At 35.3% G+C, this 70,636-nt stretch overlaps 3 protein-coding genes, 1 non-coding gene and 1 pseudogene across 8 annotated transcripts; 3 read left to right on the top strand and 2 right to left on the bottom strand.

The window, feature by feature from the left end:
* Positions 1 to 13,650: 13,650 nt before the first annotated feature.
* Positions 13,651 to 41,339, top strand: LOC121982191 (integrin-linked protein kinase 1-like). Of its 3 annotated transcripts, XM_042535142.1 has the most exons (12): positions 13,653 to 14,433; positions 14,583 to 14,657; positions 14,758 to 14,862; positions 15,449 to 15,534; positions 16,729 to 16,849; positions 17,118 to 17,197; positions 21,222 to 21,284; positions 21,361 to 21,476; positions 31,027 to 31,112; positions 35,375 to 35,502; positions 40,740 to 40,871; positions 41,122 to 41,339. In XM_042535142.1, the coding sequence occupies exons 1-12, from the start codon at positions 14,017 to 14,019 to the stop codon at positions 41,126 to 41,128; spliced, it is 1,416 nt and encodes a 471-aa protein (XP_042391076.1). In that variant the 5' UTR covers positions 13,653 to 14,016; the 3' UTR covers positions 41,129 to 41,339. The 3 variants fall into 3 exon arrangements, with proteins under 3 accessions (XP_042391078.1, XP_042391077.1, XP_042391076.1); XM_042535143.1 differs by lacking the exons at positions 40,740 to 40,871; positions 41,122 to 41,339 and adding an exon at positions 39,533 to 40,722 and having other exon boundaries at positions 13,652 to 14,433; XM_042535144.1 differs by lacking the exons at positions 35,375 to 35,502; positions 41,122 to 41,339 and having other exon boundaries at positions 13,651 to 14,433.
* Positions 41,340 to 43,567: 2,228 nt separating this feature from the next.
* Positions 43,568 to 43,693, bottom strand: LOC121983639. Its single transcript, XR_006112660.1, has one exon. It is a non-coding gene; the product is annotated as a small nucleolar RNA snoR86 (small nucleolar RNA).
* A 1,829-nt stretch (positions 43,694 to 45,522) lies between these two features.
* Positions 45,523 to 52,819, bottom strand: LOC121982190 (dehydrogenase/reductase SDR family member 7-like). Its single transcript, XM_042535141.1, has 12 exons — positions 52,623 to 52,819; positions 52,485 to 52,540; positions 52,374 to 52,407; positions 51,402 to 51,500; positions 51,116 to 51,264; positions 50,926 to 50,964; positions 50,753 to 50,845; positions 50,571 to 50,669; positions 50,157 to 50,258; positions 49,714 to 49,797; positions 49,426 to 49,491; positions 45,523 to 45,999 (listed from the first exon to the last, which is right to left on the bottom strand). Exons 1-12 carry the CDS (start codon positions 52,696 to 52,698, stop codon positions 45,913 to 45,915), a joined length of 984 nt encoding a protein of 327 aa, XP_042391075.1. The 5' UTR covers positions 52,699 to 52,819; the 3' UTR covers positions 45,523 to 45,912.
* Positions 52,820 to 53,989: 1,170 nt separating this feature from the next.
* LOC121982189 (B-box zinc finger protein 24-like) lies at positions 53,990 to 64,575 on the top strand. Of its 3 annotated transcripts, none has more exons than XM_042535139.1 (4): positions 53,990 to 54,132; positions 54,248 to 54,462; positions 63,649 to 63,960; positions 64,051 to 64,575. In XM_042535139.1, the coding sequence occupies exons 2-4, from the start codon at positions 54,280 to 54,282 to the stop codon at positions 64,330 to 64,332; spliced, it is 777 nt and encodes a 258-aa protein (XP_042391073.1). In that variant the 5' UTR covers positions 53,990 to 54,132; positions 54,248 to 54,279; the 3' UTR covers positions 64,333 to 64,575. The 3 variants fall into 3 exon arrangements, with proteins under 3 accessions (XP_042391073.1, XP_042391071.1, XP_042391074.1); XM_042535137.1 differs by having other exon boundaries at positions 54,243 to 54,462; XM_042535140.1 differs by lacking the exon at positions 53,990 to 54,132 and having other exon boundaries at positions 54,139 to 54,462; positions 64,114 to 64,575.
* Positions 64,576 to 70,388: 5,813 nt separating this feature from the next.
* Positions 70,389 to 70,636, top strand: part of LOC121980111 — a 3,519-nt pseudogene continuing 3,271 nt past the window's right edge.

Below are 70,636 nucleotides of genomic sequence, written 5' to 3'. Positions count from 1 at the left end.
ACGTTGACCATCTTGACTTTAACCTCTACGTTGGTCTTGATTTTAACCTCCACGGTGGTTTTAACTTTGACCTCCACGTCGATTGCTATCTCCACCATTGACCCGCACTTTGTGGGCCCCCTATCACCGCATAAATGGTCAAGATCCAGAGGAGGCATAAGTGGCGGGATCCTCTGGTCCCATCTGCCCAGATTCACTCCTGGACTAGGGGCAGTGATAGATGGATTCAATGGCTCCCACCTGTTTAACAAGTGGGGGTTCATTGAATTCCACCTATCACTACAGTGGATCAAGGCCCTAGTCCACTAAATGTGGACCAGAGAATCCCTACTCCTATAAGTGAATTATCAAATTGAGTCGAACGATAAATAGGTGGGAGTTCATTGAACTCCACTTATCATTACAGTAGATTAAATATGGACCAAAAGATCCCTATTCTCATAAGTGAATTAATAAATTGAGTCAAACGATAAGCCAAAGAAGCCAACTGAAAGGCAATTGAGTCGATTGAAAGTTTAAGCAATCTGACTAACAAAATGTTTGAGTCAACTGGATGAAATAACAGTTGAGTAACTATCATCGCAGATAGGGATATGAGAATGGTCGACTTTTAAAGTCGAATATGTCAACTGATGGTGATTAGTTTCACTTTATAAATATCGAGCAAAGATACTTTGAACAAGAAGAAGAATCAATGCGTAAACCATAATTCCTTCATCTTTTTCTCAAGTTCCAAATGCTCGTTATTATTAATTTTTGTCTTTCTAGCATCGTATACACGATTTTATAGTTGTTCTTCTAGAATAACATAGTTTTGGTATCAAATGTAGGATTAAATAAGATGCTAGGAGTAAATAACATAATAAGAGAATTATAACTTAAAGCATTTTAAATGTAATGATATTAATAATAGGAAAATGTAAATATATAGTAAATAATAAAAGTAATAAAAGAACTAAGCTTTTCACATGAAATAGGAACCCTAGGTCTTACTCCACAATCTAGAGACTCGCAAGATGAGTCAAGATAAATCTTTTTATATATTTTTAAAAAAGATAGCAAATAAAGACACTCGCTTGAATATAAAGATCTTAAGTCTAAATGTTAGCAAACAAATAAATAAATAAAGATATTAAAATAGAATTATTATATTTTAAAAAAAATGTTACAAAACTAATAAATATGATCATATTCGAAATCGGTGAAGGCAGTGTGCTGGAACATAGATCTACTGTTGACTCTATGAAAATTTCGTGCTATCCTGTAATATAAGGAGCGTTAGTATCGAGTCAGGGAAAGGGTCCCGGCGCTAATTTTCTGACGCTCAAATCAATGCTTGGTCTCAGAGAATAAAGTAGTGAACTATAGCGAAAAGTGTGTGCGAGTAAGAAACATCTATGCTTGTAGATGGAGACTCCCTTTTATAGTGTCACTGTAACGCCTATACACGCAACCTAAAACATATACATTTTCTAAAGCCTTCCTGAGAAAAGACAAGTCAAAAAGTGTTTCTGACACATTTCCTTAAGCGAGCACGCAAAGATCTATGATGTGATAGGATATCAGCTTCTAAAGTACGATTTGCCCGCAAGACATTCTTTATTGTCGACAGTACAAACTTCCAAAAAAAGTACGATAAGACATGCATGTGGATCCTGTTGTAAGTCGATCGGGAACCACTCGGTCGAGATATCATCATCTCGGTCGTACAGAGTGAAGCTATTGATCCGTTCTTAACCAGGCTTTACTATTGTCGGAGAAGCGCATTGTGTCTGATCGGAACTAAGGTCTGATCGGCAAGGATGATGGGTCGGGTAACTTAGTATTTGATTGATAACCTCAGTTGCAAGTTGCAGAGGACTACTGTTCGGACGATCTAGTCTGCCTTTAACATCCGACCGACTCTGAAGACTCACTTGACTATGCCTGATCCGCAGTTTGCGATCTAGCGATCTACCCGACTTTATGACTTTGACCTCCATATCCGTTAGTTTTCATTATTTTGACCTATTTTTAGAGCTTATGTTTATCACCGTATCAAAATATAAGAATAACAATAAAATATTTTAAAAGGTTAAGAGACTAGTAAGTAAGAATATAATTGAAAACAAAGAAAATATAAAAGTGAATGTTCGGAATTGATTAGGATGAGCAATAAAGTAAAAGAGTACTTATAGGGAATATATGTTTTTTTTTTAAATTATAAAGATGTTTATAAATTTTTTATAATTAAATAATTATTAAACTATCATAACTTTATTCTTTTAAACTGTTTATAAGAGTCAGATTGTTTTTTCTTTTTAAAATATAATCTAGAGTGTTTGAATGATTTTTGGACCCAATGAAAAATGGGTTGAGTTTTGTAATATTAGTATTGTGACATGGGCTAAGTTTTAGGTCGTGCTTGGCATAACTTAGACCATGGGCCTTGGGTGATTAGACTCGTTCACGTAGTCAATTCTGTTATCCCAGTTTTAGCAATGACTACCTCACATTCAAAAGCTAAAACTTGATTTATGAAAACTTTAAAAAAACTCTTTTATCCCATTTTTTTTAATTTTAAATCTTAGTAAATAATTACAGAGAAAGTGATATGTTGGTCGGCTCCTGCGCCTAGAATGCAACTGAGGGATATATATATAATCAATGGATTCATCAAAGGTGGGCCGAGCAAATGTCTATTGTAATTATCAATCGGGCATTAAGTGTCCAGTCAACGAATGACTCGTCCAAGCATAATGCCGGTACAACCAAGAGCACTACGGCAAGAACATCAGGTGCTCATCACAGAGTGGAGGAACGTTAAGACGACCAGAGCACTTGCCCGGTGGGGCGGAAATAATCTACTGAACCAAGTCATTGCAGAGAAGCAATAGAGGTTTATTGAGCGGGGATCCCCGACCGAGCGACTCCCCCGCTCAGCCAAGCAGTGGGACCCCTCTCATATCCATTGATATCCCTTTGGGAGATAATGCCGTTGACAACAAGACATGATCAGCAGACGGATCGTACGACAGAAGCTTCTACTACATTGTAAGGGATTTACGTGCCCTATTAAAGTACGGTGTCAGAGCCACTATTCTGACATTTCCTTTCATAGGACAATTTAGAGAACATACCTATGCCTTGAGGAGTGTGCACATCACCCGTTAGGGGGCTATATAAAGGGAGGTTCATGCACCGGTAGCGGTACACATTTTTACTATTCACACCTGTGCTTAATGTTGCTCCACTTCCTTCCATTTTTCCGGTAACTAACTTGAGCGTTAGAGGGCCAACGCCGGAGACTCTTTTCCTGGCTTGGCACTGACGTTTCTTGTGTTACAGAGTGGAGTGAGGTCTACACGCGGTCAACCCAGAAGCCATATCCCTAGCCAGCCTTCTTCACGATTTGCGGACAAGATCATATATGTTACGCTAGGTGCTAGCAACTATCTGCACCCAGCGTAATTTCAGTTATTTTATTTTATTTTTTGTAAAAAAATTTAAGCTCCCGGTTATGCCAATCAGATTTTACTTTTAAAGTTTAGGAGTTGGGTTGTAGTATTAAGCAAAAAAAAATAATAATAATAATAATTTTTTTAGGTGCTCATGGGATGTGCGGTGTAAGGGGTGCGACATGTGAAAACTCTCTCTCTCTTTCTCTATATATGAATGATACCCTACATACCTTACGTCATACATCCCGTGCACACCTAAATTTTTTTCGGATTGAAAATTTGTTCGTGCTTAATATCATAACCCAACCTCTAAATTCTAAAGATAAATTCCTAAATGACATATTCGCAAGCCTAAAAAAATAAAAAAGGAAAAAAAACACTATCATGACGAAGTCCGCATATATATATTGTCATTTGTTACCTTGTGTATTGAATGATGTGGGACCGTCCGTAACTGTGAAGTGGTAGATTTTTTTTTATTTTTTTAACTTGCGATTAAGCCATATAAGTCTTTGCCTTTTGAGTTTAAAGATTGTGTTATAGTATTAAACAAAAAAATCAAACTGAAAAAAAAATTAGTTATGCAAGGGGTGTGCGACGCGTGTGTGTGTGTATATATAAGTATTTAAGGAAGAGAATGGAACTATCTTGTGGTTTAAGTTTGTAATTAAACACGTATTAACTAAGTTGGACAACAAAAGCTACTTCACAAAACTCATTATATAAGCCTGAAAAAGCCAGGGTAAAGCTTGATCCATAAGACTTATGATTCTTGTTGCTTCCTAATAAGTGAGACTTATTGATGAAAAGTAAATTGGATAAGAACACCCTTCCAAGAGTGCCTAGATTTATCCTTAACAAACAATAATTTACTAATTACTGTTCACAAGTAAAAATATTGAAAACTCTAAATATTAACTCCAAACCCAATTTCTACTTCAAAAACACAAAAACAACCCAACTTTTGCAAACTTCTACATGAAGCCTAAAAATTTTGATATTAGAACCCTAAGATCTTTCAGATGGTGATATAATACATGACTTCTAATTTTAAAGACTTTTAGGACTTTCAAAAACTAGACTTCTTAGATTTAGTCTGCCAATCCCTATCTAGAAAAATTATTACTCCATATCAACATAAACATAGTTGTTATTTTAGAATCAGAACATATACTTGTTGGACACTTCAGAGCTAGAGGGGGAGGGGTGAATAGCTTTTTTCATTTCGTCGATGATGATGTTGCAGTGAATAAAGCTCGATGCAAAAGCTTCCCAATGTTAACAAGAGGATTTATTTAGTATCCATCTCAAGAAAATGTGACTAATCCAAAGATCCGACCCTCACTCACACATCCACTAAGAATACAGTCCTTCTTGGAAACACTCCGGAGGTGGAGAAGCCTCGTACAAGACTCTCAATATAACACGAGGAAGAAAGAAGCAAATATAAAGAAAATCTTACAAGATTTACACAAACGAAACCTTAACTATCTTCTTCTTGTTTGGGAACACTTCTTGACCTTGGAAGTATAGTAACACTTTGCTCCAAGAAGCTTCAAGAATGGGTGAGCTTGATGATGAGAGTGGAGAAGAGAACCGTGTGAGTGCTGCTAAGAACCGAGCTCGAAAAATCCTTTTCTAGGGTTACCGTTGGCGCCTTAATCGATTAAGAATACCCTTAGTCGATTATCACGTCAGCAACCTGCATAAACGACTATATTTTCAACTTTAATCGACTACCCTAGTCGATTAGGTATTGCTAAATTGATTAGCCAGATCGATTCAGCAACAGTCTTTTCAATCACGAGAAATAGCTTAAGCGATCAGCCTGATCGCTTAAGCTTCGAACAGAACCATTCTGTTCGAAGCAAAAGTCACCGTAAGCGATTACCCTAATCGCTTATGGTGTCCTAATCGATTACACCAATCGATTAAAGGATCTTTCTTGCGATTCCAAGCTTAAACGATTACCTTAGTCGCTTAAGCTATGGTAATCGGTTACCTTAGTCGATTACCAAACCTTGACTTCCCAAATCGAAGTTTAGATTTCTTTACTCAACATCCAATCAACCTTGACCTGTTAAGACTCCTCATTGCCTAACTTCTGGTCAACATTGACCCGCTAGGACTTCTTTACCAAGTGTCCAGTCAACCTTGACCTACTTGCACTTATCATCTTATGTCAAGTGTCCGATCAACCTTTACTCACTTGGACTTTCCAATGCCAGATGTCTGATCAACTTTTACCCACTTAAACCTCCACATGCCTGACTTCACTCACTAGAACTTTTCTTCTGCCTAACTTCACTTACTAAGACTTTCATTCTGCCTACCTTCACTCACTAGGATTTTCACCTGGCTTCACTCGCCAGAATTTTCCGTATACCTAACTTCATTTACTAGGACTTTTCATCTGTCTGAATTCACTTATTAGGACTTTCCTTTTGTCTAGCTTCACTCACTAGGACTTTCCTTCTGCCTAGCCTCACTCATTAGGGCTTTCATCTGACTTCACTCACCAGGATTTTCCATCTGCCTAGCTTCACTCACTAGGACTTTCCATCTGCCTAGATTCACTCACCAGGACTTTCAACACCAAGTGTTTGGTCAACACTGATCCACCTAGATTTTCATCTTCTACGAACCTTCCCATTGGACTTGTCTTTGCCTAACCTCCAGTTAAGACTTTTCAATCAAGTATCCAATCAACCTTGACCTACTTGACCAATCTCTACATATGAACAATTGCAACTGTAATCTTCATATATTGTTAAACATGAAAACCTAAACATCAAGACTTAAACTTGAGCCAACTTAAGCTTAGTCAACCTGGTTAACCTTGACCTAGGAGATATTGCACCAACAATACTTACTGTCTACATGCTAATAATCCACACTTAAGCATCATCACATATCTACTCCTTAGCATTAGAAGTACCTTAGATTCTCAGCAAAAATAAACTACACACATATTAGAACAAGTATCTACCTCTTTAATTCAACAATCACAAATAATAAGCTATCTCCAAATAAACATAGACTTCTTAAAAGACACACAAGATTCATTAAACGAAGATTCTATTGGTGCATTTGACACCAATGTCAAACCTAAGTTTTGATGAATGACAAGTGGAGTAAAGTTAGACGTATTATTGAGCCAACCTTGTTACCGAGTGCGCGGGGTTGACTAACTTGATGGGTCAAGAGGATCAAACACTAGACAAGAAGTCCAGCTAGGATGTACGATTCCTGATTGACGAAGTCCAGATATGAGATTATAGCAGGAGGTTGGAATATTCAATTATGATGGGTTGAAGTCCAGATGTGTGATTCTGACAGGAAGTCAGTGTAAGTACCCGTGATAGTTTTGATATGATCAACCAAGTTAGAGTTATGTCCTATTATCTTTTAATGCCCTATGTCTAAGTGTGCAGGAATTTAAGAGCACAAGAAGTCGAGCAAAAGATGTAGCTAGGGAGAAGGATGACACGAGAGAGAGTTGTCGGGCTCGGTACGTTCGAGGGACGAGACACTGTGAAAGAGTATGCTGGCAGACGAGAAGGAAGAGTGTAGCATTTTCGAGGGACGAGAAGCTAGAGTGAAAGATTGTTTGAGAAGGCCGGAAAATGGATTTGGGTGAGCCCTATTTTGGATGGTCGAAATCGCCCAAGCGAGCATAGCCGGAGCAGAAGACCCAGACTAAAAGTCAACCAGAAGTTGATTGTGGTCCGGGAGCCTAGACCCTGTGGGGCAGCCAGGGCACCCCGGGCTCGAGCCCTGGTCGAGGCTGGTTTAGCCTGGTCTAAGCGCCCGGACTTGGTCCAAGCGTCTAGATTAGAAACTTTATCAAGTCGCCAGCTGTTGCAATCCGTTGTAATGTGGATAAAGTTTTATGCACGCCCAAGTACCCGGAACCTTTCCAGGCGTCTGAATCAGAGCTATAAATATAGCTTTAATCCTAGTAGCTAAACACAACACTTGTAAACTATCTTCATTCTGTTTAGCTTCGTAATTTAGTGTTTTAATTACTATAAGAGGCTTCCCCGCTGAAAGGAGATTTGATAATGAGCTTTCAACATCTTGGATTAGCAATCCCTTGATTGCAAACCAAGTAAATCTCTGTGTCTCTTTCTTTTTGTTAATTAGTCTCTTAACTTTTTGTTCAAGTATTTATTTTAATCAAGTCCAAAGATCGAGAAAAGTATTTCTTATTTTTATCGTGCAGGGCAATTCACCCTCCTTTTATTGGCTGTAAGGGACTAACAGTTGGGATGTTCGATTCCTGATGGGCGAAGTCCGGGTATGCGATTCTGGCAAGAAGACCTAATGGGTTAGATTAGTTGTCAAGGAGGTAACTTGACATTTAGTAAGTGAAGATAAGTCACCAGAGAAGAGTGACTCAGTGATGATGCATCCCGTTTGAGAGGACAGTAGACATTGGTCCAATTTATGTCCATTTTGAAAACCTAAATTGAGACCTTGATTATATCCTGATCTCGAAAAGACATGATCTAATTCATAAATCTATATAAACTATTTGTGCCTATATTTTTCTAACTCTATATTGTAGAGACAAATGTAGACCTTCAAATTCTGCACGCATGACAACTAATAGCGCTTGATTCCGAGTTCCGAGTCAAAAGATATAGCCTCCAAAAGATTGTTGTGTCAAACCAGCAATTGGAAGCCCCTTGAGTTTGCTAGAAAGCACCTTGAAGTGCTTTAAAGGCACCTCCAGAGGATAAAAACTGAAGATTATAGATTTTATCATCATCGAAGATAGGGGATAAAATTTACTTGTGGAAGCACTTCGGAGGAGGTTGAAGGCGTCTTCCACAGCCTATATAAGCCCTGTTCGAGCAGCATTCAAGCTACAACTCTTCTACAAGTTTCTACGCGTCTGTTTGACATTCCAACTGCTCTGGCTTCCTATTTTTACTTTGCTATAATGTTGCTGCGTCTGACTATTGTTGAGGATCCGTCCAACACCGAGCATAAATCGATCATCCTCGAAAAGTGTTGGGTAATGAAATTTAATCTTGTACTTAATTTCTGCAAAAAAAAAAAATGTAGTGTATTACACTTGTTATGATTGTTGTTTGTACTCGATCCCTTCTTTTGCCAATTCTGGAAGAGGTTATTAGTGGATTGCCTATCAAAACGGTCCGCGAGATCGTGGATCTTGGAGTAGGAGTCGTTGAAGGCTCTGAACTAAGTAATTGCTTGTGTTTTTATGCTTTCCTATTTCTTTCTTTTCCGTTGTGCATACTTTGCTTTTAAAAAAGAATAAAAAGAAAAATTTTAAAAACCACGTGACTAACCCCCCTCCCCCCCCCCTTTCTCACATGTGTCTTGATCCAACATATTCAACTAACTCAATCTACTTAGTATTCCAACCAAGAAAGAAATACTAAGCATTTCAAGACTTATTGAAGAAAATAAGCCTAAGAACTTTAAACTTCAGACCAAACATTTTGAACTTAAATTTAAAATGGTTTTACTGCAAATTAAAAACCTAATTACCACATATAAAAACATAGATAGAAGGAGAACTAAAACTTCTCTATACCACACTTGAAGATATCAAGTTTAAATGAACAAACTAAATTTTGAAAATCCATATTACGAGGAAGCCCTAGATACTACCGACTAACTATACTAGAAAATAAACTACTTCAAGTTAAAACACAAATTCAAAAAACAACTAAGGCCACCGAGTAGAGAAAAAGTATAGATAATCTAACAAATATTTAAGCAAACTATCTATTGGAAATATCATCCTTAGATGACAACCCAAAACTTATTCCTTCTTAACTTATACCGCCTAATTGCAATGAATATAACAAGAAATCAAACTAAGCCCTTTACAGGTTCCTCACAAACATTAAGAGGACTGACAGAAACAAACACAACCTCTTGGTTAGATAATGTCATAACTAGAAGATGAAATAGTACCTCAACTTTATCAATTAGAAGACATTATAGACGTAGATGAGAACTTAACGATCTTTTCTAATGAACAATTAAACTTACTAAATCCAAGAAGACTATATAACCAAGGGATACTATTTTTTTTTTACAGTACTCTATCGTTATTCTAGGATACAACCTCTCTATATTCTTGATGGAGGAGAAGAAAGATTGAACCTTATTGTTGGGACCTCTTTGAGAGATAGGGGGTGAATAGCTCATCGCGCTTCGATGATGTTGGTTTTGCAGCGGATTAAACTCGAAGCACACTCACAATGCTAACACTATGAATTTACTTGGTATTCACATCAAGAAGAGGTGACTAATCCAAGGATCTGGCCCTCACTCACTCATTCACTATCAAATACCTCCTTCTCGGAAATACTCCAGATGCGGAGAAACCTCGTACAAACTCACACACAAAGAAATACAAGAAGAGAAGGATACAAGCTCATACAATGTCAACTCTTACAAGATTTACACTGAAAAAACCCTAGCTTGTTCTTCTTCTTGTCTTGGAACACCTCTTGACCTTGGAAGTGCAACGACACTTGTCTCCAAGAAGCTTCAAGAACTGGTGGAAGGCCGTGAGCTCGGTGGGAGAGAAGTCGAGAGTGATGTCTGAAACAGTGCGTTAAAACTCTTTTATCAGGCTGCAACGACTAGATTTTCAAACTTAATCAGCTAGCCTAGTCGATTAAGATGCTGAATCGATTAGCCAGATCGATTCAGCAACATTCTGTTCGATCGCGAGAAATGACTTAAGTGATCAATCTGATCGCTTAAGCTTTGAACAGAAACATTTTGTTCGAAGCAAAAACGCACCGCAAGCGATTAACCTAATCGCTTACGATGTCTAATCGATTACACCAATAGATTAGGAAATCTTCCTCTTGATTTTAAGCTTAAGCGAATGATCTATTCACTTAAGCTATGGTAATCGACTAGGCTAATCGATTACCACACCCTAACTTCCAAAACCTAAGTCTAGGGTTTCTTGCCCAACATTCAATCAACCATGACCTATTAAGATTTCACATTGCCTAGCATCTGGTCAATCTTGACCTACTGGAACTTCTTCACCAAGTTTCCAGTCAATCCTTCGACTCACTTGGACTTTTTCTCCTTATGCCAAGTATTTGGTCAATCTTTTGACCTACTTGGACTTCCAAACACCAGATGTCCAGTCAACCTTGACCCACATGGATTTCTACATGCCTTGCTTCACTTACCTGGACTTCCTCACTGCCTAGCTTCACTCACTAGGATTTTTAACTGCGTAGCTTCCCTCACTATGACTTCCAACTGCCTACCTTCACTCACCAGGACTTTACAACACCAAGTGTCTTGTCAACACTAACCCACTTGGATTTTCATCATCTGCCAACATCTTCGTTGGACTTGCCCTTGTCTAACCTCTAGTTAGAAATTCCCAGTTAGGTATTCGGTCAACCTTGACCTATTTGTCTCGTCTTCACATAAAACTGGTCAAATATTGACTAGAGGGGAATTGCTCCAACAATCTCCTCAAACGGACGATTGCACTTGCAATCTCCATATATTATCAAACATCAAAACTCAAACATCAAGACTCAAGCTTGAGCCAATTCAAGCTTAGTCAACTTGGTCAACCTTAACCTAGGGAAATTGCACCAACACTTATGATTGAAGAGTCAGTAAGAATACTTTTACAATGAAAACATAACTATATTCATTTAGGGCTAATTGTATTCGGTCTTGGAGAATTAACTAGGAGAAGCATAGGAGCAAAAGTGTTCTTTGTTCTATATAACACCATATTTTCAGACAATGAAAAGGTTATCATCAGACTTATTGAGATAGATATGAATACATATTTTTGCCCAAACTTTAATATGACCATTATGGACTTTATCAAAGACATTAAAATTTTGGTCAAAGCTAAAGGGTATGGAAACTTTCAAAAACATAATATCTAAATAGATATAATTTTTTTTAGGAAAAATCATGACACAGATAAATAATAGTTTTAAGATACAGATCAATAATATTATTTTAAGCTCTAACATCAAAAGATAATTATTGTCTAAAGTCAAAAGAGTTTTCGTCAGAAAATCTAGTAGGACTAGATTGGAATATGAGTCTCGTAACACAAATCCAAACTCTTCAACCTGCAAAGTTAATCATGTATAAAGATAGACATGACAACCTGACTATTAGGTTTAATGATTATAAATCTTCTACTTTACAAACAGAGGAAAATGAGGAAACAGAAAACTTTAACTTAATGCATAATGAAATAGTTACAGAAAAAGAAACCTTAAAATTGTAAGACAAACATTATAACAACTAGGTAACCAACGTCTTCAATTAGTCGACCAACTTAGAAATCAACAAATTAATATAAACTGTATGTATCAACAAGAACCATAATAAGAATTTTTTGATGATTTCACGAATCCGTATATATACCTGTTGAAATGATAATATACATAACTTTGGAAGAATTAATAGAACTCAAACAATTTGAAAACAACGACAAAAAATAGAGTATGATTGAGAATTATACTTTGATGGAGATCAAAATATTATTGCTAAAAAATAATTTGAAGAAGTTAACCTTATAAATCCAAGAGAATCTATTGTGCCATCAACCCCAATACTACAAGGAACAAGTCCTCCATTAGTAATTAAGTATCCTGAAAATTCAATGGGAATCATGGATTATGGATAAAGCTCCAGGAACAAAAATAACTCTTTATACAAATAATAATCCGTTACTTAGAATTATAGGAAAACGAAGACCACATAAAAAAAGGTAGCTCGATGCACGAAGCTCCCACTATACAGGGTCCCAGGGAAGGATCTATTATACGCAGCCTTATCTTACTTTTTTGCAAGAGGTTGTTTCTAGGATTTGAACCCGTGATCTTTTGGTCACAAAGCAACAACTTTACTGTTGCGCCAAGACTCCCCTTCTCCGTTGCGCCAAGGTTACCACATGAAATTACTTATTTTGGGGGAAAAAAATTCTATACTTCTAAGATAGGAGAATGTGATGATTCTCAATTGTATGATACTTAGAATATGAATTGTCTTAGTTTAAAGAGACTATCAAACTAGACATAAAATTGATATAGAAATAGAAGAAGTATGATGAGAGTAGGAGAAAACTATATATATATATATATATATAGTCATTTGATACCTTGCACACCTACTGTGGACACCCACGGTGAGCGACCCTCATATGTTGAGACGTCTTAATTAATTGAAGTGTCTCAATGATTTTTATTTTTTTTTAAAGTTTTTGGCTGTACCAATAAGATTTTACTTTTAGGGTTTAGAGGTTGAATTATAATATTAAACACAATTTTTTTTTGTGTACACGAAGTGTGCGGGATAGCAAAGTTATATATATATACACACACAAGAGTGATATACTATCTGACTTGCGTCTGCATCATATTTCTACGACTGAGACGACTTGGGGCACTTGGAATCACTAGGGGCACCTCAAATGATTCCAAGCACCCAGTTATTCCAAGCACCCCAAGTTATCTCAATCACGCAAATGCAATACGTACGATGAGTGAGGCATCATAGCACTCCTATAGGGAACTTATTATTTGAGGAGACTTCTTACGGGCAATACTCATCCATTGTAGTAAAAGAAGATTATACTCATCTAAAATGTTTCTCATAATTCGTCCTTAGATTATATTAAAAAAGATAAATTATAAAATTAAATTATAATTGACTATTAAATTGATTAAAATATGTGAGAGATTTTTTTCTTTTCTAAGAATATAAATCTGTCAAAAATTAATCCGTTACCTTATTATAACACGTTTATCATCCTTGACAAACTGTACATCCACGGAGACCGGAGCAATGTTCATCCTATTGCTACATGCTGCTGCGATTGTCATCAATTAATTAGATCTATCATTATCTCACATACCAGTAATATAATTAGTATTAAATACTAATCAACTCCAACCCACTCCCACAACTCACAAGCATATTTTATTTAAAAAAACAAATTGCATTTTATTAATAATATTACGTTATTGTGACTCCTCTCGCGGGCCCCATTCCTTACCGTCTTCTCGTTTACCCAACAAACATTTGTTTTTTCCGGCGCTCCTTCTCTTCTTTCCTTTATCATGCGCCAAGTCCGACGGGGTTGTGGGATCCACTTCAATAATTGTAAGATACGAATCGTGCAATCTTATCAACCTACCTGCTTTCCTTCCGCTGTCCACCGGTCCACGGTGGCGACGTGGGAGTCGACTCTTGCACCGAATCCCATCGACATTGCCGACTATTCTCTCACTTGGAAGCATTGAAAAAGCGTCGCCACTTCTCACTCCCGCAAGAAAAGGAAGGGCCAGCCGTAGATCATCCAGATTCCGCTTACTTGGATTGAAGAACACAAAGATCTGAAATCGGCGTTCCAGGAGCTCTAATTTGAGCCCCTATTCTTCCTTGGATTGAAGAACACAAAGATCTGAAATCGGCGTTCCTTCCAGAAGCTCTAATTTGAGCCCCTATTCTCCACTCTTAGTCCTGTAGATAGCCAGGATCTTGTACCGATATCGCATCGGTCTGAATCGTTGTGGCGATGGACGTGGTGGGGAAGCTGAGGCGAGGAGTCTCGCGGCAGCTGTCGCTGGGGTCTCTGACTCTGAGCAGGTTCAGCTTTCGTCGGCAGGCCTCTATGGACCCGCGGCTTGGAAGCTCACGACGGTTCGCCATTGGGCGTCAATCGTCGCTCGACCCCAACCGGAGGAGCCCGGAAAAGGCGGATTTGGGTATGCCGGAGAATCTGGATGCCACTATGCAGCTTCTATTCATGGCGTGCCAGGGTGACGTGCAGGGAGTCGAGAACCTCCTTAAGGACGGGGTGGATGTAAACAACATCGATCTCGATGGACGGACGGTGCTGCACATTGCTGCGTGCGAAGGTCATGTGGATGTCGTCAGGCTGTTGCTCAGCTGGAGGGCGAACGTCGATGCTAGAGATCGATGGGGAAGCACGGTATGGGGTCTATACACTTTTCCTACTTCTGGTGTTTGAGCTGTGCGTTGCTTTCAAATTGGATCATCAGTGATTGGTAGAAGCCATTTAAGGCAATTTGTTCTGCCATATTCATTCCTTTATTGGATGCTTGGCTTACCCAAATGCAGGCTGCTGCAGATGCTAAATACTATGGTCATGATGAAGTGTACAATCTCTTGAAATTTAGAGGTGCCAAAACACCGGTGGGATATGAATCAGAAATCTTCTTTTTTGAAACTGAAAAATTCCCTTCTATTCCTGGTTGTATTGTATGCTTCTCAAAACTATGTGAACTGTCCACAGAAAATTAGAAAAGCTCCGATGACTGTGTTTGATCCCAAAGAAGTTCCTGAGTATGAGCTGAATCCAGAAGAGCTTCATTTCCGGCATGGTGCTGAGCTTACTAAGGTCTGTGCTTTTCTTTGAAATGCCCCTGTTCGTTTTTCAGAAGAAAAATATTGCTTTGGAGTTGTGCTAAGGTCTGTAGCAGTATATAACACACAAAAATAGGTATAATTGGGCCATTCAAATTTTGATTCATCAAATGTATCATTGTAAAATTTTAAATTTTGTGTGTACGCATGGTGGACGTATTTTTGTTGGAGTAACTTTGATAGTTATGAAAAACATTTCAATACAATAAATATGATTAAAACGAAATAAAAACCATAGGGGAAGCAGATAAAAATCAAAGAAAGAAGAAACAACTGGTTTCTGAGGGTGATAGTCTGACACAACTAGTTTCTGAACTAGCTATGGTTCATGGTTGTAATAACTTAGTTTTCTAACTTCCAGTTTGTATTATATGCTTGTTCTGTGTAATTGTGAAGGTTTCATTCATTTATTCCTGTTTATTGTCTATTTCGTTTAATTGTCAGAAGTTCTACTCGTTCCTGTTTAGTTTTCTGGGTCTTAATCTGAAAATTTTATTTTAATTAATATTATAATTATTATCTTTCTCTTTTTGACTGTTTTATATTGTCTCGGATGTTAGGAATCATGTCATGTTGCTAAGTGGAATGGAACAAAGGTCACTGTTAAGATGTTAGAGCAGGATGCTTGTTCAGATGCAGAAACAATGTATTATTTCCTCTTTTCTATGACACAAATGTTTGCTGCACCATATTGGTTCATATTCAGGTTTCTTTGGAAGGCATCTTGATGCCATATTGTTTATCCCATAAATGTATATATCCAATTTGAGTAACTGTTTGTTTTTATGGGATTGCTTCCCTGAGTTGAATTTACATTTTACTGGCTACTGAACTTGATTTTCTTTACTGGAATGGAGAACATGTTAGTTTCTCTAAATTAAAGTTTCAATATCATATTGATACTAACTGAGCAGTCTTCAAGTCCAGACAGTAAGATTAGCCCCTTGAGCTAAAAAATGTTTTTTCAGGATGTTGCTCCTTTTTATTACCATTGTTGATCTCTCTTCACCAGAGCTGCAGCCTTAGTTAAGCAAAATTGGCTATGTATCAGGTGTTTGGAGATGTAATTGGTTCTTTATCTTATACAGCATAAGTTTAGAGTGTGAAGTCCTAAACCACAACAAAGAAATAGTAAACTGACTTGTTTGTGTGGGGGAAATAATATTTTATTATAGTTCAAATAAGCTCAAGAATCAAATAAAATAATTTTAGCAACGAAACTGAATTATATTAGTTTTAATCATTTAGGTATATTTAGGTGCCTACTTTAGTGAAGTTATTTGTTAAATTTCATGCTTACAATTTATATTAGTTTAAGTGCAATATAACATCCAGAGCATTAACTCCACTTGCTAGCATGTATGCATAACTATTATACGGAATATTGTAGTGGAGAGCTCCATTCTACATCTTTCTTCTTCTAACTTGCAGTTCTTTGATTTCTTAAATGATTCAATGTACTTGTTATAATTGAATGTCCAGTTTTTGAGGTTCTATGTCCATATTTAGCCTTATTGGAATGATAAACTTAGTGGAGAGATGTAATTCTTAGAAATTTTAAATAGTTAATAATAGACTTGTTAGAATTGAATGATGGGGATATGTTTGTTCATAGTGGTAAAGGTTAGGATATATTTGGTAATTAACCCTTTGTCTTAATGCTCTTGTATCTACACCAAAAAACACTACAATTGCCAATACCGAATTTCGATTAAAAAGGAGCATAATACCATGTCAACAATCTTGTCAACATGGATCCTAACTCTATTTTCATGTAGCTAACACCAAATAATTAGAACTTAGAACTTACAGCTTTTTTCTTGCTCCTGTACATCTACAGAAATGGTTTCAAGAATGAGCTGACCCTTATGCTGAAGGCTCGACATCCTAACTTGATTCAGTTTGTTGGAGCTGTCACTCAAAATATACCCATGATGATTGTTTCTGAATACCTTCCCAAAGTAAGTTGCATTGAATAACACATGTATAGGTTTTAGCATAAAAATCTCTTCAGTTAATTGCTTCACCAAGAAATCCATGACCTTAGTGTGTTCAAAATATTACCAGTTGTACCTTCTTTCTCTACTAATTAGTAAACCATGTGTTGCTGTTTACATTCCAATTTCTTAAGATACCTGGAATTGTCTTCTCGTCTTTAAAAATGGCTCTGTTATGTGATCCCAATCATGGCTATGACATATCAATCATTCTGTTGTTTTTAAAACTCAGGGCGACTTTGGAAGCTATCTTAGAAAGAAAGGCCGTCTAAAGATTATCAAAGCTCTTCGGTTTGCACTAGACATTGCTAGGTATGTTTTATCTGCTCTTCCCTGGCAATTTACTATGATAACTGTAAATTTTCTATTGTAATCCATGAATAGTTTTTGTGATCCTCCTCAAAAATTTATAACACTGTAAAGGAAGTAGATGCCAAATTGCTTGCATTATTTATTTATATTTGTTGAAAAATTTAAGAGAAAACTCATCTTCATTTTCACGTTTTTATGAGAAAGGTGTTGAGATTGATTGTGTTGAGATGACCAAATACTTGGGGGGGGGGGGGGGGGGGGGGGGGCTTAGAAAAGTCACACAACTTAGTGTAACAAAAATGAAACAAACATAAGAATTCAAACATACAAATTGCTAGCACTAAGATGTAACCTAATTTGGAGCCTCTATTCCTAAAGGCCACGGGTTCGAATCCTGGAAACAACCTCTTGCAAAAAGCAGGATAAGGTTGCATACAATGGATCCTTCCCCAGGACCCCGCATGGTGGGAGCTTCGTGCACCGAGCTGCCCTTTTATTCCTACTCCATAAAACTCTTACAAGATCAACAATTATAAGAAAATAGAAGAGGAAAGGCTAAGAGTACAACAAGAGGCTTCTAATAGCATCTAACCGGTCTCTATTTTTTTAACCTTCAAGCCTACACCTTGGTTCCTTTTTATATCCTTTATCACCTCTTCATTCTTCACTTACTGTTAGATGATAAGTTGACTGGACCTAACCATGAGTTGACTACTTCAACCACTTCGGCCTGAGTCTGCTAACAACTACCTAAGTTGATTAGATTCCACCATCAAATAAGTGATGCATTGTAGCCGTGAAGTCATCCCACCATTATAGCGCAACTTTATCCAATTAACAACTGCTTTTGTCTTTGCTGATGTAGCATTAGTCAATTGATCCCAATTGAATCGACTGTGTTGTTATATTGTTGAAGTTTCAATAGGGGCCTACTTGCGATTTCAAAAATAGTCAGACTTTTCAGCAAAGATGCAATATAATAAATAGAACCCTAATCTCTTCTTTCCAACCCTGTGCCTGCCTTATTCTTCTTCTAACCATAACTCCCTTCCCTCATCCTGTTAATGCATACCATCGTCGTTGTTACCACCGCATGTTGTCCCCGTCATTGCACACCTCCATCGTCGACATCGCCACCACCGCACACTGTCGTCATTGCCACCATTGCACACTGTTGTTGTCATCATCATCGCGAGTGTTGTTGTTGATGCGTGCCAATGTTGTCCAAGCAATCCCACGACACCGTAACCCTGAGGCGTCACTGTCACGCATTGCTTTGTGTTAGAATACCCAGCGAAGGAATCCTCAATTGAGGCCCTCAACAGAAGTAATTTGGACCCTTTGATCGATCAGGTGGATTTTTCCTGCTCGATTCTGTATGAAAATTACCTTGTGCATGATTAATTGGATAAAATAGATGTTATAGATTATCTATGATTTTAAGTTTAACAGAAAGGAATTAGTTATGATCATCACTACTCTTGTTGCTTGATAAATTTCTCATAAATTGCTTGCTATCTTTATATTCTAGTTGTTTAGCTGTCCGATCTATTCCTTGTCGAGACTTACCAATTAGACTACAACAAAATAACTCTGAATTAGAAAAAAATTTATGGAAGCATAAGGTAGCCCCTTTAAAGAATTAGAATTACCATGGGAATCATGATAAATTGAATTAAATAATCAATTATGCTAAATTAACAAATGATAGATAAATTGTATCAGAGAGAGCTTCAACTCTGTGCTTCAAAGGAATCGTGTGATTTATCAAACTAAGTTAATCATAAAATGAATGCAACTCGAACATCATGGAGCTTCAGCTCAACGCTTTATAAGAGGGCATGACTATTTATGTCAGAATACAAATCTAATAATTCTCATAATTATAGAGCATTGGCTCCGTGCTCAACAAGGACTCTCGAATCCTTTTGCGTGTTTGTAGGCTTTGACCATATTACAGGAGCTCATTAGGTGAATTACGGGTCGTTTGCTCCATCCTTGTGAGGTGTATTTCGGGTGAATTGTGGGGCGTTCACCCTGTATATGTGCATACACACAATGCATTTCGTTATGAGTGGATTGCGGTTCTTCATTCTCATATACAATGCATCCTTCTCAAATGAATTGCTAGTCGTTTACTTGTATTACACACGATTTTGATATGTTGCCCGATCCCCGTGCTTGACTCCCGTGCCGACTTAGTGTGCGGGGAGCCCAGAAGTGATCCGGGAGCCCAGAAGTGTGAGTCAGTCGCGGACGGAGTCACGCACGTGGAGCCAGGCAACATATCATCTTCCTATATATATATGGTTCATCCTACTTATTTACGATACATCTTTATCGGATGGATTTCATGTTGTTCTCACACACACACACACACACATCCCCGTGCTTGACTCCCGTGCCGACTTAGTGTGCGGGGAGCCCAGAAGTGATCTAGGAGCCCAGAAGTGATCCGAGAGCCTAAAAGTGTGAGTCAGTCGTGGACGGAGTTGCGCACTTGGAGCCAGACAACTTATCATCTTCCTATATATATATATATATATATATATATATATATATATATATATATATATATATATATATATATATATATATATATATATATCGTTCATCCTACTTATTTACGATACATCTTTATCGGATGGATTTCATGTTGTTCACACACACAGAGACGTTTAGAATGCACCTTATTCTGGATGGATTACGGGTCAAATCCATCCGATAAAGATGTATTGTAAATATATAGGATGAACGATATGTATATGTGTGTGTGTATATATATAATGCACCTCATTCTGGATGGATTACGGGTCATTCATTTCTCGATGGGTGTTCAATTGATCAGTAAGATCAAATAATTCTATTAGATGGATACGCGATATACTAATGTAGAACCTCACAAACTATCTATCACACATGATGGCTATGTTCATATTGTAAATGACAGTAAAGAGAATCCAAGGCTAACACGAAGTTTGTTGATCAGTGAAAATCATGAAAGCAAATCACTACAGAGAAAGCCCCACTAGTGGTTGTTTCGTTCAATAATTTATTAATACAGTTTGGAAAGAAGGTTTGATTCTAGGTATTAAGATTCCCACACCCTTTCCCTTATCCTTAGGTTGGTGATTGACTCCAGCATGTCTACTTTTCTAATCAATGCCTTGTGCTACTTCTCAACCTGTTAAGGGAATGCACATTTGGTGTTTCTGGCATTTTCAACCCAAGTTGGGAGTTTGAAAATACTCATCAATACCATGCTACCTGAAGAAGAATTGTCTGTCTTCCAGTTCCAGGTTCAATTTGTTTATAGGCCAAAGTCTAGTATTTTCAATTAGAGAGGAAAGAGAGATCCAAATATTTAGTAGGAAAACTCTAAATCAAACATCAGAAATGAATGTTATTTTGTTGTATTGTGGTTCTCGTGTGTAATTTTGGTACTCTAGGAATAGTATAATTATAATCAAGTTTTGAAATCTAATTGCGTTGCTAAGTTTTGGTCAGTTGGAATAAGATTGTTTTGGTGTTGACAATACACCATGTGGCAGAGGCAGTGCTGATTGACATTAGGAGGGGGATGTAGAGAAAGGGAAAAAAAAAAGAAAATTAAGAGGAAGAAGAAAAGGCAGTTGAAGAAACATACTTATTCCCATTGGCCTGCTAAAGTCTAAATTGATGTTGTGCACTAAGGATGGTGTGGAGAGTAAGGAATAAATTATCTTGTGTATCATTTATGTTAATTTGGTTTGTTCTTTGATTTTTTTCCTTTGTGCATGATTGGCTATTATATCTTCAGTAGAGGTCACTGCTTTTCTAACGTTTTTCATATTTCTTCTGCTACAAATTATTCATTCTCTTTCTTATTTCCTGTTATCTTCTTCAATTCTTCAAGCATACATCTTTAAAAACATGCAAACTATGCAATTTTAATAAAAACTTGATCTGACAAACCAATAGAATGTGCAATATTTTCCTGAAAATGGAGGTTTCTTGATAAAATATTGATTGTTTCTTGTTTCAGGGGCATAAACTACCTTCATGAGTGCAAACCAGATCCAATTATTCATTGCAACTTAACTTCAACGTAAGATTAACAAATACCTGAAATTAGTTATGATGACATACATACTCGATGATTTTGATTTATCGCAAGGTGCCAGAAATATTTTGCAAGATGATGGTGGTCAGTTGAAGGTGGCAGGCTTTGGCTTGATTAAAATGTTGAAAGTAACACCTGACAGATACAAGTTAACTAATCCAATGACTCATATTGACAGTAAGTGCCACTCTTTTCATGCTAAAGATATTTACTGTTGAGATTTGAGAATAATTGTACCAATCAGGAGCTAAAGTATTCAATAGATTTGGAAGATGTAAATCAGTCAGATTAGATTAAAAAGAAAATGATGAAAATCAGATTAAAAAGAAAATGAAACCTATTAAAAATATAAGAATTTAAAAAACATAAAAGAGAAACATTTAGAATTTAAGTTTTTTTAACCATACAAAATTACAAAGATTATTTTACTTACATTTTGATAACAAGTTTATACACATACATCTAGTAAATTGGCATGATAGTGTGATTATATACAGTTGTAGAACTTTGTTTATCCATCACAAACTTAATCTAAAGGCCTTTTATTTGAATAAAAGGGACTTTATGTAAAAGCCTTGGACCAAGTTGTATGAGCATTGGAAATATCTCATGGGATAGACACAAATAGGCATTGTCTAACCTCAAGAGTTGACTACCAGAAAGTACCTAGTGGTTCAAAACAATGATCACAAAATAGTTTATCAAACAATTAATCCGCATGTGTCAACTCTACGCATTTGTTCATTTATATCATTGATGTTCTTCCTGCTGTGTTTGTTACCAATTTGATATTGCTTGTTAGGAACAATTCTAACAAGAAATCTTCCATTGGATCAACCTCAATAGGATACATAAGGTAATCCTTTATCTCTAAGTGTTCACAGAATCATCTCAATGCACCTAGAATACAAGTGTCTGTCAACCACAAATCCTTGCTCCAAAAGCTTCATCCCTTGGGGAAGTATGAATACGCTCAAGAAAAAAATAACAATAATGTTATAACATTTATCTGAGCTGTGAGAAACCAATCTTGTATCAGTATGACAGCTAAATATAGAAAATCTAAATAAATCATGGACAAAAAACACCACACCTCTCTGGACTGCCAAGTTTGACGGAGAAAGCAACAACAACCAAGCCTTTTCCCACTAGGTGGGGTCGGCTGTTAAATTCATTCATTGAATATTTGCCATAGTTTGATGCTGGCTGGCAACCTAACGCAACCCTCCTCTTTTATCCGGGCTTGGGACCGGCCAAACAAAAAAATCTTGTCAAACAAGTCTGGACTCACCAAGAGCACTCAGAAGAAGAAAGTCCTCTTTGCTGAGTCGGACCTTCCAATACTTTCTGAATGCTCCTCAAAGCGTAAAATGTGTTCTAGACTAATCCTTCAGCTGCATTGCTGGGCATTCACAATCCCTTGGTTGTCACGCTAGGTTGTGCCACATAGTTGTCTGGCTCTGGCTTCATCTTTTTTCTCTCGTTCTAGTTCCATTTTCCTCCCCCATCCCCCCTTGGTCGTCACGCGCTGTGTGGCTTTGGCTTCATCTCTTTTCTCTCTTTCTAGTTCCATTTTCCTTCCCTGTCCCATCTTCTCTGTTTTCTTCCTTCAAGCTTTATACTCTCTCTTATTTTCTCATTTTTGATCTTTGATTGAGAGGATTTATGTTACTAATGATATGTGTTGGATCCCGTGGTAGTTTTGATGTGATCAACCAAGTTTAGGTTAGGTCCTGTTTGTCTGATCCCTGTGTCTAAGTGTGCAGGAACTTAGGAGCGCAGGAAGTCGAGCGGAAAACGCAGCTAGCGAGAAGGACAGCACGGGAAGGGAGCCGACGGGCTCGGTGCGTTCGAAGGACAAGAGAGCTGCGGAAGAGTACACCGGTGGGCGTGAAGAATGCGCGCGGCGTTCGAGGGACGTAAAGTCGGGACGAAAGATTGCTCGGGGAGAAGGCTGGGAACTAGGTTCGGGTGAGCCCTATTCCGGATGGCCAAAATCACCCAAGGAAGCCGAACCAGAACAAGTCAACTGGAAGTTGACTTGTCAATGGATCGGTCGACCGAACACCCTGATCGGTCGACCGAACCCCTTTGTATCAGAGCACAGCCGTTGGTGACACGTCAGCATCACATCAGCCAGCGGTGAAGTGGTCGGTCGACCGAACCTCATGATCGGTCGACCGAACCCAAGTTTATCCAGAGACTCAGTCGAGCATTTTGATCGGGCCAACTCAGCTGGAGACCGTTGGCCGATCAGTCGACCGAACCCAAGCTCGATCCACAGAGACTGCACCTGGACGGAAGACTGGGCAGGTACAGCAGGTTCGGTCGACCGAACCTGGGGATCGGTCGACCGATCCCTCTCGAGTCAAAACCTGATCCCGAAGATCAGGTCATCCGATAAGCTCTAGAACCCCTATATAAAGGAGGGTCTCGGGCGGCTTTATAGAACAACGAAAATGAACGAAAAAGCGACTCTTATACTCTCATTCTCTTAGCAACTACTGTGCTGTCAAAGTGTAAAAGGCTTCTCCGCCTTCAGAGAAGGAGACTCTTTTAGTGCACCTTTCCACCGCCTTGGATTAACAACCGTCTCGGTTGTAACCAAGTCAAATAGCTGAATTTCATTTCTTTTTTGTTATTTTGCTTTGTTATTAAGTGTTGCTTTATTTTAGAGTTGAAAAGCTTTGAGGAGGGTATCTTTTAGTTTCAAGCAATTCACCCCCCTCTTGCCGGTCCCCGCTGCGCCTACAAGTGGTATCAGAGCCCAACAGGCTTAGAGGGACTAACCGCCATCTGAAGCACAAAGATCAGAACAATGGCCGACGTGAACATTCATCCCCCAAAGTTCGACGGAGATTTCGCTACATGGAAGCGAAAAATGGAGGTTTTCTTTAAAACTGAATTTGATATACTTCTAATAATGAAATATGGATATGCAGCGCCGAAAGATAAAGAAGAAAACACGTGGAGCAAGAAGGAGCAAGCCGATTTTGTCGCCAACGGAAAGGCTGAATTCCACTTGCTCAGCGTTCTGCCACCTCAAGAGGTAAATCGGATCAGAAGCTACGACTCCGCGAAAGATCTCTGGGAAAAATTCCTGGAGCTTCACGAAGGTACCTCCGAAGCGAAGCTAGCAAGGCGCGACATCCTCCGGACCCAGTTGACGAACCTCCGGATGAACTAAGGCGAAAAGGTAGCGCAACTCCAAGCAAGGATCAAAGAGCTGATCACGTAATTAACCAATCTTGGAGAAGAAGTAACGAACCGGGACTCGATCCGGTACGCGCTCAACGCCTTCCCGAGAACTCTCGAGTGAGCCTCCTTAGTAGATGCGTACTACATCTCTAAGGACTTCGAGGTAAGTACTCTAGAACATTTGTTTTCTACTTTTGAACTTCACGAATCTCGAGTTGCAGAGCCCAAAGGAGTAGAGAAGTCTAGTCAGGACATTGCCTTAAAGGCAAGAATAAACGGTTCTGACTCCGAAGCCTCGGTCGACGAATCCGAAGAGGCATTACTGGTAAGACGCTTTAATAAATTTTTTAAATCTAAAAAATTTAGATCGCAGTCGAAAAAGCTCCAGCAAAAGAAAAGGGTGGTTCGTTGCTACAATTGCAACGAAGGACATATCAAAGATGATTGCCCAAAACTGAAGAGCAAAAGTAAAGTAAAGAGTAAGAAGCCAGCTCGACCCAAACACAACCTAAAGGCCATGTGGGATGATTCATCGTCCTCCGAATCCGAAGTCGAAGAATTCTCGGGACTAGCACTGATGGCCAACCATCAGATAGAAGAAACGTCTAGCTCAGAAATGAGCATAAATGAAGGGGGAAGAACAACAGAAGAAGAAGAAAGCTATGATGAAGGGGGAGTATCGCAGGACGAGGTAAGTAAGGTACGTGCCCTAAACCCTAAACAGTCTTTTCGTTTTATTAAAGCTCTTTCTAAAGAATTAGATAAAGTAGAAAAGGAAAATGAATATTTGAAATCAGAAAATGAAATTTTAAAATTAGAAATTAAAAAATTGAAAACTGATGCATGTTTTAAAAATTTTTTTCCACATTCAAAAATAAAGTTATATGGAAAATTAAATTGGTACATAAGGAAGCATCAGTGTCAACTTAGGAAAATACCAAGAAACTATGTACCTCCTAAGTTTTTAATTAATCCAATAGGAAGAAATCTTTATTGGATTCCAAAATCTTTACTAAATTAAAAACTATATAAGTTAGAGCTTGACATCGAGTAAATTAAACAATTTCTTTATGAAGCTTTGTCTAAGGAAATGGTTGTTGCTCCAATAACCAAGAAGGCCTAGTGCCTCGCCACGACCTGGAAGCCGAAATATTGAAATACAATGTTTAATTAACTTTCTGATAAAAGCATTAAAATAAGAATTAAATAATGCTTTGAAAAGTTTTTTAACATTTTCTTAGAAATTCTCCAATTTTTTTTTTTAAAATCTCATTCAAAAGACTTTGACAATATTTTCGTACCCCGTTTTTTACTGTGATCAAAGGGGGAGAATAAAGATAAGTTCAGTTAAGGGAGAGTTTATTCAGTTAAGGGGGAGTTTATGTTAGTATAAATTTTCATCTTTTATCTCAGTATAAATTTTTCATCTTGCAATTTATTTAAAATTGTAAAATTATGCCTGAATTGTTAGTTTAGTAATTTCTTTAAATTACTATCTCTCTGTTTTACCCTAACCTGAATTTGGGTTGATGCACATCAAAAAGGGGGAGATTGTTGGACCCCGTGGTAGTTTTGATGTGATCAACCAAGTTTAGGTTAGGTCCTGCTTGTCTGATCCCTGTGTCTAAGTGTGCAAGAACTTAGGAGCGCAGGAAGTCGAGCGGAAGACGCAGCTAACGAGAAGGACGACATGGGAAGGGAGCCGACGGGCTCAGTGCGTCCGAAGGACGAGAGAGCTGCGGAAGAGTACACCGGTGGGCGTGAAGAACGTGCGTGGCGTTCGAGGGACATAAAGCCGGGACGGAAGACTGCTCGAGGAGAAGGCCGGGAACTAGGTTCGGGTGAGCCCTATTTTGGATCGCCGAAATCATCCAAGGAAGCCGAACCAGAACAAGTCAACTGGAAGTTGACTTGTCAATGGTTCGGTCGACCGAACACCCTGATCGGTTGACCGAACCCCTTTGCATCAGAGCATAACCATTGGTGACACGTTAGCATCACATCAACCAGCTGTGAAGTGATCGGTCGACCGAATCTCATGATCGAGTTTATCCAGAGACTCAGTCGAGCATTTTGATCAGGCCAACTCAGTTGGAGACCATTGGCCGATCAGTCGACCGAACCCAAGCTCGATCCACAGAGACTGCACTTGGACAGAAGACTGGGGAGGTACAGCAGGTTCGGTCGGCCGAACCTGGGGATCGGTCGACCGATCCCTCTCGAGTCAAAACCTGATCCCGAAGATCAGGTCATCCGATAAGCTCTAGAACCCCTATATAAAGGAGGGTCTCGGCCAACTTTATAGAACAACGAAAACGAACGAAAAAGCAACTCTTGTACTCTCATTCTCTTAGCAACTACTGTGCTGTCAAAGTGTAAAAGGCTTCTCCGCCTTCAGAGAAGGAGACTCTTTTAGTGCGCCTTTCCACCGCCTTGGAACAACCGTCTCGGTTGTAACCAAGTTAAATAGCTGAGTTTCATTTCTTTTCTGTTATTTTGCTTTGTTATTAAGTGTTGCTTTATTTTAGAGTTGAAAAGTTTTGAGGAGGGTAACTTTTAGTTTCAGGCAATTCACCCCCCTCTTGTCGGTCCCCGCTGCGCCTACAATATGCCCTTGCATAATGGTCACAAAGTAGGTACCGAATTCATGTATCCAATTGCAAATATGTTGGGACAAACATGGTTTGATGACAATGATGGTGATGTTGATTAGCAAGAATTTCTAATGAACTTGACTAATAGGAACCCGTGCCCTATCTTGTAGGGAAATAGAGAAAAGGATAGGATGATCACTTAGAGAGGATCCACCTCCAATTATCAGAGAAATTTGATGAACCAAATGTATTACTTTGTTGTTTGCCCCAAAATATTACATAATGACTCTATATAAAGCCATACAATAATGCCAAATCAATATAAAAATTACTAATAAGTCTAATAACCTATTCTAATATTTTGAAAAGGTAAATAATAAAAATCTAACGACTTAATCTAAATTAATAACAAATCTAATAGCTTATTCTAAAGGATACTATTTTGAAGGGGTTATTTAAATATCTATTTGGGGATCGTATCATTCCACCGACCTACAAAACTACCTTGTCCTCAAGGTTGATCTTTTTCTTTTGATGATTTGCATAAAATATCTTCTTATGGTGCACCAATTGAAATCTCCTTGGGATGAAAACAAATGACCTTTTATGATTCTTTCTTAAGTTTGAAAAAATCCTTTGATAATGAAGTGTATTATTTTGGGTCTTTGTTGAAAGTTTATGAGCATGCCAATACTTTCTCTTCCTTCCCTTAGCCTTGCATTGGATCCTAATCGAGTTATGATGGAAAAATACTCCATGATTTGTTGGATGTTGTTGGAGATGACAAGGTATTATTGCTTTGTTCACTTGAATGATGGAAGTAGAGATTGGTGTAGATGCAATGACTTCAATTATGGCCGTCGCGATGATTATGATAGATAAATTCTTCTTATTGCTATCAAAGTGTATATTATCTCTATAACTATCTTATTGTTGTTCAGCGAATCCTTTTGCCTTTATTATTTGTGGAGGTTGTAATCCTGCTAAGGCATGAATTGATTTTTGTCATAGTGACATTTTGTATTTCATTGGCACCTTCTTGTATTTCTTCTTCGTTGATATCATCTTCTTTGTTTGAATCTTTCATTGGTTCATCCATCAATAATTACTTTTGCGTACATTGATGACTTCGGTACCACTTATTATTTCTTCGTGCTTCCTCATTGATTTTCTCTTCTTGCAATCGTGCAAAGCACAGTGCAGCTTTTACATGCCAGGATAATACGTCTTTACTGCTTTTTGGATGTTAAGATGAAGTCTGTCAATAAAAAGTATTCGCTAATTTTGATTCTAACCAATCACGAGTTTGGTTAAAGAGTCGAAGAAAGCAACTATGATATTTTGCTATTGTTGTAATTGTTGAATTTTGAATAAATCCATATCTGCATTATCATACTCGTGAGGTGTGAAGCGAGTGAGAAGACCATCTACAAACTCCTCCCATACTGCAATCCATGACATGACATAAATAATTGATACCATCGGAGAGCCTCTTAATCTAGAAGCAAAGAAGCTATCTCCACCTTTGAATCATTTGATGTGTTGTGCAGGAGAAAATATCTTTTTGCTTTAGAAATAAATCGGGTAGGATCTCTACTTCTCCGACAAGGGAATTCATATTCAAAGGATCTCCAATTTGTCATAATATGAAATTAACCTCGCTCTGATACCAAGTTGATAGGAACCCACGTCTTATCTCAAAGGAAAATAGAGAAAAGGATGAAAGAAAGGGGATAGAATGATCAGTTCGAGAGGATCAACCTCCAATAATGATTACTTCGAGAGGGTCGACCTCCAATAACCAAAGTAATTTGATTATTTAATTGAATCACTGTATTAAAAGATTGCATAATGGCTCTGCATATAGTCATACAATAGTGCCAAATCAATATAAAAATTATTAATAAGTCTAATAACCTATTCTAATATTTTGAAAGGGTAAATAATAATAAATCTAACGACCTAATGTGAATTAATAACAAATCTAATAGCTTATTCTAAATGATAATATTTTGAAGGGATTATTTGAATATGTCTATTTGGGGATCATATCATTGACTTGAATCAACAATGACTCCTTGAATTTATGTTAGTTTAAAACATCCACTTCATTCTTTTGTTCCTCTTTTCCCTTTTTATTTTCTTCTTTTCTTCTTTCCTGCTGAGTAAGTGTCCAGAATTAACTAACTTTAGTTATGTTCATTGGATAAAAGAAATTTTGATATGTAACTATGTATTTAATAGTTAATACTTAAGGTGATCCAACAATTGTGTAAACTATGGTTCACAAGATTCATTTTAGTTCCATTATTACTATCATAATTTAGGGGGCGTTTGGTTTATGGGAATGAGAATGAGGAATAGGAATAACAATCATTGATTGTCATTGTTGATGTTTGGATTATAAGAATGGAAATATAAATAAGGGAATGAATCCTTATAATTGGGTAATGACTCATTCCCATGTCTCCCCTCTTCAATGAATCATTATTCTATTTTCAACAATCAAAATATTACCTTATTCCAAAAATACCCTTGACCCAAAACTAAAATTTTCTCCCTTAATATCAAATATCAAAATATATTTATTTAATTTTTTTTTCATATCACTTTCTCTCTCCTTGTTCTCTCTCATCATATTTTCTTTCTCCTCATTTTATCACCCACTTTCTCTCTCATCACACTTTCTCTCTTCTTAATCTCTTCCATCACACTCTCTACCCTCTTTTTTTTTCTCATCACACTTTCTCTCTCATCATACTTTCTCTCTCCTTAAGCTCTCACATCACACTCTCTTTTCTCTTTTTTCTCATCACACTTTCTCTCTCATCATGTTTTCTATCTCGTCACACTTTCTCTCTCCTCAACCTCTCCGATCACACTCTCTTCCTTTTTTCTCAACACACTTTCTCTCTCATCACGCTTTCTCTCTCCTCAATCTCTCCTATCACATTCTCTCTCCTCATTTTTTCTAATTACACTTTCTCTCTCTTCATCCTCTCTCATCATATTTTCTTTCTCATCATATTTTCTCTCTCATCTTCTATCATCATGCTCTCTCCCATCACATTCTCTTTTCTCATTTTCTCTCATCGCACTTTCTCTCTCTTCATTCTTTCTCATCACACTTTCTCTCTCATCATACTTTCTCTCTCATCATATTTTTCTCTCACATCATATTTTTTCTTTTATTTTCCTTTTAAGTGTAAAAAATAAAATTTTGATTTATTCTGATAGAAAATATTCAACTAATCAAACATTACTTTTAAAAGTGATATCCATGCTAATACTCATTCCCATATTCCACAATACTATGATTCCCATTCCGATTCCTATTCCTAGGAAAGAACCAAACGCCTCCTTTTATGTTAACCTAAATATTTGATTCTCAGCGATGCCCTCTTCTTTTCTGGTCAAATAAAAATTAATTACAAAAGTAAAAGAAACTTTAGGCTTGACTGGTGATGATATCTTGCTGCTATATTTCTTATACACTTTTATAACTTTCTAATTGACAATGAAATCTGATTCTCCTATCTTTGAGTACCTATTCACTCCATGCAATCAACCTTGTACAGGAGTATTTATAGAGATTCATGGTAGACATTGACTTTTAAAATATATTTCCATGTCATTATACTGAGTCATCTTAGCCTAGGCATTATTGGAAGAGCATTGTTGATCAAGCTTCATATGCTTAAATGATTATTTGGTGATCCATTTGGAGTTTCTACTGTTAAATATCTCAAATGCAGTAACTGACCCCCAACAATTAGACAAGAACTGTTGTAGGAACTAGTGAATTGTAGTGCTGGAGAATCATGTTACATACTTCAACATAGTTAATGGAAGCTGATTTTGAAATTGCAGCTATGTTCTCCGTTTTCTTATATTTGATATTTGTAATTCTAAATGATATCTTCTACTTACTGTAGGTCAGTACATAGCACCAGAGCTGTACAACAATGAAACATTTGATAGAAGCGTTGATGCATTCTCCTTCAGTTTCATTCTTTTTGAGGTTTGTTTTAAATCTCTCATTTGATTGAGTCCGTGCAAAAAATAATTTGGCAAAAATGCTTGAGCAATTCCTTTTGGGAAATTTAACCATGCTCTTTATTGAGAGTGATCAAAAGATGCCTTTATGATCATTTTTTACTAAAGAAAAGTGTCCCTCTTCCCATAATCTTCTTGATAATAGAAGCACAAGTTGTTTTATCAAAACAAGTTGTGGTCATGTTTTTCACCGAAATAAATTTTTGGACTGAAGAAATCAAAATCTTTGATTGTCAAGGTGCAAGTTTGAGTTGACAAAGAGTGATTCAAAATCCAATTTACAAAACAACTTACAGTCATATTTTTCATCAAAAAAAAACTTTTTGGACACAAGAAATATATTACTCTACTTGTAGAATTTTAGAAGTTCATAATGGCTAGAATCTTTTATTTTAAAGACTTTGCAAATTGACTTGCACTTTGGTAATTTAGACAGTAGGTGCCAATTTTTTTTTATAAAGCATCTTGTGGTTGATTTTTTTTTTATCAAAATAAACTCTTTTGGGCATTTAAAAAAATCAACATTCTACTAATCAAATGCTGATCCAAACTGATTAGCAAATCATCTTGTGCATATAAAATTGACAAAAATAAATGAGAGTGGATTACAAATTATCTTATCAAATGCTTTTATATTAAAATTGACTTTCAAGAACACAAGGAATCCTAATAAAGTTCTACTTAAGGTGTCTAATTCTTAGTAATGGTTAAATTTCAAACAATTTCTGCATATTTTATGGTATTTTTTGAGTGCAAGCTAATTCACTAATTAGCTTGTACCTTCAAAATCATTGGTTTTGATTATTATGAAATTTTAGACACCCTAAGTAGAACATATTGATTTGACTCTAAGATGAGTTTGGGTTCTATTTTGTATTAATTTTTAAAGTTCAAGTGGATTTGCAAATCTTCATGTGCTTTCTAAAATAAATATTTTGACTATTATCTGCTTGTAGGTACCCTAAGTACAATATTGATATTTTATTATCTTGATGAAAAATTTAATAATTATTTTGTGAAATAACTTTCATCCTGTAATCAAGGATTTCTGGGAAGATAGGGGCTTTTTGGTTAAAGATTATAGAGATTCCTTTTAGTCATTTTCAATTACAAAGGGTGTGGGGTTTGGTAAACTACAGTTTTAAAAATTGTTTTGAGTTGGTGATGAGACTTATTGTTCTACTTACTAATTGATACGTGGAACAAGATTGAAACTTAAACCTTATTCAAAACTTAAAAACTAAATGCTTGCTGTAGATTTTCATATAAATGTTCCGTGGTACAAATCCTTAGGCTTTTCGTATAAATGTTCTACAATTCAATGAACTTGAATGATGGGTATTGCTGAAGTTGTTTTCGTACTAGAAGTCTGTAGTATTCTATGATCCATCTAAGTTAATTTACTCTTTATTCCCATATAATGAAGTAGGTGAATACTATACTTGGTTGACAACATACTCCCATAGATAATGTTTTAGGGTTATTTTGTTACTTGCACTCAATCTTGTTCGTTAGATAGCACATCTAACTTGTTGGATTACATGACATATTCATCTTCAAAACCCTATAACTTTGATTGCCTCTTTGAGATAACATCTTTTATCAGTTAACTATGTTTTTAGAAAACCCCTACTTGGCTTGCACATGCGTCTGTGCAAGACATAATAGCTTCGGTTGCAAAACCTTATAACTTTGATTGCTTAACAACATCTTGTTAGACTTTGCATCTTTTTGGTAGTTAACCATGTTTTTAGAAAAAATTGCCTTGTCCACATATATGTATTCGCCTAGGCAAATTTTGAAGGGGAATTGTTAGCTACCACATATATCTGAATAGAATATATGCAGTTAAAATGTGATTCAATTAAACCATTTAAATTTTATCATATTGACTTAAAATTTAAAGTTACCCCACTAATAGCTTGCAGCTTATTTAAGTATTAACTTATTTAAATCATACTAATGCTTTTTGAAACTATGCAGTCATCTTTTTTTGTGTTAATTCCTAAAAAAAACTTTTATCTATTAAAGACTTGTTCTATTAGACCTTTGGGCTTAAATGATGATTAAATAGGATAACTGATAAAGGTCCATCTTCTCTCTCATGGCTCCCCTCTTCCCTTCCGTGCCCCATTGCCATCCTCAACCACCTTCACACCTCCCCTTGCATCATCGCCTTTCTCCTCCCCCACTAACTGGTGTTTGGTTTGGAGAAAGTAGAATATCTTTGGAGTCTGTGTTGAGTTTCATTCCATTCTGGAAGATCAGCAAGTAACTTCACCTTCTTGGTTTGAGCCAATATGTTCTCGAGTGCTCCTAATCTTCACACCCAATTGCTTCCCTAGTTCACTCCTCTTTGTTCTCCACATTTCCATTATTCCCTTCCTCTAAGAGATGTTGGTGTTGAAGATCTGCATTGATTGAATGGTTACACTACTAAGTTTGCAATGTGGGCACCTTGGTTAACATTGTAAGAATATCATGGGTTGTTCATTAGCCAAGGGCCACAAATACATTGATTGCTAGGTTCTCAAACAATTCACCATTATATCTATCTCAAGATACTTTTGTTTGCTCAAGTATGATATGCATATAGAACCATTGAAACCCATCAATGGTATGTGAAATCATTCCTCCAGTCGAGGATATAATTCTAGTATAATGTATAAATGATTGAAAAACATTGATAATACTCAGGATCACTCTAATGTCAGGATATAGTCCTAATATTGTATATAAATGGCAATATCCCACCAGTAACATGTGAGATTACTTGTCTAGCTTTGAGACATAGTCTAAATATTATATATAAACTGTCAAAGCCCATCGATAACATGCAAGATCATTCCTCTGGTGCAACGACATAAATCATAATATAGTCTATAGATTGCCGAAGCCTATTAATAATGCTTGAGATCACTCCTCCAAAGTGCGGACTAAGATCATTATCATCTGCCATGCAACAATAACTAATCTTATAAAATGCACAACTCCAACTAACAATACGGTTGACCATATACCACCTCAGATATATATAACAACCATGTTCACCACGTTCAAATAGGAATACAAATTTTCAACACTTTGCACAACTTGCAAATTGATTAAATTGTCTAACATACCTAAATGAAATATCATATAATAGAACAATCTCTTCCCCTCTTGATTTTCCATAATGCCTTCCTACTTAGCTTAATTGTGTTAACTTTGGTTTCACCATTCATAAGTTTTCCCCCACCTAATAACTCTGCTCTTTACTTGTAATTCACCTCTTAGCTCCTTTGACCATTTATGACAGCATGCTCCTGCTCAATAAAATTGGGCTGAATCCCAATTAATACATTAGTTACTCCATAATTCAATATCCAATTGTAGGAACATCACCCACCTTGAAAGAGTCTTCCCAAATGCTTGGCCGGTCCTAGGTTTGGCCCAATGTTTGAACATCACACACCTACACAAGAGAATTTAATTTTTGACACTAACAATCTCTAAGGTGAGCCTTGTGGTGGTAGGAAACTTAGTGTGCATGGCCGCCACAACTTTGTGACCTCGCGCAGGCCTTTGCAAGGCTGCTGTGAGGTCGTGGTGGCCTCGCATCCATGCGGAGGACATCACGTGGCCATTGTGAGGTCGTGGTGGCCTCGTGATCTCGTTGCCTTGCGGCTCCACCCAGTGCTTGTGCCGAAAAAATTTTGGTGTCGGTTGACGGATGGAATCCTATATTCTGCTCATGCCGGCCAACATGGCTCAGTATCATGATCCTTGCTCCATGGGAGCTTGTATATCCATTATGATGTGTCTGTGTCTAAGCTTGTTAATCATTTTTTGGTTACCATAAGTGCCTTCAATATGCTTTCATCTGTTCCATCAGCTATAGTATACATTTTTTATGCATTTATGTATGTGAGCATCTGAATCCATGGAAGCCTAGTATTACTCTGATCAGATAGCTTAGAAAGAAATGCAGCAAACTTTAATTCTTGATATATGACTATGAATAAGTTCTATCTAGTTTCCCCACTTCCCCTTTATGTTGAAATTTAAGAAATATGATGAAGGGGAGATGATCATTTTCATATGAGAGCTAATCATTTTCTACCTCACAACTGTCTATGTTCTGTTGCATGTATCATTCTGAGTCCGATATCTCTTTTTATAGGTTAGCTTATGTAATGCAGATGTAACTTTGATTAAGATGACCAATATTTTATTGTGCAAGCTCAGATGATCGAAGGAATTCCAGCTTTCCACTCCAAGGCTCCCAAAGAAGTCGCTAAAATGATTTGCGTAGATAACTACAGACCATCACCACTAAAGATCAAATCTAAGACTAATCTGTCTGATTTATTTGAGTAAGTCTACTATCTTAATAGAAGAGACTCATGTGCCATATTCAGGTTTCCGCATCTTGGATTTAAGTCAAGATATTAGAATTAAGTAAATTAGCTGCAGTTGAATTTTTCTTGAGATTAGAGCAAAAATAAACAAAACTGTAAATAATTGCATTTTTTTCAACTCTTCTCACATATCTTTATTGACTATGATGGTCAGCATACTTATGAAGTTTATAAATACTTTATGTTAGCTAACTGTGATTAATAACATTGTGACTGAATTGGCTTTCAAAAAATTATGAAAGCATTGGGGAGTGTAGGAGAGAAGCATCAAGGTATTTTTTTTTAAAGTTAGTCCTTTCTACCTAAATATACTATTTGTAACAATAATATTACATTTTATTGCATGTAATATGATATTTATAAGTGAATCCTTATTATTTATATTTAGGTTGCTAATGCTCCCCTTAGATTAAGATATTATGCAAATGTAATATACTCGATTCTGGTGACTTTGTTAGTAAAACCTCTAATTGATTGTTATAGGTGACAGATTTGACAATTTTATTAAATTGTGCTCTCTCTTTAACAAAGTGACAATCAATTTCTGTATATTGTGTTCTCTTATGAACATATTAGATATTGTCTGCAATGTAGTTTGGTTGTTGCAGTACAATTTTATTAACATTTGGGAGCATGTGCAAATTCAGTAATCAACTACTGATTAATTGCCTCTATGCTCGATTTGACTATTTACTTCTTGTTGTTCTAAGGAATTAGATTAACTCCCGAAAGTACATAATAATCTAACGTTGATCTCTTATTTGTTGGAGAATCTACCCAGTAAACATCAGTATCCTATAATCTCAAGGTTATCACAATCTTAATAAAAGAGACCTTCCTTGGAGCATTCTTCATGTATCTCAGCATTCTCAAGGCTACCTCCAAATGTTCATGACATGAAACTTTAAGAAATAGACTCGTTGATGCAAATGATATGTTAATTATTGCAATTGTAAAGCGGTTTAATTTAGTCCTTCTGGACATTCCTGGATAAGTCAATGTCCCCATGTTCTAGTATCAATTTGCAATTAGAATTCATAGAAGTATCAATTGGCTTAGCTCTTAGCATATTAGTTTCTTTGAATATAACAAGTAGATATTTCTGCTGCAAATATCTAGGCATCTAGCTTTGAGCGGATCATCTTTATGTCAAAAAATATCCTAAATTACCTAATCCTTGATCTGAAAGTGTTAACGAACACAGTATTTTAGCCTTGGTCTCTTTATAATCACATGTATGACAATATTATCTATAATTCCATATATAAATGATAAGAAGAATATGCTTTTCTGATGAAGTACGACGGAATATAGATCTGAGAGACTTTTGATCATCTCAATTTGACGGAATGCCGAACTACATTTACTAACCATGCTCTCAGAGATTTTACATGATTCAAAGGCCTCTTCAATTCGCATATTAAATCTCTTCCCCTAAGCAACAAATCTCATGGTTGTTCTATATATACTTTTTTTTGCAATGTCACTCTCGTGAATGAATCTTTTGATATCCAATTAATGAAAGGACCATCAGAATATGGATCTGAAGCAATCTTAGTCATCAAAGGCACTAAAATTGCTTAACCATAGCCTTGTCTTCACCTTGGATCGGAGAGTTCCTTGAACACAATCATAGGAATAGGAAGAAATAAAAACATAATAGCTAGGTAATAATGCAACATAGGATAAATAACATCAACTGGAATGTGATGCTAAAGAAGAAACAATAACATAATAGCGAGTAAGGTTCCAAATAAGATGATGGATCTAGGACAAGATGTAGTGCTAATTGAAAAGGTAATAAAATAGACAAATGTGTAAAAAGTGGAAGCACCCAGTTACAAACTTAGAAATAAATGAGGAATTTTCTTAGAAAAATAGTGGACTAAAAAAAAGTGATTTATTCATAACGCATGAGAATAACAATAATATCTCATTTACAATCAAGAATAGATGAGAAAGACATACTTTCTTCAGGTGGCACTAGGAGATGCATAAAACAATTATGCCTAAATACCTTATGCAAAAGATAGTATATGAGGGAATAGGATAGTGAAGAACATTTGATTATGGAGATAACATAAATTCGGAACAATATGAGCAGTCTCAATAATGTGGCAATTCATTCTTTCAACTATATTATTCTATCGAGATGTACGAGAACAAGATGGTTGTTAAAGGATTCCTTAAGCAAAAAATATTCTTTAGCATTATCACTTCCTAAAGTGAAAATAGGCAATAGGAAAATTTATCACAGAAAGGAGAAAAAAATAGTAAACTTCAAAAGTTTTTTTATTAATAAAATTCATATTTTTCTTGACTAGGCTGATATAAGTAACCAATTATTGAATAAGCTCAACTAGGACCATAAATATCATATTGAACTAAAACATGTTCACAGAACTATTAGGAAATATAGACTAAATATGTTTTCCCAACTATTCTACTCGAACTCAAGAATTTTAATATCAGTCAAAATTGAAACTATCTTTCTAAAGATTAGAATGACTCAAATGTCTGAGGTGATTGTGGATTTCTAGAGGAAACTGAGGGTGTTCAACCACAAGAGCAAATAATAATGGCACATCTAGTTGGTAAAGATTTCAAGTCTTATGTTTGATGCCAATTGGCTTTCATGTCCCTAAATCCTAATTGATAACATAGCTACTAGGGAATATTTTATCAGTAAATAATGTAGTGAAGTTTAAAGATTTAGTAAGATTGCTAATTGATAATAAATTCAAAGTGAAATTGGTAACATAATGACAGAGGAATGTGATAAAGATAGATCAGCAAAAGCTTGCCTAGTGCCTTTTGCCCATGTGAAAGAACTAATAGCGAGCATGATATTAAGAGTAGAAAGGAGTAAATGCTATTAGATGTGTGATCAACATGAGTTAAGGATTTAGTTAAAAGATGAAGTGGAATGTGTTATAAATGCAGTGAAAATTTTTCTGTTGAGATTGTCATACATCTGGAGGGGTGAATAGACGCAACCTATAAATTTAAATTCTTTTTCTTCTTGATGCAAAGCTTTAGTCAAATTTTTTTAATAGTTAGATGTAAGAGATAATGCATCGGAAATAATTGAAAAATAAAAAGTTGCTAACACAGGTATTAAATGTATTTTGAATCCCCATGCTCAAATAGTGGTGTCAACTATCCTTGGCACATAAATTAGTACATTGCAACCCATGAAGCATTATTCTTCTAATTCAATTTCTCAATGGTGACTGGTGACATGAAGCTAGAATAACACAAACACACAAAGAAAGACTAGGTTAACATGGTTCAGTTTAAGTCTCTATCTGAGTTATATGATGAGAGCAAAAGTAGACAAAGTCACCGACTGCACTTTCTACAAGTGATCTTTTAATATTTCCTGGACTTCTCTCTTAACATGGATGAAGAAAAGTGAAAACTTTGATTTCTAGCATTAATAAACACCATAAAAAAAATCAAAATCTTTCTATATAGGTCTTTTGGTTTTTCATAGTCTTCAAATGCACCTCACAACATCCTTATGTTTTGGAATGCTCTATTGGTGAAAATTTTGCACTCATAAAATTCCAGCCCTCATGGTGCTAAATTATGCAAAACAACACCATGGTATGGTTTATTTGACACGACTGTGCTAGCTACACCTGACATTATATTGTTCGCCCATATGGTGTTCCAAGGTAATCCTCTAGTGAGGTATTGACCCTCTTAGCTTGCTCTACCACTGCACCCACCAAACTCATTTGAACCTCAAGCTTAACTACACCTTGGTGGAACCCATATGCAACACTATTCAACCATGGAGGATCCCTGGATCCTTCAACCTGTACAAAAACTAACAAATTTGCTATATTGTCATTTTTCACATTTTTAGAACACAAGTCATTTTCCCCTTGATATGTTGTGTTCCTTTAAGTAAACACTATACTAACACCTTGGAGCTCCAAGATTGAGTGATCTTCTAAGGTCATGATCTTGATCTTAGGCACCTGCATCAAGAGATGGAAACAACTTTCTTGGAAACATAGATCAGACAAGTTGAATGCAAATACCAAGCTATAGAAGGTGTATTCGTTTCATCTGAGATGATAAGAGCAATGTTTTGCATCTTTGCTTTTGTTACTTGATAATCTCTTTGGATGTGATTATATGCCTTACATCTATAATGTTGCACATTTTGCAAAAGTCTAGGTTTGAACTTATCCCCTTTTTTTCCTCGCTCTATGTAATTTGTGCACTTTCACTTGAATTAAAATGTCAACTTTTTTTCTCTCTATCTCCTGTAGCAGTACCTTCCTCTGCCTTCCATTTACAAGAATTTTCACCGAAAAATCATTAAATTAGATACTGAAGGAATTTTTGTGTTATTGCCATTGAGATCTCCACAAGCTTAGCCAACTCATCGATAACACTTTGGAATATGTTTAGATGCTCATTAAAACCTCACATTTGTATTTGATTAATGATGCTACTCGTCATATATGAAAGCATAATCTGGTGGGTTCTAATTGCTTTTTTCTCCATTTTTTAATTTCTCCGATGCATGGTTTGCCCTACTCGGCTAACTAGACTACCACATACACACTATTGCATCAATATATTTGATAATATTTACAAAGAAAAATTAGATTTTCTATTAAATCTGCGTAAAGGACCTTTGATGCTTGCTAAATTTTCTTCCATCAGATAACCGTTGGTACATGTGCTTGTTGTTCACCCACTATGAAGTTTAGATGTATTACTCTAAGATCTGACAACCTCGGCTCTAATACCATTTGCAGGATCGTGAACACCTCTAATCACTAAACAAGGCAACTTTACCACTGCTTGCTAGATTCTATTGCCTTAAATTTCACAAACTCAAATCTTGTCATTTTGTTTTCTTCCTGTAACTTTTCAAGTCTCTTGATCTCCCTCTCCTCCAAATGCGCCCACACTTAATGAAATCTTGTGAAAGTTCCACTGGGTTAGAAATTAATAGTTTGTCTTAAAATTCTAACTAAAATTATATAAAAAAAGATCGGCCTCAACTAAAATGATATCTTGTAGATTTATAGTAGACGTTCTTATTTTTGGTTATTCAAATTCCTAATATGCTTCTATGGTTTTCTTTCATGTTTTGGAACAAATTAAAGCAGGAATTATTTTTTGGCATGAAACAAGTTACATTTTATTTTATGACCTCGTTGCAGGCTAATTGAAGAATGCTGGGATGTGCAGCCAGCAATCCGACCAAAATTCTCAGAGATTATTCTGCGGCTTGAAAAGATGTACGAGAAACTTTCAAAGCAGAGCAGATGGAGAGAGAACTTCAAACTACCTTGGTATATCTGTTATCCACCTATCACCCTCCAGTTAACCTTAGAACATCAAATGATGCTTCTTTTCTCCTTTTGCTATGTGAAATTTGGCTGAATCATGCCGCTGTTACTTCCCAAGTTTCTAATCCCAAGTTTCTCACATTTGGCGTTTGCTAAATCTTTAAATTTCAATACTTAAAAGTCAAAATGTGTTTGGTAAGTAGCATATTGATTGTCTGAAAAAAATGTTGATCCGTAGTCCCTTCATTTGCAGGAAATAATCCCAGGAGAAGGACCCCACTACTGGCCCTTTGTAACTTGTATGTCATATTTGCCTCTCTCTATATATTATTCTTAGTAATAAAAGATCAGTTTTCTTGGTAAAGAGCTGAGACTGATTGTGATCGGAAAATCCGAAAAAGTACAATAAACTTGTTGACATTAAACTTTTAAGCTGTAAGGAATTCAGCAAAAGGCTTCTGTTGGAACGTACGTCTTGCAATAAATTCAAATCAAGAGATGAAAAAGCTAACGAAAATATGGAACAGTTTACAATGCTGTGGAATCTAAGGCTGTAAATCGACAACTGAACATTCGTGAATAAACTTAGTTCATTTTAGCATTGGATTGTGTGGTTATCGAAATAAATTTAAACATTCCAAAATTAGACTCTATTTGTTTACAGCCAGGGATCTATACAAAAGCTTCCAATGGGACATTCAGTTGTTTTTTAAGGCGACATTAGAAAATTAAGTGATTTAATTAATTTACTTACTGTAAAAGGCCCTACAGAATTTTATTGGTAATAAATAATTCAAAGAAATTATACAGTTTTGGTCTATATAATGCAGTCAGTGAGTACAATATACATTGTCTGATAAATTTTGGTCAGCCAATTAACTTATTGTTATCTACTGAATTTCATTTAAAGAATTTATAATAGTAAAATTTCTATGCTGGAAGACCGTTATGGATTCAAATTCAATCCCTTTATGAATTAGGGTTTTATCTTTAATAAGTTTTTTTGATTTCAACAATACTTTTCTCTATCACATAGTTAACGGATATTTCATTTTGTCCTCCAATATTACATATTCATTTTATGTTTTCATTTTTAAAATTTAAGAATTATATATAATTTAAATTTATATAAAAAATTTAGATAAAATTGATATATGGATGGTATATGTAGCCAAACTATTTAAAATCATAAACAAAGACACTATTGCACTCTAGATTGTTACATAAACTTAAACCGTCAATATCAACAAATGAACACATATGACGAATCAATAAATTTCAAAGAGCAAAATGTGAGCTAGCTTGTAAATTTAAAGTAATAAAGATCAAGGTCTGATGTAATAATATTAATTAAAATTGTTATATGAAATTACTATAGTTAAAAATTAAAAATAAAGACATGAAATAACTTAATTTTTTCTAAACATATGACAAAAGGTTATTCGCTCGCCCCCACACCTCCGTCAATCCGTCCCTAAACCAACATAGAAAAGATAAATCACAAATGACTATTAACCATTAGTACAAATGACTAAGACATGAGAAAGATTATGTTCAGTTACGTCAAATTTTGATCCCAAGACCTCATGTAACAATACCTCATGTCTTAATCATTGCACCACCATGAAAAGACCAATTTTTTCTAAACAGATCAATGATGTTCTCATTAATGAATTTAAATAGTTTAGGTACTTATAATAGTTTTAGCAAAATTCATATTATAGGATTTTAAATTAATTAGAATTCACAAACGAATACATATACAAACTCCTTAGTTGTATTAAAGTGTCATTCTATATGCTATTAGTTTTGCTATAAGAGTCAAGGAGGTCATCTAATAATTTTGATACATGCCCTCCCTCAATTAGTTTAAAGAATTACAATGAAATATCTTTAAATTGTAAAAATTATATGTTAAATAATAAAAATCATTTTAGCAAATGTTAAACTAAAACACATAAAATAGTAGATTTTTTTTTCTTTATCAAACAAAATTAATATGTATTTGATGAAACTACCAATCTTATTATAAAAAAGGCATAATTTAAAATAGTCAGCCCTATTTTTTAAAAAACATTCATCCTTATCTCATATTTTCCTGTTTTTATTTTCTTAAATTTATTTATTTTCTCATTTTAGGGTACGTAGACCTTTATCTCGCCTTTTCTTCCTCGTAGAGCAAATTTCATCTACCATTTTCAAAGCATCAATTTTCTCCTTTGTCGTATGGATAATCATGCAATTAGACTTTTACCATCATCAAAATCAAGATGCAAGAACCAAGTACAAATCACGGCATAGATATTTCTTACATGAAAAGAAATTTAACACAGAAAATTCGAAACAAATCGATCGTAACAAGCGAAAATAGCAGGTCGCCAAAAAAAGAAAACCTTTCTTTAAAAAAAAGTAGATAAACATGTAATTAGATTGTAATCATCATCAAAATCAAGATTGAATAACGGAGTAATGAAGCACAGAATCACAGCATAGATGTTCCTTGCATGAAAACGAATTTAACACAAAGGAAATTTGAAACAAATCGATCGGAACAAGAGTAAATAGCAGATCGCCAAAAAAGAACTAGAAAAAACCTTCTTTAAAAAAAAAAGCAGATAAAGTACCAAGGAGATGATTTAGGGGCAAAAAGGATTCCATGAGATCCAGCATAAGATGAAAGAAAACCATAAGAAAATAGAAATGTAGCAGCTTGTTCGAGGCCATCATCAAAAAGGGGCATTTGAGTGGCACGGAGAACTGCCATCAGCTCGATCTCGCCAACCTTCAATGCAGAAATCGCCATCAGGAACAAGGCGCTTCCGCTCTGCAAATTGGCTTCTCTAATCTTCCCATCAATAACCACTCAAAGATCACAAGCGATGAATACAAACGAAAACAAATAAACATAAATCTTATGGATGGAGATGGATCAGAAGAAAAACGAACAGTATGAAACACGATAAGAGGGAGATTGGAAGGAGGCGTGAAATCCTTTGCGAGTATATGCGTGTTTATATAGACCCGATGTCGGGCATAGAAACCGTAACCCTAATTTAAAATATTATGGGCCGGCTGACAAATAAATTGGGCTGAATTGTCTGACCCAAAACAATTTCAGATTCTTTTCCCCTCTAATTGTTCCGATAAAAAGTTAAAATAAAAAAATAAAAAATTATACATTTTATTTTTAAATTATTAAATCATTCGCTAATTTTTCAAAATACTCTTCCGCCCATATCTTTTCACCTTCCTTTCAGTTTCAAAAATAAGTATTTAATTTAGTAATTTTAAATATAAGATAGTTAATTTAAATATTTGGAAATTTAGAGAGATTTTTTTTATCACAGGAAAAAAAAATAGAATAACTATCGTTTGTCTTTCAAACTTTATTTCATACTTAATCTGAACCTCTTGAAATCATTCTTCAAGCTCTTGCAAAATCTTTTTTTAACGTTTTTTAGTGAGAGTGAATACTCAGCTAAAAGTTTTAAGATTCTTCATTAAAAATCTTTAGTAATTGCGATTTATCATTTTTCAACTTCTAAAATTTAGACCGGAAAATTATTACATAAATCTAGGGGTGTGCAACTATTCAATTGAAACAAAAAAAACCAACCGAAACAATTTATTTCCAAAATTCGATTTAGTCAATTCAGAAATTCAATTTTTATTTTTAAAAATATCGGTTAATTGAGTTTGGTTTTAATTTTCGTATTAAAAATTTCAGTTAACCAAATTATTAAAAAAATAAATTTTGAATTTTATTTATTAGGCTTTATATATAATTTATAATATTTATTTAATGTTTTATATTTAATATTATTAGTAATTTTTATTATTTTAAGACTAAAAACATATCAAATTTCAATTATTAATTTTGTATATATTTTTTATTGATTTTTAAATAAATTTTGATTTTTAATTTGGTTCCATTAATTTAGTTTTTAACAATACTTCGATTTGGTTTGGTTAGTCAAAATCAAATCGGTTAAATCAATTTTTAATTAATTCGATTCATTATTTACTGAATGATTGCCCCTACCTAACTCAGCTTAGTTAAATGGCAGATCTTTAGTTAAACTGGTGAAAGTGCGATTTGTATAAAATAGAAAAGGAATTAGTAGAAATATCATATGAGCCATTTTAGAGTTCTCTTTTAATGCAAAATTAAAAGTTTCCATGATCTTTATAAAAAGAAGGGTTGTTTTAATTTTTGTCCATTTGTCTTTCTAATACATGTAGATACAAATACTAAAGAAATATAGACAGATCTTATTTGAGAAGTTTCATTTTGTTTTCTATGGACATGGTTAAACTTGTTTGCTCACATTATATAAAATGGAGTTTGATGCACACAATTTTTATTAATATGGGATAAAAAAAAATGTATTGTATGCATCCTTATTATATAAAAAAGTAATTTTCAAAATTCAAATCTAACTTTTATCGTTACATTTCACATTATATAAAAGAAATTAAAAAATCACCAACGAATGCATCTGATGTATACAAACTATAAACAAACACTCAAAAAAAGCATCAAAGTTTTGTGTTTATTTTTATTTTTGGAAAAAAGCTCATCCACGCTTTTTAATGTGCAAAATATATATCTTCTTTAGTCTTTTTATTACTCACAATTGTTTAGTAAACCAAATAAACTTAAATCAGACAGTATGTATATTCTTGAGAATAAGGAGTTGCCCCCAGGACACAGGGCAGATGATGAACACATGATATTTTTAACATAATAATAAAGATGTTTGACACAACAAGCTTCGACCAAGTCATTGGTGCCAAACAAATCATTTAACTAGAAATTGTACCCGAACTTGTTAAAGGTCACATGATTTTCCTCCTCCAATGTTAGGGCACAGTCATGATGTTGTCTTAGACCTATAAACTAAAACTAAAGATATTGAATCCTAAAGGTTGTTTATACAGAAATTTGTAGCAAATGAGGGAAATTGAAATTGGAAGAGCTAACAGGAATTTAATGTGGTAAAGCTGTTTCTTGGAGGAATGAACTCCTAGATTAGAGATACCATCAGATCGATTTCTTTTGACCAAATAATAGATTCCAACTGTAAGCACTTTTCTTGTTTGCAGCAGCGTCCAGACGCTTTGCACCAATCTACAAACACATTGATTCAGGCAAAACTCAGAACTCATATTCACAGTGATAACCATATGAAGAATAAGAACGTAACTAATTTCCTTAATTGCTAAATTTATACATGTAGCGAAATTTAGTTTTAATCATATCATTATTCGTTGATATGCAAATTGGATCCTTCTCAAACTGGTACACTGTCTCTAGCTACATTGGAAAGTGCAAAAATAAACAACATTGTTTCCTACTGCAAAAATAATGCAGGAGGTTTAGCTTAATATTAAACAACAAATATGAAGAAAAAAATAAGAAAAGGAATTATCAAGTTATTCTAGATTTTTCTTTTCCTGAAATTTTGACTTTCACAGTTGTTTAGCTTATCAACCTAAACGACAAGGATTTGATGTACTAACCATGAACTTAGCCTATCAACCTGAACAACAAGGATTTGATGTCCTAATGTCCCTCATCAGACAGACCTAGGATAAATTTTTTGGGGGTTGATTATTGAGTTTTCTGAGTTTAAGGAGAGTTTATGACCCTTATAGCTGTTGTACTGGTGCAGAGAGTTGTTTAACATCTGAATGATGCCCGTTAGGCCCCATAACCTTCTATTTACATATTACAGTAAATTCTATGCGTTGCTACTGAATTTTGACGTATCCGTAGGGAAATTGGAGTGTTAGTCAGATTTTGCTTGTGAGTGGTGGTAGTGGTTAAGCACATACAAATTGTTAGGGGTCAAGGTTGAAAATCCAAATTCTACAAGGAAGAACTTTTTGACATTCTCTACTCTTAATGCTTGCATTACTTTGAAAACTATTGATACTTATGATATTTCCATTATTCATATGCATGCCCTATTTATTTTATGCTTAATACTTGCTTAAGTTATATTCACTTGCATAGTATGATAATCAGGCGTGATGTTATTGATGTTAATGCTTTCTTTGGTACTATCAAATCATTGCTACTAGTACATAAAATGACATATATACCTTCTATTACAAGCTAAATTGAAGAAACACATTTGGAAGCTTGTGTAATTATTTTAACTCTCTTACTAGCTAGTAGGGGAGTAAATGAGCCGAGTAAAGCTTAGCTATGTTCAAACTAGTTTATTTATTTATCAAACTTGTTCAAACTTGTTTATTAAAAAATATTATCGAGCTCGAACTCAACTATCAACGTTGTTATTCTTATAAATTATGTTAAATTTTTATCTATTGATGAAATTTATCATATTTCTTTATTTTTAACATATTACGAATACTATATTTAGAAGAACACAGCAAAAAATCTACAAAATTATTCACGAACATTTTGCATACATACTATTTTTGGCAATTAAATTTTATATAAGTCAATAAGTAAATTTTGTTCATAAATTGTTCACAAACATAGTTCATGGACGTTAACGAACCCAAGCTCACTCGTGTTCAAGATTGTTTATTTTTTATATATATTTTTTGCAATTGAACGAATATAAACGAGCTTTATTGAACCGAACACCAAACTTGTCCGCTTCATTTACAACCCTATTAGCTCGTTGATCGCGTCATAGGTACTTGATTGTTATTATCATCAATATTTTGCACTCAATCAACCATTGATGAATTTATGGATTATGTGTTAGTATAGGTACCCGTATGAGCATACACAGAGTAACTCTCCTTTGTAAAGCAAAGGGGAAACACAAGTGTCATGCTCAATCTCGCTTATAAAACATAAAGCTAACTGACCATGGTGCGATTAGTTTGAAACATTAAAGCTCCCTACTATACTTGTTACGCTTCTATTAAAATTGCATGTTATGCTATCGCTCACTTTATTTATACATAACAACATTATGTTGTATTAGTTTGACATGTACTGCTGTTGGACTCTCCTAGAGATTTATTTGCTGCACATTAGGACTTATCATTTGTTTTATTCTTTACTTTTGCTAGCTAAGTTATTTAGATGTTTCTCTAAGTAGTTATTTGCTTGTATTTATTTATTTTTTATTTGTACTCGCAAACCCCTCATATTGAAAATACATTTAAGTCATTCAATTACTTAATTATGAATATTACATTTGCTATTATATGGTCAGCATAGATGGTTGACTTTAGGTCGTGTTGTATGCATGCATTCTATAATGCCTTTTCACATGGACCATTGTCTAACATAGGTGATGATGATGGAATTATCATGCTTGACAAATAGTACCAAGAGCCATTTGTGTCACGACAGTTCAATTGGAATCATTGCTTAGGTTTAATGTTTTCAGTTGTTCTCTATTGACGAGTTGTTATTATCTTATGCTTCTCAAGTTTTTTGGTTTTTTGGATGTCATGATTCCAGACATGCAGCAATATGTCTCAGAGTATAAGTGGGGGTTTCACTATTTTACAATTAGTATAATTGTTGCTTCCTTTCCTGTGTCATTATCTTATTCCCTTCCACCTATACAATTCCAGGTAATGTCCAATGTAAAGGTTGGCCCTGTCAATGGAGCCTGTGGGAGTGGTCGTGAAGCAGCAAGAGGAGCTATCGTTCTTCATGGTCGGAGGATGACTACTGGGGAAGAATCTAGTAATGAGCCATTTATGCATACACACAAACCTATACCACATCTAGCTAGAGACTACAAAGAATGCACGATTCATGCAGTTCAAGTGTTTTTCCAAACAAGTTTAGTTCAATCAAAGGAGGATTCAATCCGTTAGCAATCCATGACTTGCTTGATAATATAGGAGAGTTCAGAGAACTTGGTTGCTGAGAGTAGGTGTTTTTGCCACTTATTATTGCGTGGAAGCTACCTTAACCTAATGGAAAATCATGAAGAACGCCATGAGAGTAGGATGGGTGCCCATTGCATCAGTAGCCTACTGTGAAGCCTTCCAAGAGAAGTTCCATCTTGAAATGTTTATGGATTCTCAGAGAGGAATTCTTGCACATCATGCAAGTCTCACAATATGGTAGAGTATGCAGTTGAATTTGCAAGCTTGGAGGAATTATTTTCAGAGCTAGTAACCACCAAACACTCAAAGCAACTATAGAGGGCTTGAGATTTACTATTGATGTCATTTATCATTCACAAATAGCACTATCTACTGGCAGACAGTATGCTTGTCTATGGAAATTGAGGCTATCAAAATACAGATTTTGAAGGCAAATTCAATCAGCATTATCACAATCAGTGCAGGACAGGCATTAATCTATGCCTCCCAACAGATTAAGGAGCACTAGCATAATTACCCTATTCATGACTTCAAGCTAGCTATTATTGTTTTCACCCTAAAGATCTGATTTAGGACTTGTTCAGTGAAGTATTCTATGCATAGACTTTTCAGATGAACTCATTTTTCAAGAATGCCAAAATAAAAACATGAAATAAAGCACAAACTTAGGGAATGGCAAAGTAAATGGATATATGAAATTTAGATGAGTAAAAGATGATACCCGATCCATTAACCAATATCCCAAGGTTGGCATGTACTGCACCAAGTACATTACAAAAAGCACAGGCTGTATAATAGAACATAAATTGGTCAAAACACATCACAGAGAACTAACGAGAAGGACAAAGATGAGATGATATTTTTCTAACGTTCATCTGAAAATTAATTTCAAGAAAAAAAGTTTGAACAACACAGAGTACATCATTTATTGGTCTTATGAGTTAACTGTTGGTTCAAGGAAATTAAAAGGAAATACTGTACCACAGAAAAAAAACAAAAAAAAAAAAACCTGATATGATATCCAGGCTTCCCTAAGCCCATGTGTTGCAGCAATAATTGTCAGCTCAGCACATCTTTCCGATGACACACGCTTCTGTCAAATATAGAAATGCCAGATGCAAGATTATACGCCCATGAAAATTTAAAGAACCTATAAATTTCATACTGAACCCCTCCATTTTTCTTTTTGATTTGTTGACAAAAAGTTCCATAAACAATTAGACAAATAAAGATCCACCAGAAGTTTAGAAAACACTTTAGTGGGTGACTGTTCCAAATGACATCCAGAGACATCTCTTTTTTACTCCAACCTCGAAATAAGTTGGTAGTTTATAGGGAAGCCAATGCTTCACTCAGCAAAAAAAATCTAATTAAAGATATAAAAAGTCGTGTGTTTTATTTATATTATAAGAAAGTTATAATGGTCATTGCATACTCTGGGAAAGGACAAACCTCCTTGAGTCCACCTTCTGCTGATGAACTTACGTTAGAAGATTTTGATGTTTCAATTGGTCCAGGACAGACAACTGTTACCTTAATCCCTTTGTCATACAGCTGCCATATGAAAGAGAAAAAAGGGGGTAAAGGCAGGGGAAACTCAAGGGCAGATGCAATGGTACAAAACAGCATACAGTATTTCTATAATTATGTGGATAAGAGAAGCAATCATAACACATAATAAGTGGATAAGTGTTGAACAAGCAAGATGGCATCAGAAAGAAAAGACAAGAAAAACAGGTACTGTCTAAATAAAACTAGTGAGCAGCATTACTTTGCCACAAGGGGACAGCATAGATCATGTTGAGAACAAGGGTCAGCAAATAGCAAGATTAGATCTCAACCAGAAATGTATAATTTGAACCATACCTCAGAACGCAGACTATGAAAATATCCATTTAGAGCATGCTTGGAAGCAGAATATATAGCCTGGCCTGGTGCAGGACACTTTCCAGCTGCGCTACTCATCTACAAATGAACAATTGTAAGTAATCAAGGAAGAATAAAAGAAATAAGACTTGAAGTCTGATTAGATACACCATTCAGCATACCACTACAAAATGGCCTCTTCCTCTTTCAAGCATATAAGGTGCAAGAAGGCTAGTGAGAGTTATTGTCCCCAAAACATTTATGTTCATGGTGGCCTAAAAGAACACAAAGTGCATTCAGTGACAGTACATGGCGACATCAGAAAAATTAGCAAAATAAGGTGGGAAGTTCCTACTCGAAGTCCTTCTTCAGTTTCATCCAGAGCTTTTCTTTTCTGCCATTATATCCATAAAACAATTAGAATTGGAATATCAATGCTAATTTGCAAGCATTAGCATAGTGCATCCAATAACTCAAACAGGTTTTCATTTAGGAAGATTTCACCAAAATCAAATATGAATTTATGGAAAAAGGAATTCACTCACAGGACGCTCAAAGGCTGCATTGTGAACCATAAAATCAACACCAGCATTGGAAAACAAGGATTCTGCCCTCTTTACTGCTTCTTTGATGGATTCCTCACCCGATGCCAAATCCAAAGGCAATACTTCAATGCTACTAGCTGGGTAATTACCTTTGAGAAAGGATAAAACATGAGGCTAAGCTAAAATACAACTATGTGGGCCTGCCAATCTTTAGATATTCTTAGTATTGTTCAAGAGAGATCCAAATGTTAGGTTACAGGCACAAGATATCAACAAATGCACTTACTGATGATTTCAGATTTCACCCGCTCAAGCTCGGATGCATTTCGAGCAGAGAGTATCACCTTTGCACCTAAACCAGCAAATTGATTTGCAAGAATTTCCCCTAAAATTTTTAAACAAAAACATCTTAGACCTAGTGGCTTTTGAAATACAAAAAATTATGAATTCAGACTGCAAGGCAAATAAGGAGGAACTTGAGCATCCCTTGATAATAACAAAGCCACAGTTCATATTGTAAAATTCTTCAAGTTGCATATAAGCTCACAATCATAGGAATGGTAAATCCAATTTATGAAGAGTGAGAAGCTGCAACAACATTCTGCGTCAAAACAATGGAATCAGTTGTTTCTGATATTTGTGGTCTTAGATGTACAAATATGTGAACCAGGTTGGTGAAACGTCGCAATTGCTAGTACGGAAAAGGGGCATCTCAAAATGGAGTTGTATGCTTCTTTAGCCGTAATGAAGGATGAAAGCTCCCTAGATTTTCTTAAGCAAGACCTTGTTCTGTGATTAAGGTCAACAAGGGATATGAGCATGATACTTTTTTACAGTGATGGAATGGTATTCAATGGAACACTTTATTCCACAAAGCTTCACATGTTTCATAATTGCTGCATAGTTTTTATTTATTTAAATCGTTCAGCACCCTCAAACAGAAGAACAATAAACTGTCAATAGGAGCTTTGAAATATGCTGCCATGTATTGATTTGCTATCAAAGCACTTGATAAACCAGTCAGCTAATAGCCCAACCAAAAGAAATATACCTATTCCTCTGAAAGTAAACAAGGATAGTGGCGACTACTAAGTCGCCTAACTCACAGTGGAAAACAAATTAGCATGATAAGGAAAAGGTTACATCGCTGAATGGACATATGAAACTGAACGCGAGCAATCCATTAACAGAAATAAAAAAAAAACCTCAAAATAAGGGGGAATAGGTAAAATATAATGAAATAGAACAATCCGCTTACCAATCCCACGGCTTGCCCCTGTAATCCACACAACCTACAAAAGCAACAGAATATCACACAGTCATGTGTCAATCAGACAATAAATTAGTAGCTATTGATATGATTACTTACCTTGCCTTCCACTTCTTCTCGCTTTGGCGGACCCCTCGACGTCACCGTAAAATCTCCTGAAGAAATCGCGGAAAATTAAACAAATTCCTAAATTTAAAAAACGAAGATGGAAACATGGGATCGAGGCAGCGGATCAACCATCTGCCTTGGCGAATTTAACGAGCAAGGTCGCTAAGCCTACGAAGCTTAAGGCGACTGCGACGAGACAAAGCATTCCTTTCCTGTTCGTGCTCGCGGCGAGGAAAAACGATGGAAACCTGCGAAGGAACGATGATGTCTCATCTCACATTTCGACGACAGAGAAAATCAGAATAAACGGCTGGACGTTCTCCAGTTTGTCTTTTCGACCGTCCGATCAAGATCAGCCGCCCCTTGTAATCGGTATGCCCTATTAAGCGAATCGGATGGAGTTTCTTGTGGTGTCCGTCGAGGTTAGACGTGAAAAGTCAAACTGTTCACGGGGCGCAGTTAATAGTTCGGTCAAAACTCAACTCGAATTTAAATTTGATCGAGCTCGAGTCCACTTAATTAAAAATTGAGCTGAGCTTGAATCTCATTATTATTGGATGGGTGGCTTTTCGAGCCAAACGAATTAATAAATAATATATAATATATTAATTTATTTAATAAAAAATAATAATAAAATAAAAAAAAATTAAACTTAAGTCTATAATTAAATATCGAACTCGAGTTGAACTCTACATACTCAAACAAACTTTAGCTTGAGTTGCATAAGTATATCGTGTTGAACCTAGATTGGCTTGAGCTCATGTAAATTCATTTACCATCGTAATTAAGATTTGACTCAATTTCACTCAGTCCGACTGAGACTTGTTAATTTGATGCTTATTTACTTGTAGGTAAAGGGAGCACATCGATAGATAGAGGGAGGGGGCATCCCATGAATTAAGGAGGAGATGAATTGTCTTCAAGCGCCGTAGGATTGCATATGAGATCCTCTGGTTCCTTCTGTCTTGTTCCATCTTTAGATCAAGAATAATGATTGGAGAGATTTAATGATCCCTACATGTTTAATATGTGAAGATCATTGAATCTCTCTAATCATTACAATGAATCAAGGTCTGAATCAAGGTCTGATTTACTAAATACAGACTAGAAAATCTCTATTCGTAATATTAAAGTTATGATTTGAGTATGTCCACCTAAATTAACATGAGATTAGTGCCCTGTTTACTTAAGAGAGTTGATTTGTAGAGGGCCACCAAGGGAATAGATCAAGTGTGAAAGGAAATAAAAGTGTGGATTATCAAAAATAAAAAATAATAACTTATTCCAATGCTCTCGTACAATTAGTGACAGAGCCCAGTTGATCAGTCATATAATTAGGGTTCGAAACCGACTAGAAATAATTCATCCATTAAAATAATTTTAAAAATTAAAAATGGTTTAATAGAGAATTTTTTTTATAAAATAATAATTTAATTTTATTAATTTATGATAAGACTTATTATTGTTGTTTATTTAAAAAATAAATAGAGCGAGAAGGCACTCCTGGCCACAAGTTCCATGGCCGTTCTCGTCCACAACTTGGAAGCTCGAGCATGACCCACAACTTCGCCGCCGCTGCTTCTCAGTGTTCCATCGACTTCGATTCAATTGCTTCAGTCTTATCTCCTCCCGCTGATAGGTAAGCACCACGCGTTTCTCGCTAATCCCTTCATCTCCTGCAATTTCTTTGTTGTTTTCTGTGTTGGGGATCGTGGTCTTGGAGACTGATTTGAAAGAGGTTTCGTCAAGGAAAGGGTGAACACATTTTGGATAGTGAGCCAGGGAGATGAAGATCCAGTGTGATGTGTGCGAGAAGGCGCAAGCAGCGGTTATATGCTGCGCCGACGAGGCAGCACTCTGCGTCGCCTGCGACGTGGAGATTCACGCAGCCAACAAGCTGGCAAGCAAGCATCAAAGGCTTCGACTGGACTGCCTCTCCACCAAGCTCCCTCGCTGTGACATCTGCCAGGTATTCCATGCATCTTCTCATGTTAAATTTAGATTTATTTTTTTTCCCTTTTCATTCTATAATAATCGGGCTAGGTTATTGCTTCTTTTATAATTTATACATTAGGTTTGATCTCATTTTCTCTGTAAAACAAAAAGGATAAGGTCCTGACGTCCCTTGTTCCTTTGCCTTTCCCAATATAAATTGGGAAGTAAAGCCCCAATTTTCTACAATTTGTTCAGAAGCATCCTTTCTCAGGATTCAGGAATACACTCAAGTACCTTCTTTTATAGGAGAACTAACTAATTACTCACACCAATGTTGAGGTTCTTTGTTGATTAATTTTCTAATTTTGTATCTTTTTTTTTTAAAATAAAAATGGTTTTACAATAAATCTAAAAGTCAAATTTAACAACCCTGTAGAATACTATCAATTTCACTTATATGTTAATCTAATAATTTGGGTGTAGATTAGTTGTTGAATATTTAAAAAATTTGTACATCCTTAAAAAGTTACTAACTTTAAAATTTCTCTTAAAGTATTAAAACTTCTAGAATATATACTATAGAGTGATTGTGGAGACTAGCATTCGTACTGTTTAAAAGAATTTTGACAATTAGAACTTATTTCTAAAATTTATTTTTATTCAAATATAATAATTCCAAAAAAAAATTGGTTTCAATAATTTTAACAATTAGAACTTATTTTGCACGCATGGTTTCTACAATTATTTAAAGAATTTTGTATTGTTAAAACTATATAATTAAAAAATGACTTTTAAGTTATAGAACCGACTCTATTTATTCTTGAGAAAATAGTCTTGGAAATCAAGTTAGAATGATAATTTTAAATTTAATTAAAAATATTAATGTTTCTTAGAGTCATTTATTTGTATGTCTATAAATATTTGGGGCTTTGAAAATTATACTTAGAAATAAATTTAGAATATATTCACAATTTATAAAAAAAAATTAAGTTTTACTTGTAGACTTATTCAATTGCCAAGCTACAAGTGAATCCCCAAGAATGCAATAATTGAGAGTAGAACAAAACATGTCTCTACATCCAATGTATCGACAATCTTGAATCCCCTCAACTCTTAGGGTGTGTTTGGTTTAGGTTATCACGTATAGTAATCATCTAACCAAGGATATGGGGAATGAAACATAACTAGAGGTTGTTTGGTTCAATTTAGGTAATACAATAAAACCTCGTTTGTTTGGAAGTTTTAGTACATAATCTAGTGCGATATTTTACCGTGTTATCCTTGATTTAATAATGATAATATTATTATTAATAGTGATATATATATATATATATATATATATATATATATATATAATTAGATAATTTTTTATAGATAGTTTTAATCAAATACCTAATTTAAAAAAAAACAAAAAAATTCCTCTGCCCTCTCGTCATCTTCTCCTACTACCGCCCACTTGCCACTTGCCCACAGCTTGCTGCTGCCGCTCGCTGCTACCACCTCCTGCCGCGGCGCTGCCGCTGCTGCCCATCGCTCGCCGCTGTTGACCACCACCGCCTGCTACTGCCAACTCTGTCACCCACTACCACTGCTGCTACCTCCGGCCTTCTTTTTTAGTATGTACAATGAGGAGATCGTACAGGGAGGATGGGTTTAGCTTGACTAACTCTTTATCCCAAGCACTGAGCGTGGGTCTGAGACAGGCTTCGATGAGATGCAATAAGAGGAGAAGGAGTTGTCTGAGGAGGCAGCGCGGGAGGAGGAGGCGGCAAAGGAGAAGGAGAAGGAACCGTTGGAGGCGGCGGTGGCAAAGGCGGAGGAGGAGGAGGAGGAGGAGGAGGAGGAGAAGGAATCGTCGGAGGAGGCGATGGGCGACAAGAGAGGAGAATAGGGATGACAATTTTCCTCGCGGGTTCAGGGCCTGTGGGGAAAATCCGAAACGGGGATGGGGATTCCTGATTTTTTCGGGGATGGGGCGGGTTCGGGACGGGTATGAGAATACTATCCCCATCCAGGGTAATTTTGGAAAAAAAAATGCTTAACTTCCGAAATCGAGAAAATCCTTTGGTGACCCATGGTTTTCTAATTCCGGGTTCGATGCCGAGATTGATGATGTTTGCTGACATTTCGGAATCCCGAAAAACTTCGAAATCTAGAAAAACCTTGAACTAAACACGGTTATCCTGGATTATCATAGGTCGATGACCTTGGCCATCTGCGATACCCCTGAACCAAACATGCTCTTAGGGTATTTATAGTAGAAGAGTTCTATGGTACCCAAGTAAAGATGACATATAATGAGATGAAGGTTGTTAGGAGTAGTACACTAGGATTTGAGTGAAATTGATTAACAATATATACCACATGGTTATACCTAGATGATTGACAATGAGATCTAATGGTGCAATCATATCCCAAGTGGTTTTATGTATTTGGCAAACACTTAAGAGTCATGTCCATATTGTATTATTCATATTCTGGGTCAAGTGCATGTGCATGTTACTTACATTTTCGTTGCAGGAGCAAAGGTTCAAGTTGGCAAAACACAAGTCCTGTAGTTGTTGGTAATTTTAGAAGTTCAACTGTTGTTAAGTTAGTAGATGAGGAGGACTCAGAAGCAATGCCTTTTGCAAATAAGAAGTCCTAATAAGTCGAGGTCGATCACATAACCAGGAACACCTAGAAGTGAGGTCTTTTAAAAGTCGAGAAGTCTTGATAGGTCAAGGTTGATCGAATGTGTGGTAGATGAGGAAGACTCTAAATTTGACCTCTTGGAAGACAAGAAGTCCTGAAGGTGAACTCTTGGCATGTGAGTCATGAGAAACTATGAGTGACTTATATTTTCGGGTGCAGGTAGTTTTCTCACTTAGGTATTACAAACAAGTGTTTTAGGGTCAAAGTTAATGACTCAGTCGACTAGCCATATTCTATAGACTGATATAGTTAGTTGACCATGGAGTTTATTTGAGGCAAAAAAAAATTGTAAATAGAAATTTTTATTTTGGGTTCAGTTGATTGATTTAGTTCAATTAACTTAAGCATATTGTTAAACATGATGTTACCTAAGATGTTGACAATTATCATAAGGAATCGACTAATGATGTTCAAACAATCAAGTGATGAAATAATAGTCGAAAAAAAATTCCACAAATAGAAGATTTGGTGACAAATAGGTTTGGATCAATTGATTAATAATGAAACGATAAATTACCGAATCGCATAGGTAAGTTTCCAAAATACCTAAATCTCGTACTCTAATTTCAGAGTTATCAAATCATGTACCCAATACCATCTTTACCCCTGCTATTGTTCCCTATCAATTGTTATAGTATAGTAATCGATTTGGGATAATGTTCATCAATGCAGTAAAATTGATTAAAAACCTTGTTTTGTGTTCAAAAAATTAGTGTTATTAATATAGCGGACCAAATTGATGTTTGAGGCATGAATATAATCAGGAAAACTAGATGAATGCGTAGAACTTGATTGCATGTCATTTCGAGCTCTCTTGGTCCATCGACCCGACCAAATCGGTTGATGAACCTAGAGAGCTCGAAATGACATGAACCTATGTATTCATCTTGTTCTCTTGATTATATCTATGCCCTCAAATATCAATTTGATATACTATATTGAGAACAATGATTTTTTGAATATGAATCGATTTGATTCATGTTAAAAAATCACTACTCTCAATATAATATTCCAAATTGATGTTTGAGGACATGAATATAATTAGGAGAACTAGACGAACACATAGGATGTGATTTCATGTCCTTCCGAGCTCTCTAGACCCATCAATCGATTTTGTCTCGGATTTCACTAAAACCGACGAATGTATCTAGAGAGCTTGGAATGACATAAAACTCAGTCATATGTATTTGTCTAGTTCTCCTGATTATATCCATGCTCTCAAACATCAATTTTGCACACTATTTAAGAGTAGTGATTTTTTTTACCCAAATCAGATTTTTTAATCATCATCCATCAATTTCGACTAAATCAAAGTCAAAATCGGTTGATGGACCTAGAGGGCACGGAATGATATGAAATAAGTTCTATGTGTTCGTTTAGTTTTCCTGATTATATTCATGCGCTTAAACATCAATTTAGGGCACTATATTAAGAGTATTGATTTTTTTCAACACGAATCGATTCGTATTCAAAAAATCAATGTTCTCAATATAATATGCCAAATTGATGTTTAAGGGCAAGGAAATAATCAGGAGAACAAGATGAATATATAGGATCTGATTTCATGTTATTTCGAGCTATCTAGGTCCATCAGCTTATGTGTTCATCTAATTTTTATGATTATATCCATGCCCTCAAATATCTATTTGACCCATTAGTGATTTTTTGAGCAAAAAATGGATTTTTTAATCGATTGCTAGCAATCGATTAGGGACTTTAATGCGCCGATGAATAGTATCCCGAATCGATTGCTATATTGTAGCGATCGATTGGGACCGGACTAGTAACACATTGGGTAAAGGGGCAAAAATGGTATTAGGTACGCGATTTGGGTATTTTGAAAACTTACCTACGTGGTTCGTTAATTTGCCGATAAGGAGTTCGCTAATGACATAATCATTAGAGGAAATGGTCATCATTGAAGGGAATTTGTCTTGTATTTGAAGACCACAATGAATGTTGATCAAGAGTTGACCGGAAGGTAGTTCAATCAATTAAGGGCTCAAACAAATGATTGACAACTGTTTAAGTCAATTGAATAAAGTAACATTCGAACAATGGTCGTTGTGGGTAGGGATTCAACAACAGTGGATCAATCAATTGTTAAGGTTGAATCAGTCGACTAATAGTGACCAACTTCCTCTACTAATACCTAACAAAGACGCTTTGAATGTCATAACTCCTACAGCGATATATTATGACCCACAATTGTTGAATAATCATTCTTTCATCAATTTCTGAGCTTTGAAGTGTCCTTTATTGTTATCTTTGTTGACTTTCTTTTTTATTTAAGCTTAAGGTCTTTACCTACGGACTTCATATTTTTACAAGTCTTTTACTACATTTTATTATCATTTGTAAACAAATTTCTCCACCTCTAGAAGGCTTATGAGTCCATAGGCCACGGAGAACCATGGTCTCAAGCACATAAATCTTCTTGTTTTTCTTTATTGCTTTTTTTCTTTACCACACTTATTTTTTTCCGTTAACAATATAAAAGCATTTAATATATTTGTTGTGTTTATTATTTTGATCACTCAAATTTATTTTTATTGCGCTATTCACCTCCTAGTGGCACATACAATCTCACCAGATCGACTAAACTTCTCATAATGAAATGACGTAGTGAAATTAGAAATTACATCTATATTTGATAATTAGTTTAAGAGAAGTATCATGACATTTGTCATGTACAAGGCTTTAGAGAAATAATTTCTTTTGTAGATAAATTGTTTTGCAATAGAACTTTGAGATATCTCGTGATAGGAAATTATGTTGTTGACCTAAGGTCTTTTGCTTGACATGATTATTAAATTTTACTTAAAAACTTTAATACCACTATAAAAGTTCACACTAAAAAAGTCTTTATAGCTGTTAAATATATGAAGATGGACAGATAAAAAAAATGAGAAGATTAGAGGAAAAGTTGGAATTGCACCTATTTAGGAAAAATTCCGAGAGATGTATTTAAGATGATATGAATATGTACTTAGACGATCAATAAATATCTCAATTAGGCGATGTGAGACGATTACAAATATGCACATTAATCAAGAATGAGGGAACCAAAGAAGACTTGGTTAGCAACGATAAAACAAGATAAAATTTATTTAAATATAGATGATGATATAGTAGGAGATTTAATATTGTAGGAGGATCCATATAGCCGACTCCGCTTAGTGGGATAAAAGATTGGTTGTTGTTATTATTTAAATTGATTTTTTATAGATACTAGTTAATCTAAGTTAAACTGATATTTTAAATTTTAAGGTCGAGATGAATTTGAATTAGGTCAAGTGGAAATCTATCAAGTAGACATGGTGATGCTAATTAAATTTGAATTTATTTTGGCCAATTTAAAGCTGAACTAAATTTATATATAAAATATTCTGATTCAGTTATATTTAATTAGATTACTGTTACTTTTTAAAAAATACTAAATATTATTTAACTCCTTTTCTCTTATTATGTGATTTTTTTTCTCTCAATATGTGATTTTGTTTCCTATTCCTTGAATATCCTCGCACAGAGGTTAGGTTTTTACAAGAAAAATCAAGAATAACAAAGTATTAATGTGATAGTCTTTGTTATTATGTTGTGTGTTTTGTGGCCTCTTGAACCCGTAAAATAGTTTGCTTCAAAAAATGGAACTTTAACTCAATCTTTACTGAGTTAGCACCCATTTATTGATTAGTTGATGGAATCAACCAACTAATTAACAAAGCTTTATTTGCTTCTTTCATTATGATATCGTTGAACTTGTCTCCTATAGCATCAGTTGACTTCTCTTCCAAACTTTTACTTCTCTTCTAAACGTTTACTGATCCCCTGTACCATGATTGATTTATGCTAGTGACTGCTTCATCCAATTTGCAACTTGCATCAATCAACTACTTATAGACAATAGCCAATTGGCCAACAAAAAACATGATTCTATTAGTTTTTGAGTCGACTTGTACATTGGCTAGGACCCACCTAATGATAAGTTCACCTAAGTTGAGATCTACTCATAGTTGAGTGCATTTTCACTCAATTCTCAACTCACCATGTAGTTGTCCTACACGCGAGGTCATCTTCCATCAAGTTTGACTCTCTTCTCATGCCATCCTTCTTGCCTTGCTTATGAAGTCCATCTCTACCTATCTTTTGTCAAGCTTCTTGTCCTTCGAATGCACTGAACTCTCAACTATCTCCCTATGCCATCCTTCACGCTCACTTACGTAGTCTTCTTCCTAGACACAATTGCCTTTTGATGCTCCTCATCCTATAATCTGTCATGTGTCTCATACCAATCTTCTCCGATCTACATGAACCTGAGCCATCGGATAAATACGACTTTGGCAATGCCAAGTCGTCTCTACATGTGTATCCACTACGTTCCTATAGATTCAAACACACATCAAATAACAAATCAAGACCTAATTTAAATATTTTTCCCAAATATCAAAATTTATGATCGCAACTGACCACTTAGGGCATGATTGCACCAACAGTAAAAGCTTTGGGGAATTAAATATCTTGTTAGAGAGAATGATTTCCTTTTGGGGAGACCATTTGGTGTTTTGGAAGTGCATAAGATAAGATTTTATCTTTTTTCTCCATTGGTGTAAAGAGGCATAAGTTGGTCATTTACATTGTTTAGGCAACAAATTCTCTAAATTATTGTGTACCTTTGCTATCCTATTTATATTCTTTAATGGAGTAGACTTATGCTGAACCACATTGTTGCTTTTGTTCCTTTCATTGTATGTTAGCGTTCTATTTTATTGTATTGGAAGTGGTTGCTCTCAACTGCTTATTCAGTTACATTTCTTTTACCATGGGTGACAAAATTTTCTACAGCTTGTTTCCATCTATTTTGATGGTTTCCATCTATTTGACTTCGAGTTTCCACGTTGTTGGGGTCGATCTTGTTAGTGATCTTTTGATATTATTTCTATCAATCCATGATGCTAGGGTTGCCTCACCCACTACAGTTACATAGTTTAAAGGCTATATAGTGAACAATCTATTCAAGGTTCACAATTTCATTCCATCCTTCCTAATGTTCAGTGCAAGATGGTTTTGATTTGATCTACACCTTGTCCGCTGATATGCACCGGTGGTCAGTCAATACCAGCGTGAAGATAGAGAGGTAGCGAAAGGAGAAAGGAGTATAGGAAGATGGAGGGGAAGAAGGCCATTGTCGCTTTTTGAAGCCTTGCAGTGTGAAGTGGTTCCATAATGCTTCGAGGAAAAATGGTCTTTGATCTATGAATACATTACACCTCTAAATGAGTATATGAGTTGAGAAGACTAGCTCTAAGAAAGATGGAAATTAAGAAAGTAACAAAGGGAGAACATATGCCTTAGCTTCTTGATTCATATAGAAATTTACTCAATAGAGAATATTTTAAATTGAGTTTACCACTTTGTTGATGCCACGATGAAGTGGAAAGTTTTTAGAGGGACACAGGAAATGGAAATGAAAAAATGATAACTTCATGACCTAGTTATCAAATCAGTAAGTTCTTGTGTGCAGGTGGGTTTATTGTTTTTTTCCATTTTCTGAAAACAAGATGAAATTAATTTTTATTATATGCAGATAGAATTGATACTTAGTAGAAGATTCTCTGTATAATAATATGTTCGTGTCACCTTCCTTGCACAAAAACTAACTCTTTAAGTCATAAATCTAACTCACATGCATCTAAGTGTGGTGCAGTGGTAAATCACATAGAGTAGGGTTTGAATCCCACCAGGAAATTAATTTTTATTATATGCAGATAGAATTGATACTTAGTAGAAGATTATCTGTATAATAATATGTTTGTGCCACCTTCCTTGCGCAAAAACTAACTCTTTAAGTCATAACTAGAACTCACATGCATCTAAGTGTGGTGGTGGTAAATCACAGAGGAGTAGGGTTTGAATCCCACCAGGGATGAATAGGTTGGCCAAGTCTGCATATGTTGTGCTCCGGATTTGCTTGATAAGCGAAGGTAGAGTCCGGACACCTAAATTATATATATATATATATATAAAAAGACATGGGGGAAATGCAGACTCAAGCTATCAAACCTAAGATGAGACAATGACTTATACAGCTCAAGAAATTTTGAAGTCTAGTCCATGGAAAACATCATATCACCAAAAGCTTTTACTACGAATGAGATACTATACATTTTTTTATGGCAATACCAAAGGAAAATCATAGTGAAATACTTTGTATGAACTGTTTGTAGCTGAACTTCCCTTATTTTGAAGAATAATTCACAATCTCCATAAATCCACAAACAAATCTTTTCTTTAACAGTAATAATTTCGTTTTGGAAGACTGAACTTGATTTTCCTCAAGATTCTTGAAAAATAGTGTTTCAGGAAATCTCTTAAGATGAATCTTAGGCTTGCGCTTCTTTTGCTTGACAATTATTCGAAATACATGAAATGTCAACAGAAAATAAATTGTCCACTTGGCTAAATTTCCAAGATCATGAAAACACTATGATGTTTCAATTTTTCTATGTTTGAAATGGATTTGATATAGGAGAAGGTGGCTTTCATTTTCTGTGTCGAGGACAGAGCCCTCTTTTGTCAGGACTGTGACGAATCCATCCATGTTGACGGTACCCGTTCTGCAAACCATCAGCGTTACTTAGCTACTGGAATCCGTGTAGCTCTGAGCACAATATGTAACAAAGACTCCAATGATAACAATGAACCACCCAGTGAAGCGCCGGCTGTAGCAGTTGCCAGTGCCACAAAAGTTCCTGCAACACAAGTCATTTCATCATTCATGAACTCAGCCTGGGATGTGGATGAGTTCCTCCAACTTTCAGACCATGAAACCAGCCACAAGGTACCGTTTACCTTATTGGCATTCCTATGATTTCTCTACTTGGTTATTGTTCAAATAGGATATCGCTCCATTCAAACAAACCCATCGCAGGGTTCTCCTGTTGGATTTGGGGAGTTGGACTGGTTTGCAGACATTGATATCTTTCATGGCCAGATGCCTAAGGGAATCCAAACAGCAGCTCAAGTTCCTGAACTCCCTGCTCCACAAGCAAGCAACATAGGTGTCTTCAGAACCAACAAATTTACCAATTCAAAGGCAAGCAACAATACAGGTTCTTACAGAGCCAACAAATATGGCATGGTGGCCTCCAAGAAGCCAAGACTCGAGTTTATGGATGACGAGGAGTTCTTCACTGTCCCTGATCTTGGATAAAACACAAAGCTTTGGGCCTCTCGCATATGTACTGACGGTCAGACAAGTTTTTAGGTGAGGCAAAAACATGCAAGTCTAGCTATATTTGTGCAATAGACTCACTACCATCAGCTGAAGATATATAGAAAGTGCATTTAAATTTAAACACTTGATTATCAATGTTGGAAGGGATATATTTTCTCTTTTATATCAGCAAATATGGTAATGACTTGCCAAATAATATGCTTGTGTGGATATTGTCTATGATGTTAGTGCCAACGTTTGATATTTATCAAAGAACGTACCATAAATTTAAATTTACCTTGCAACGTTTCTTATTCCTAAAATATCTCTATAGTATAGATGTGTTTAACGAATTAACGTCTTTAAAAAAATTATTATTTTTTTAAAAAAAATCTTATAGTGGTCAAAATCAACATGGAGCTGAGCATGTCCTTATTTCTTGAGAGTACCAATAATATATTAGTGAGGCTATTTTATCACTTTCAGTATTAAAAGATTAATTTTGTCAAAACACCTTGATGCCTTTAAGTGGCTAAAACACTGACTTTTTAGTGGTTAAAAATGGACTCTTAGGTATTATTTTAATTATTGAAAGACCATTAAAAATTTTTAGTTAAATAGTGCTCAAAATATCTTTTCATGACCTACTAACGTGATAATATCAAACTTATTGTATTGTCCCTTCGAGATATATAATTGGCTAGTATAAGATGGTATTATTATCATAAAGTATGAGGTTAAATCTTGATTAGTAGTTTGGTGTCTGTCTTTTCCCATATTATTGTGCGTTGTTTAACTATCCAGAGTTAATAATCACCCGTGATTTACTTTTTCTGTGTTGACTTGGGGATGAACTGACGAAGACATTGGGAGTGAGCTAATTGCTTTGTGTCATTGTCAGATTAGTAATTGGGTGTTTACCCTCTCCTATATCATCGTGCGTTATTCAACTGTCTAAGATTAATAGCCACTAGTGATTTACTTCTTCCATATTAATTTTGAGACAGATTGACGAAGATATTAAAAGCGTTTTTGCCACTGTCATGTTTATTGTATTTCATTAAAAATTTAGTTGAGTGAAACTCAACCTTGTACTAGGCATTACATAGTTGGTTTACACCAAACAAATTAAATTTCATGTCTTTTGGATAACAATACTTTCTTAATAATTTATTTCGATGTTAACTTAATATTATCTGTTTCAATTATCTCGACATCTTCACTATTACCCAAAGAGATTTTTATTGTCTCTATGCTCAAATGTGGTGAACTTCCTCAAATCTCTATTGAACATGAACAATTTGTCCAAGTGTTTTTCTTTGCCACAAACATATAAAACATGAAAAATTGAAATTTTGGTACCCCTATTTTGGGTCCGGATGAGTTGACTAGAGATTGCTTAGGAACTCAAGCCTTATCTATTATAGTTTTGCCAATTTCCTTTAGTGGCGGTCGTAGGCATGATACAGGTGTTTGAATCAGCAAGAGATATATAAGCCACATCCTTTTGTTTTTGCCAATGTACCCTATAACAATCTTACTATATACGGTTCGTTGGCTTTTGAATATCATGTCAACTTGGAACCAGAACCATTTCAAGGTGGTCTTCTTCTCATCCGCTTTTAGTTTCAAGGATGCATTTTTCTCTTCAAGTTTTTCAACTTTGTAAGAAGAATATTATTGATCTCTACATGTGGAGGATGAGCCATTTTTCTTCCTTTAAGGTGGCCTTGAGCTCCTAGAGCACCTTTACTCTTTCCTTAGACTTAGCTAGAGCGTTAGTCAGAGATGCAATAGTTTCATAAAGTCTATTGATCTAACATGGAAGAGTTTATCTCATCATCGTCACTTGATGATGACCCTTCTTCACATGAGGATGGTACCTCTCCACATGATGAAGTTTTCTTCTTGTCATCACTTGATGCACCATCATTTATGGTCATAAAGGCCATGTTTCAGGTCAACTCACAAAGTTCTTCTTCCAAGGATGCACAAAGAAGAATTGTCCCAATTAGTGCGTGGTTTTTAGCATCTTCTTCTTCTTTTTGGCTTTTTCCTCTTGATTGTACATCTTTGGACACTGTCTTGTATTGTCCTTTTCTATTACAACCAAAACACATTATATTTGACTTAGATTTGATGTACGTTTTGAGTTGGTTGGTTTCTTTGGATCTCTAAAACGTCTCCTGACATCCTTCTTATTGAAGCTCATTCTCTTCCTCATCATCCTTTGTATTGAAGCTCATTTCATTAAATGAAAGACCATCCTCATCTTTGGCCGGTTTCATGTTCCTATTCCTACGTAACTTTCTTCTCCTTTGAATTTCTTCTTTTCTACAATGAAGATCAATTATAGCTTTCTCTTTCAGACCAAGGTTAGCTTGTTCATGAAATTTAGTCATAAAATAATTCATCTAATTTTACCTTAAAAAATGTCCCTTTTCACTTGCCTTTAACTCATATCTTATGAAGTTGTAATCTTTTGTGAATTTGGCTCATGGTATCTACTTCCTTTATGGTACAATTTTTGTAGTTCATTCGTGAGGAGGTCTCTCTTTGCTCTCCTCGAATTGTGTGTTCCTGCATGGAGCTCTATGAGCTTCTCTTGTAGTTCTTTGGCACTCTTGAAAGGTTCTATTTGTTGGTGTAATCATTTCTAAAATTTTGATAGTTTATTTGAGCAATATGTTTAAGAAAGTTTTATCAATAGTGACCAAGGTTGATCAAATTGCGTATAGAGTTCAAACAAGTCAAGGTTAACTTGATGCTTAGAAGTGAGTGTGGAAGTCTAAGTAGGTCAAGAATGACTAGTTACTTAGCAGTTGAGGGAAAGTCTTAGTGGGACTAGATAATATAAGTCCCAAATTAGACAACGACAAGTCATAGTTAGGAACTAAGCAGTGGAAGACTTAATTAGAAATTAGATAGTAAAAGGCTTTGTTTGTACATGGAGCATTAAAATTAAACATATGTTTTGAGGTTGTCAAATGTTTAAGTTAAATTTTGTTCTGATATCAATTGTAAAATCATAGAAGACGAAAAACAAAGGAGGGTAAATATCATATCTTACATGCTTAAACTTTAGTGAACTTTAGGACAATATCAAGTCAAGGGAGCAAACTTTTAGTTTGAAAAAAATCTTATGTTGAAAATTTGTTGTCACATTTTTCCAAAATTTTTAAATTTATTTTTTGAAAATTAATTACTTAGAAACATTTTTATTTTTTTTCAAAAATTAAGCTTAGAAAATTTTTTAAATTTATTTTCAAAATTTATTTTTTCTTAGAAAAAATTTTAAATTAATTTTACTTAGAAAAAATTTTCAAAATTTATTTTTTAAATTAATTTTACTTAGAAAAAAATTTCAGGATAACTTTTTACTTAGACAAATTTTTAAAAGTATTTTTACCTACAAAATTTTTTAAATTTCATCTTTCAACTTAAAATTATATTTGAAAAATTGCTTTGAAAAGATTATGTTCAAAACTTATTTACAAAAAATTCATTTTGACTTCTAAAATTTTAAAGTCATTTTTGAAAGACTACTTTTCCTTAGAAAATTTTTAAAATATGTTTTAAAAATTATTTTTTAGAAAATTATTTAAATATTTAAATACCACCTTCCAATGTTTAAACCTTGTACACCTCTGCTGTGTTATGAACCCAACTTGATAATGTGACTTAAAGAGGGAGAGATGGAATTACAAGTATCTAAGTTGTTTTTAAATTATATTTTAAGTTTTTAAATTAGGATTATCAAATATAAAAAAGGAGAAGATTATTGGTGCAAAAAGTATCAAAATCAAACTTACATTTTGATGATATTAAATGTTTAAGTTAAGTCTTTTTTGTGATCTAATGAATTGATCAAGCTTGCAGAATGCTCAACTTAGAAAAGTCCTTGTAGGCTAGACCAAATACTAGGCGGTGGAAGTCTGGCAAATCGTGAAAATTAAACAGGAAATCCAGATGAATCAAGTGGATTTGACATATGGTAAGGTGGATTCAGGTCAGAGGACTATAGACGGAATCAGGAACCCCTGACAGATCGATAAGATGTTTAATAAATGAAGTCCAAATAGGTTTGAAAGACCGGGATGTTTAATGGGTAAGTTGAGGTAATCTTCTGGAACCTTAGGCGTTGATTCAATTGAAGAAACCAACGGAGGTTTCTAAGTTGAGATCAAGATAGTCCTAACTGTCATACTCATGCATCTTTAATATCTACTGTTTTAACTCTGTTTTGCAGGACTACTAGTATTATTTTGTTATGCTAACTTTATTTTGTAGATAAATAAAGTGTGGGGTTGACCGAGGGTTCAGTCGATTACAGTCAACTGATCCAACCAATGTGGCATAGATCATATTAAAGTTCTGCATATTTAATTGATATACAGCTTGTTCCATTGACGGATAAGTGGGATCCGTCAACTGAGCCATAAAACACAATGATAGTTGATTATATCGAATTGAGTAGGAAAGAAATACTCGGGGTTCCGCCAACGAATAACTTGGATCAGTCGACCAAACAATGAAATTAAAATCACAGGATGATCGGATCGGAGCAAATAAGGAAAATATGTGGATTTCAATCGACGGATAGAAGGTTCAATCAACAAATAGAAGGTTAGAGATCAACACTGCTATTCATTCTTCATCACACTCCTACTATGATTGCCTGTGCAAGTGCTACTCTTACTGCACCGAGAGTTCACCGACAACCTACGCTTACTCTTGATCTTAAGTTATCGGTATATTTCATTTACTTGCATTTGTCTTTACAAAGATAGTCATGTTGTTATTATCTTATTCTTTGTATGAGTTTGCTTCTTCTTTGAAAAATTTCAGAGAAAAAAAGCTATAGTAAATTATCTATCGAAACTATTAAAGATCATGAGTTTTAGAATAGTAATAGTTGGATTACGAATAAAGTACAAGGTAAAAACAGAACTGTGTATTTATGCTCGTGCTTATCTCTATTTTCGCTGTTACTTAGAGTAACCGTAAATCTAAACTCATAAACCCAACTTTATCGTGGGACCTACTATGTCACATCACTGCCACATCAAAAATAAAAACTCTACAACTTTTATAAACCTCTTCCTACAATCATAAACCCAACAAATAACTTTATATTGGACCCATCACATCATTATCTATATTTTCTATTTACTATCTTATTTACTATTTATTTATATATTATCATAAATATATATATTTATAATATACATGTTAATTAATTTATTAATAATATATATTAGTTTTATTTAATATTTTTAAATAAATTATTAATTTAATAATTAATACATAATAATTAACTACATTTTTTGTTCACTAAATTTATTTATGAACAAAATAATTTCATAAAAATATTATTGAAAATTTAATAATTTACAACATTAACAAATAAATCATTACAATGAGATCATAAAATAAAACATAATACATAATTAAAATAGAATTAAAATACAAACAAACTATAAAGTATAATATAAATAAAAAACTTACAAATCAACGAACTATAAAGTACAACATAGTCAAATGGACGTTGTCTGTAACGTTCATTTGATTAAGATTTTTTTTTTAAAAAATAAACATTTGTTTGACAATGAAGCCATGTGTATTAAACTAGCATGGGACATATGTGTATTAAATATTTTATTCTTAAAAGCACCATGAAACCAACCTTCAAAATTGGATACAGGCTTCTTTAGTTCTCAGTTTTTTTAAAATGGTGCAATGTAATTGGGTTTACAAAACCCAACTTTTGAATTTTTGTAAATCCAGTACTGCGGACACCCTTAGAATTAGTTTTACGAAAAAAAGATTTGTTGGGGTGATGTGGCAGAGACGGTAAGGGTCGTGAGTGAGCGAATCTCTCTCAACAAACTCCCAAACCAATAACCACCAATCCAAACTCGCGGCCGCGAGTGAATTTATCTCTTGAACGTCGATCTTCCTGTAGCTAGCTAGCTAGCTTCTAGTTTTCCTTCCGCCACGAATTATTAAGCAGCATGCAGTAGCAGAAGGAAGTTGCAAGCAATCGATCGGCCATGAATCCCAACAAGTTCACGCACAAGACCAAGATCGAGAAACTCCGCAGAAAGGAGGGGAGGAAGGGGGAGAGCGCGTCCGGGGATGAGGATACCAACTTCAAGGCCCTCAATACCTACGGCTGCGACCTGGTCGAGGTGGCTAGGAAGACCGACCCGGTCACTTGCCGCGACTTGCAGATTCGCTTCATCACCAACATTCTCTCCCGGCAGCTTAAAAATAATCCCCTTCTGATCGGCCAGCTACA

Source organism: Zingiber officinale, chromosome 5A (genome assembly GCF_018446385.1).
Source record: "Zingiber officinale cultivar Zhangliang chromosome 5A, Zo_v1.1, whole genome shotgun sequence".
NCBI lineage: Eukaryota > Viridiplantae > Streptophyta > Magnoliopsida > Zingiberales > Zingiberaceae > Zingiber > Zingiber officinale.
Note: the sequence above shows the minus strand (reverse complement) of the source record. Positions and strands in the feature narration are given on the sequence as shown.

Coding starts and splice junctions, on each gene's coding strand:
- LOC121982191 (XM_042535142.1), top strand. CDS start 14,017: ATGGACGTGGTGGGGAAGCTGAGGCGAGGAGTCTCGCGGCAGCTGTCG. Junction 15,535..16,728: donor TGTTCAGATGCAGAAACAAT/GTATTATTTCCT, acceptor GTACATCTACAG/AAATGGTTTCAAGAATGAGC. Junction 21,477..31,026: donor TCCAATGACTCATATTGACA/GTAAGTGCCACT, acceptor TACTTACTGTAG/GTCAGTACATAGCACCAGAG.
- LOC121982190 (XM_042535141.1), bottom strand. CDS start 52,698: ATGCTTTGTCTCGTCGCAGTCGCCTTAAGCTTCGTAGGCTTAGCGACC. Junction 52,408..52,484: donor GAGAAGAAGTGGAAGGCAAG/GTAAGTAATCAT, acceptor TTGCTTTTGTAG/GTTGTGTGGATTACAGGGGC. Junction 51,265..51,401: donor GGTGAAATCTGAAATCATCA/GTAAGTGCATTT, acceptor CCTTTCTCAAAG/GTAATTACCCAGCTAGTAGC.
- LOC121982189 (XM_042535139.1), top strand. CDS start 54,280: ATGAAGATCCAGTGTGATGTGTGCGAGAAGGCGCAAGCAGCGGTTATA. Junction 54,463..63,648: donor CTCGCTGTGACATCTGCCAG/GTATTCCATGCA, acceptor GATTTGATATAG/GAGAAGGTGGCTTTCATTTT. Junction 63,961..64,050: donor ACCATGAAACCAGCCACAAG/GTACCGTTTACC, acceptor AACCCATCGCAG/GGTTCTCCTGTTGGATTTGG.